The 70,653-nt window shown below is 49.3% G+C and overlaps 3 protein-coding genes across 4 annotated transcripts; all 3 read left to right on the top strand.

Annotated features, from left to right (window-relative positions):
• Positions 1 to 12,297: 12,297 nt before the first annotated feature.
• On the top strand, positions 12,298 to 31,678 carry LOC100282045 (small nuclear ribonucleoprotein E). Of its 2 annotated transcripts, XM_035961453.1 has the most exons (7): positions 12,298 to 12,533; positions 12,668 to 12,694; positions 12,796 to 12,858; positions 21,071 to 21,211; positions 31,015 to 31,093; positions 31,201 to 31,246; positions 31,401 to 31,678. In XM_035961453.1, the coding sequence occupies exons 1-7, from the start codon at positions 12,492 to 12,494 to the stop codon at positions 31,408 to 31,410; spliced, it is 408 nt and encodes a 135-aa protein (XP_035817346.1). In that variant the 5' UTR covers positions 12,298 to 12,491; the 3' UTR covers positions 31,411 to 31,678. The 2 variants fall into 2 exon arrangements, with proteins under 2 accessions (XP_035817346.1, NP_001148430.2); NM_001154958.2 differs by lacking the exon at positions 21,071 to 21,211 and having other exon boundaries at positions 12,362 to 12,533; positions 31,401 to 31,613.
• Positions 31,679 to 34,859: 3,181 nt separating this feature from the next.
• Positions 34,860 to 35,951, top strand: LOC111589956 (protein ALP1-like). Its single transcript, XM_023300871.1, has 3 exons — positions 34,860 to 35,012; positions 35,086 to 35,311; positions 35,383 to 35,951. The coding sequence occupies exons 1-3, from the start codon at positions 34,860 to 34,862 to the stop codon at positions 35,823 to 35,825; spliced, it is 822 nt and encodes a 273-aa protein (XP_023156639.1). The 3' UTR covers positions 35,826 to 35,951.
• A 251-nt stretch (positions 35,952 to 36,202) lies between these two features.
• Positions 36,203 to 37,319, top strand: LOC109941720 (uncharacterized). Its single transcript, XM_020542931.3, has 2 exons — positions 36,203 to 36,540; positions 36,633 to 37,319. The coding sequence occupies exons 1-2, from the start codon at positions 36,208 to 36,210 to the stop codon at positions 37,182 to 37,184; spliced, it is 885 nt and encodes a 294-aa protein (XP_020398520.2). The 5' UTR covers positions 36,203 to 36,207; the 3' UTR covers positions 37,185 to 37,319.
• Positions 37,320 to 70,653: the final 33,334 nt, after the last annotated feature.

Here is a 70,653-nt window from a genome sequence, read left to right as displayed (position 1 = left end):
TTCCATGTATGATTATGTTTTAATTTGATGTTTGTTTGATGTAATATGTTGTAATGTAAAGTATTGTGTATGATTATGTTTTAGTTTGTTTTTCTAGGTTCTTAAGGAATCAAGTGACGAGGAAAGGGAGCAAGCTGAAGAGATGATGAAGTACTAGGCATCACTTCCCCTGCTCCTTTGATTTTCGTTCGCATCATTGTAATGTCTATCATGTTTTTTGACTTTATGATTTGTTTTAGTTTTTTTCAATGTTATATTTTTTTTTGTCTTTGCTAGGTGGAGAAAAAAGCCTAGGGATCATGAAGCTGAAAAAGTTGAAGTGGCAAGTATCCACTTCCCTTGCAATGTACGCTATTTTCGTGTGATGTATGATCTGTTTTGTGAGTTTTTGCTTCATCATTTTTTTCTAGATTTTTGTCTGAGTAGCAAATTTTTCAAAAGTGTTTGGCCTCATGCAGGCAACTACTGTTATCTGAGCACATAACAGTGTTTTCTGTGTTTTTTGTTTTGTCATTTTTTTGTGTTGTAAGATGTTATTATCATGTTGTTTTTTGTGTTGTAAGATGTTTCTTTGTAGTTTTTTGTTTTCTATTATGCGACTACCATGTTAGTGTGATGTACTTTATTGTTAGATGTATGATTATGTAAAGTATTGTATGGTACTATGTTTTTGATGTAATATGTTGTAATGTACTTTTTTGTTAGATGTTTCCATGTTTTTTGTTTTGTTTTGCTCTTGATGTTTTGGTGTTGCTTACTTTCATGTTTTTTGTATCGAGATTTTTGACTTTATGATTTGTTATAGTTTTGTTCCATGTATGCTTAGTTATTATGTTATGTTTTGCTCTTGATGTTTGGGTGTTGCTTACTTTCATGTTTTTTGTATGATGTTTTTTTTATGTAATATGTTGTAATGTAAAGTATTGTATGGTACTATGTTTTTTGTTCCATGTATGATTATGTTTTAATTTGATGTTTGTTTGATGTAATATTGAAAGGGAAATATGCCCTTGGGCCATTTCTAAGTATTTTGGGTGATTGAGTGCCAACACAGGTGCTTAAATGTGAATCTATACCCTTGGATGGACAAAGTGCAAATCAAGAGTAAAGGTATGTTTCTAAGCCTTAGTACATTGTTTTGAAGACTAATGTATTGTGTCTAAGTGCTTGAAACAGGAGAAATCGAGTCAAAGAAAAGTTGGCTGTGTACAGCCAAGAGGCTGTTCGGTCTGGAGCACCGGACTGTCCGGTGGTGCACCGGACAGTGTCCGGTGCGCCAGGCTGCCTCGAGCGAAGTGGCCGCTCTCGGGAATTCGCCGACGGCGTACGGCTAAAATTCACCGGACTGTCCGGTGTGCACCGGACTGTCCAGTGAGCCAACGGTCGGCCGGGCCAACGGTCGGCCGCGGAATCCCTGCGCGACACGTGGCCGAGCCAACGGTCGGAAGGGGGCACCGGACTGTCCGGTGTGCACCGGACTGTCCGGTGCGCCAACGGCTCCCAGATCTGCAACGGTCGGCTGCGCCATTTAAGGAAAGAAATCGGGCACCGGACAGTGTCCGGTGTGCACCGGACTGTCCGGTGCGCCCGATGACAGAAGGCAAGATCAGCCTTCCAGAATTGCTCTCAACGGCTCCTAGCTGCCTTGGGGCTATAAAAGGGACCCCTAGGCGCATGGAGGAGAATACCAAGCATTCCTACAACATTCCTAAGCACCAAGACATCGATTCCACGCATTTGGTTCATTGTGATAGCATCTAGAGCTCTTGTTGAGTTGTGGACTCATTGAGTTGTGTTGCGAGCTCTTGTTGCGACTTGTGTGCGTGCTGTTGCTCTGATTTTGAGTCTTGTGTGCGTTGCTAGTTTCTCCCTTACTCCGTATTTCTTTGTGAATCTTAAGTGTAAGGGCGAGAGGCTCCAAGTTGTGGAGATTCCTCGGAAACGGGATATTGAAAGGCAAAGCAAAACACCGTGGTATTCAAGTTGGTCTTTGGACCGCTTGAGAGGGGTTGATTGCAACCCTCGTCCGTTGGGACGCCACAACGTGGAGTAGGCAAGCGTTGGTCTTGGCCGAACCACGGGATAAACCACTGTGTCATCTCTGTGTTTGATCTCTTGTGGTATTGTGTTTTGCTGAGACTCCTTTCTAGCCACTTGGCAATCATTGTGCTAACACTTAACAAGTTTTTTGTGGCTATAAGTTTAAGTTTTTACAGGATCACCTATTCACCCCCCCCTCTAGGTGCTCTCAATTGGTATCAGAACCGTTCTCTTCAAGAAGGGACTAATCGCCTGAAGAGATGGATCCTAAGGGGAAGGGAATCGTGATCAACGACAAGGAGAAGGAGTCCTTCGTCAACGAGCCCAAAGATGACAAGCCTACCGACACCGGCTCGGGCCATAGACGAAAGGAAGGGAAGAAGAAGAAGACAAGGCGCATCAAGGAGATCGTCTACTACGACGACAGCGACGAATCTTCCTCTTCCCAAAAGGACAACGACGACAACGACTATGATAAACAAAAGACGGTTAACTCAAACTTTTCTTTTGATTATTCGCGCATTCCGCATAGCTCAAATGCTCATTTGCTCCCCATTCCACTTGGCAAGCCTCCTCACTTTGATGGAGAGGACTACGGATTTTGGAGTCACAAAATGCGTACTCACCTATTTTCTCTCCATCCAAGCATTTGGGAGATTGTGGAAAGTGGAATGAAATTTGATAGCTCAGATAGCCCTTCGTTTATTAATGAACAGATCCATAAAAATGCACAAGCTACTACTGTGTTGCTAGCCTCTTTGTGCAGGGACGAGTATCACAAGGTGAGCGGCTTGGACAATGCCAAGCAGATTTGGGACACCCTCAAGATCTCTCATGAGGGGAATGATGTCACCTTACTCACCAAGATGGAGTTGGTGGAAGGCGAGCTCGGACGATTCGCGATGATAAGGGGCGAGGAGTCGACACAAACATACAACCGGCTCAAGATCCTTATCAACAAAATAAGGAGCTACGGAAGCACGCGATGGACGGATCACGACGTCGTCCGCCTAATGCTAAGGTCATTTACCGTTCTTGATCCTCACTTGGTAAACAATATTCGTGAAAATCCTAGGTACATCAAGATGTCGCCCGAAGAAATTCTTGGAAAATTTGTAAGCGGCCGAATGATGATCAAAGAGGCAAGGTACGTGGACGACGCGTTGAATGGCCCAATCCATGAGCCTCAACCCATTGCTCTCAAGGCAACAAGGAGCAAGGAGGCGCTACCCAGCAAGGTGGCGCAAATTGAGGCGGCCGGTCTTAATGATGAAGAGATGGCCCTCATCATCAAAAGATTCAAGACGGTGCTAAAGGGTCGCAAGGGACAGCCAAGCAAGACTAAGACCAAGGGAAAGCGATCATGCTTCAAATGCGGTAAGCTTGGTCATTTTATTGCTAACTGTCCCGACAATGATAGTGACCAGGAACACGGGAGCAAGAGGGAAAAGAAGAAGCATTACAAGAAGGCCAAGGGCGAGGCACATATCGGAAAGGAGTGGGATTCGGATTGCTCCTCCTCCGACTCCGACAATGAAGGACTCGCCGCCACTGCCTTCAACAAGTCATCTCTTTTCCCCAACGAGCGTCACACATGCCTTATGGCAAGGGAGAAGAAGGTATGTAATCAAAACAATGTCACTTATGATTCCTCCAGTGATGATGAGTCCAGTGATGATGAAATAGATTACTCTAGTTTGTTCAAAGGATTGGATAGAACTAAAATAGATAAAATTAATGAATTGATTGATGCCTTGAATGAAAAAGATAGACTCTTAGAAAAACAAGAGGACCTTTTGTATGAAGAGCATGACAAATTTGTAGAGGCACAAAAATCTTATGCTTTAGAAGTTAAAAGAAATGAAGTGCTTTCTAGTGAACTATCTTCTTGTCATGAAACCATTGCTACTTTAAAGAATGTTAATGATGACTTAAATGCTAAACTAGAAGTAGCTAGTAAATCTAATTCTTGTGTAGAACATGTTGAGATTTGCACTAGGTGTAAAGATTTCGATGTTGATGCTTGTAGCGATCATTTAGTTTCAATTTCCAAATTAACTGAGGAATTGGCTAGTCTTAATGCCCAACTTAAGACTAGCAAGAATGAATTTGATAAACTAAAATTTGCAAGGAATGCCTACACGATCGGTAGACACCCCTCAATTAAGGATGGACTTGGCTTCAAGAGGGAAGCCAAGAACTTAACAAGCCATAAGGCTCCCATTCCCGCTAAGGAGAAAGGGAAGGCCCCTATGGCTACTAGTGCTAAAAAGAACCATGCCTTTTTGTATCATGATAGGAGACAAACTAGAAATGCCTATAGGAGTTATAATGCTTACAATGATTTTTCTCATGCTATGTTTGCTTCTAGTTCTTCATATGTGCATGATAGAAATGGTGGTAGAAGGAATGTTGTTCATAATATGCCTAGGAGAGATGTTGTTAATGTTCCTAGGAAAGTCAATGAACCTTCTACAATATATCATGCTTTGAATGCTTCTTTTGCAATTTGTAGAAAGGATAGAAAGGTGATTGCTAGGAAGTTAGGGGCAAAATGCAAGGGTGATAAAACTTGCATTTGGATCCCTAAGGAAATTGTGACTAACCTTGTAGGACCCAACAAGAGTTGGGTACCTAAGTCCCAAGCCTAAATTTGCCTTGCAGGTTTATGCATCCGGGGGTTCAAGCTGGATTATTGATAGCGGATGCACAAACCATATGACGGGGGAGAAGAAGATGTTCACCTCCTACGTCAAGAATAAGGATTCCCAAGATTCAATTATATTCGGTGATGGGAATCAAGGCAAGGTAAAAGGGCTAGGTAAAATTGCAATCTCTAATGAGCATTCTATCTCTAATGTGTTTTTAGTGGAGAGTCTTGGATATAATTTGCTATCTGTTAGTCAATTATGTCATATGGGATATAACTGTCTATTTACAAATGTAGATGTGTCTGTCTTTAGAAGAAGTGATGGTTCACTAGCTTTTAAGGGTGTATTAGACGGCAAACTTTATTTAGTTGATTTTGCAAAAGAAGAGGCCGGTCTAGATGCATGCTTAATAGCTAAGACTAGCATGGGCTGGCTGTGGCATCGCCGCTTAGCACATGTGGGGATGAAGAACCTTCACAAGCTTCTAAAGGGAGAACACGTGATAGGTTTAACTAACGTGCAATTCGAAAAAGATAGACCTTGTGCAGCTTGTCAAGCAGGTAAACAAGTGGGAGGAGCGCATCACAACAAGAATGTGATGACCACTTCAAGACCCCTGGAGCTGCTGCATATGGACCTCTTCGGACCCGTCGCCTATCTGAGCATAGGAGGAAGTAAGTATGGTCTAGTTATTGTTGATGACTTTTCCCGCTTCACTTGGGTGTTCTTTTTGCAGGATAAGTCTGAAACCCAAGGGACCCTCAAGCGCTTCCTCAGGAGAGCTCAAAATGAGTTTGAGCTCAAGGTGAAGAAGATAAGGAGCGACAACGGGTCCGAGTTCAAGAACCTTCAAGTGGAGGAGTTCCTTGAGGAGGAAGGGATCAAGCACGAGTTCTCCGCTCCCTACACACCACAGCAAAATGGTGTGGTAGAGAGAAAGAACAGGACGCTAATCGATATGGCGAGGACGATGCTTGGAGAATTCAAGACCCCCGAGTGTTTCTGGTCGGAAGCCGTGAACACAGCTTGCCACGCCATCAACAGGGTCTACCTTCATCGCCTCCTCAAGAGGACTTCGTATGAGCTACTAACCGGTAACAAACCCAATGTATCTTACTTTCGTGTATTTGGGAGCAAGTGCTACATTCTAGTAAAGAAGGGTAGAAATTCTAAGTTTGCTCCCAAAGCTGTAGAAGGGTTTTTGTTAGGTTATGACTCAAATACAAAGGCGTATAGAGTCTTCAACAAATCATCGGGTTTGGTTGAAGTCTCTAGCGACGTTGTATTTGATGAGACTAATGGCTCTCCAAGAGAGCAAGTTGTTGATTATGATGATGTAGATGAAGAAGATGTTCCAACGGCCGCTATACGAACCATGGCGATTGGAGAAGTGCGGCCACAGGAACAAGATGAACGAGATCAACCTTCTTCCTCAACAACGGTGCATCCCCCAACTCAAGATGATGAACAGGTTCATCAAAAGGAGGCGTGTGATCAAGGGGGAGCACAAGATGATCACGTGATGGAGGAAGAAGCGCAACCGGCACCTCCAACCCAAGTTCGAGCGATGATTCAAAGGGATCATCCCGTCGACCAAATTCTGGGTGATATTAGCAAGGGAGTAACTACTCGATCTCGATTAGTTAATTTTTGTGAGCATTACTCTTTTGTCTCTTCTATTGAGCCTTTCAGGGTAGAGGAGGCCTTGCTAGATCCGGATTGGGTATTGGCCATGCAGGAGGAACTCAACAACTTCAAGCGCAATGAAGTTTGGACACTGGTGCCTCGTCCCAAGCAAAATGTTGTGGGAACCAAGTGGGTGTTCCGCAACAAACAGGACGAGCACGGGGTGGTGACAAGGAACAAGGCTCGACTTGTGGCAAAAGGTTATGCCCAAGTCGCAGGTTTGGACTTTGAGGAGACGTTTGCTCCTGTGGCTAGGCTAGAATCAATTCGTATCTTGCTAGCATATGCCGCTCACCATTCTTTCAGGTTGTACCAAATGGATGTGAAGAGCGCTTTCCTCAACGGGCCGATCAAGGAGGAGGTGTACGTGGAGCAACCCCCTCGCTTTGAGGATGAACGGTACCTCGACCACGTGTGTAAACTCTCTAAGGCGCTATATGGACTTAAGCAAGCCCCAAGAGCATGGTATGAATGCCTTAGAGACTTTCTAATTGTTAATGCTTTCAAGGTTGGGAAAGCCGATCCAACTCTCTTTACTAAGACATGTGATGGTGATTTGTTTATGTGCCAAATTTATGTCGATGACATAATATTTGGTTCTACTAACCAAAAGTCTTGTGAAGAGTTTAGCAGGGTGATGACGCAGAAATTCGAGATGTCGATGATGGGCGAGTTGAACTATTTCCTTGGGTTCCAAGTGAAGCAACTCAAGGACGGCACCTTCATCTCCCAAACGAAGTACACGCAAGATCTGCTAAAGCGGTTTGGGATGAAGGACGCCAAGCCCGCAAAGACTCCGATGGGGACCTACGGACACACTGACCTCAACAAAGGAGGTAAGTCCGTTGATCAAAAAGCATACCGGTCAATGATAGGGTCTTTACTTTATTTATGTGCTAGTAGACCGGATATTATGCTTAGCGTATGCATGTGTGCTAGATTTCAATCCGATCCTAAGGAGTGTCACTTAGTGGCGGTGAAGCGAATTCTAAGATATTTGGTTGCTACGCCTTGCTTCGGGCTCTGGTATCCAAAGGGGTCTACCTTTAACTTGGTTGGATACTCAGATTCCGACTATGCTGGATGTAAGGTCGATAGGAAGAGTACATCAGGGACGTGCCAATTCTTAGGAAGGTCCCTGGTGTCATGGAACTCTAAGAAACAAACCTCTGTTGCCCTATCCACCGCTGAGGCCGAGTATGTTGCCGCAGGACAGTGTTGCGCGCAATAACTTTGGATGAGGCAAACCCTCCGGGACTTTGGCTACAATCTGAGCAAAGTCCCACTCCTATGTGATAATGAGAGTGCTATCCGCATGGCGGAAAATCCTGTTGAACACAGCCGCACAAAGCACATAGACATCCGGCATCACTTTTTGAGAGACCACCAGCAAAAGGGAGATATCGAAGTGTTTCATGTTAGCACCGAGAACCAGCTAGCCGATATCTTTACCAAGCCTCTAGATGAGAAGACCTTTTGCAGGTTGCGTAGTGAGCTAAATGTCTTAGATTCGCGGAACTTGGATTGATTTATAGCATACATGTGTTTATGCCTTTGATCATATTCTGTATGCATTTTGTTGCTTAATAATGGTGCTCAAGTTGTACAAACACTCCCTGGACCTCACAAGTCCGTTGCAAAGTGATGCACATGTTTAGGGGGAGATGTGTTACAACTTGACCCTTTGAGACTAACCATGTGCTTGAGTTTGATGCTTTAGTCTTAAAGAAGGATTGAAAGGGAAAAGGTGGACTTGGACCATGCAAGACTTCCACTGCACTCCGATGAAAAGAGTAACTTTTCCAAGTTCATCTTTAAATTCTTATTGCCTATTTTGCTCTTAATTGAAGAATTTGGTGAGGCAATGAGGTTAAAGGGCCAAGATTGATCCCGTTTTGGTGCTTGATGCCAAAGGGGGAGAAAATAAAGGCCAAAGTGATAAATGGATCAGCTACCACTTGAGAGATTTTGAAAACAGTAGAATAGAGCTTTTTGTTTTGTCAAATCTCTTTTGTTGTCTCTTTTGTCAAAAGTTGGCCTCTTGTGGGGAGAAGTATTGATTATGGGAAATAGGGGGAGTTTTTGGAATCTTGAATCAATTTTCTTTGGAAAACCTCTCTTGATGTCTCTACAAGTGGATTTGACTTAGAGATAGGATTTTGAGGTTGATTTGAAAAACAAACCAAGTGGTGGCAAAGGATGATCCATATATGCCAAAACTGAATCAAAATAAATTTGAGTTTTTATTTGAAGTGATATTGCACTTGTTCTAGTTGCTTTATGTTGTGTTGGCATAAATCACCAAAAAGGGGGAGATTGAAAGGGAAATGTGCCCTTGGGCCATTTCTAAGTATTTTGGGTGATTGAGTGCCAACACAGGTGCTTAAATGTGAATCTATACCCTTGGATGGACAAAGTGCAAATCAAGAGTAAAGGTATGTTTCTAAGCCTTAGTACATTGTTTTGAAGACTAATGTATTGTGTCTAAGTGCTTGAAATAGGAGAAATCGAGTCAAAGAAAAGTTGGCTGTGTACAGCCAAGAGGCTGTTCGGTCTGGAGCACCGGACTGTCCGGTGGTGCACCGGACAGTGTCCGGTGCGCCAGGCTACCTCGAGCGAAGTGGCCGCTCTCGGGAATTCACCGACGGCGTACGGCTAAAATTCACCGGACTGTCCGGTGTGCACCGGACTGTCCAGTGAGCCAACGGTCGGCCGGGCCAACGGTCGGCCGCGGAATCCCTGCGCGACACGTGGCCGAGCCAACGGTCGGAAGGGGGCACCGGGCTGTCCGGTGCGCCAACGGCTCCCAGATCTGCAACGGTCGGCTGCGCCATTTAAGGAAAGAAATCGGGCACCGGACAGTGTCCGGTGTGCACCGGACTGTCCGGTGCGCCCGATGACAGAAGGCAAGATCAGCCTTCCAGAATTGCTCTCAACGGCTCCTAGCTGCCTTGGGGCTATAAAAGGGACCCCTAGGCGCATGGAGGAGAATACCAAGCATTCCTACAACATTCCTAAGCACCAAGACATCGATTCCACGCATTTGGTTCATTGTGATAGCATCTAGAGCTCTTGTTGAGTTGTGGACTCATTGAGTTGTGTTGCGAGCTCTTGTTGCGACTTGTGTGCGTGCTGTTGCTCTGATTTTGAGTCTTGTGTGCGTTGCTAGTTTCTCCCTTACTCCGTATTTCTTTGTGAATCTTAAGTGTAAGGGCGAGAGGCTCCAAGTTGTGGAGATTCCTCGGAAACGGGATATTGAAAGGCAAAGCAAAACACCGTGGTATTCAAGTTGGTCTTTGGACCGCTTGAGAGGGGTTGATTGCAACCCTCGTCCGTTGGGACGCCACAACGTGGAGTAGGCAAGCGTTGGTCTTGGCCGAACGACGGGATAAACCACTGTGTCATCTCTGTGTTTGATCTCTTGTGGTATTGTGTTTTGCTGAGACTCCTTTCTAGCCACTTGGCAATCATTGTGCTAACACTTAACAAGTTTTTTGTGGCTATAAGTTTAAGTTTTTACAGGATCACCTATTCACCCCCCCTCTAGGTGCTCTCAAATATGTTGTAATGTAAAGTATTGTGTATGATTATGTTTTAGTTTGTTTTTCTAGGTTCTTAAGGAATCAAGTGACGAGGAAAGGGAGCAAGCTGAAGAGATGATGAAGTACTAGGCATCACTTCCCCTGCTCCTTTGATTTTCGTTCGCATCATTGTAATGTCTATCATGTTTTTTGACTTTATGATTTGTTTTAGTTTTTTTCAATGTTATATATTTTTTTTGTCTTTGCTAGGTGGAGAAAAAAGCCTAGGGATCATGAAGCTGAAAAAGTTGAAGTGGCAAGTATCCACTTCCCTTGCAATGCACGCTATTTTCGTGTGATGTATGATCTATTTTGTGAGTTTTTGCTTCATCATTTTTTTCTAGATTTGTGTCTGAATAGCAAATTTTTCAGAAGTGTTTGGCCTCATGCAGGCAACCACTGTTATCTGAGCACATAACAGTGTTTTCTGTGTTAGATTTGTATTGTTTTTTGTATATTAGGTTTTTTTCTCTATTTTTAGAGAAAAAATCTGTGTATTTATTATGACCATTAGATCTTGATCTAGTGGATATGAGATGTGTGTGTTTTGTGTTTGCAAAACACATGGATTTTCATTAAAAAAAATCTGCGTGTTTTTTAGCTAAAAACACACGTGTGTTTTTTGGGCAAAAATTGCCCATATGTTGTATAGACAGTCCCATTCCTTCCATGCCAGTGGAGTTGTGATTCGGTGACAGATCCAGCAATTGGAGTAAATCTCCTCGTGATCTGTATGCAACGGCCAGCGCCTGTCTGCATGCAACTCTTTGCAACAGATATGCCAGGAGGGAGTCGAGATGCAGTGGCCATGCATGCATGATTCCACCTCTCTCTCTCTCTCTTGTTCACATGATGAGTGCGCAAGCGGTTAGCACGAAGGACATGGTAGTACTTGGCGGGCTTCATTAGCCTGGCCCAGCTAGCAGCGGGTGTTGTTCGAGGAGATCGAAGTCGGACGAGGAGGAGGAACGATCAGCTGGCGTCGTGCGGATCGAGGATCGCCAGCCGCGCCGCACATGACCTGCTACTCCGGCAGCATCACCGTCGGGTCTCGGGTGCCTGACGATCGCACCGTGAACCTCTCGCACTCTCTCCTATGGCTTCCAGGACTACGTACGCCTCCTGTGTCCTGTTCCAGCGTTCCTCCAGCAGTCCAGCATGCAGGCTTTCTCTGCCCACGGGCCACGGCGCGGCGGCGGTGTTCGCAGCGCTGCCGGTCGGCAACTCCGACACAATGACGACCGGTGCGGCCGCCTCTCTTTTCGACATGCAGGCGGAGAATTCTGGATGCTGATGTTCAGCGCTGTGGACCATTTTCCACTCCACACTTCCACATACTCCACACTTCCACAGAGAGTTTATCACAACCGTCCTGCTTGGCGGTTCCACCTTACGCCATGTAGATAGAATAATCTTAGGCCTTGCTCAGATCCTAATAATATTTATGGTGCGGGTGCCTAAATTTGATTACTGTTCGCCACGAGTACTGCAGATTTGCCTCGTGAATTTTCTTTTGACGAATGAAACATGCATCCTGCTGCACGCGGTCTCGTTGCTGGCGCTTCTGTCTGTGCCTGCTTCCTCACATCACCTGAACTCTGTTCCAGAAGATATGCTAGATACAGTATGTCATCCTTAATTACCAGCCAGTTTATAATAATAATAATAAATAATACAAATTAAATCCACCAGCCACCTAGCGGTATATATTTCTACTACTATTATTGTACGTAGCCATCCAAGTATCATAGCACTAGAAGAACTACTGTATAGCATAATTATTAAATGGCCTAAGAGAATCGCTCGCGGCTCCATTCCAAGAAATCACACTACAGTAGAAGGAATGATATCTGTAGCCATATCACGCAATATTACGATCACCGTCCGTCACCTTCGAAATGCATTGCATACACACCGGTCATCAGATCATCAGGCATCCACTTTCTCTAGGAGTTTGCTCATGCTGTCACTGTGGATGTATTTCATGATCACGCATCAGAAGAAATTTTGCGGTCCATTATATTATAACTATATAGTTATCGGTATAAATGTAGACATAAAAAAGAGAAAAATGTTACCCTGCAATTTGCGGTCCATTAATTTCCCTGTTCGGGCCCAATCTGAGAATTCTAAGGCCCTTCCCGCCGGCTTCCAGGGGCGTGTTCGGCTGGCTACAAGCCGACACTGTTGCAGCTGTTTGGACTGCTGCAGCTGCAATCCATAGAGAGAAAAATACTGTAGAAGCCGCAGCCGCAGCCGGATTGCAGCCGCAGCAAGCCGCAGCGAACAAGCTGCAGCCTATTCAGGCCTATCAATCGCAGCCGTTGGATGGATCCGACGGTAAAGGTAAGCATTTCCCGGCCAACCCCACATTGCCTTTCTCCAGCCTGCTCAGGGCGAAACACAAAACTCTCGCTCCCTCTCGCAGACGCGCCTAGGTCTAGCTAGGGTCTGGTCTCGCTGCCCCGCCGCGCGCGCATTCACAAGCTTCTAGACGTTCCGAGGAGGAGGGGAGGTACCCGCCGCCGCAGCCATGGCGTCGACTAAGGTCCAGCGTATCATGACCCAGCCCATCGTAAGCTACCTCTCCGCCCCCGTCCCCTCCGCGCTTGGTTGCTCCTCTGTTTTTCATTCCTATCGTTCCTAATCGTCTCGCCCTATTGTTGATGTGGTGGTTGGCGAATCCTTGGTGGGCGTGCGCGGCGGCAGAACCTCATCTTCCGGTTCCTACAGAGCGTAAGTGGATTGCAAAATTCCCTTCTGTTTCTGGGCTATTTTGCGGTACTTTGTTAGGGGTTTGTAAATCGATTTGGTTCTTGAAATTTGGTTTCTTGCAGAAAGCGCGCATCCAGATCTGGCTCTTCGAGCAGAAGGACCTCCGGATTGAGGGTCGCATTATCGTGAGTTTTCTTGCTCTGTTTCCTGTTCAATTTGCAAAATTTAGCAGCAGTAACTCTCTGCTAGCCCTTACAAGTTATAACTCTATGCTTGTGCCTGTATCTGCTAATAGTAGTGCAGTTTAATAGGGACAGATCATCCTAACTATCCCAAAAGAATGCAAAAGGGAGGGATAAACATGGGTTATATCTTGGGCTTGCTTTGTTGCAGGCTAAAGGCTAGCTAGAAAAAAAACCCGCTGTACAGTTGGTAGCTTAAGTCACATGTGACCTTAATCAAATGCTTTGCCACAAGCACCTACTAGTATGGTATGGGTGTGAGGCACACTCTTTGTTAGACCATGAATTCTTAAGACAAGCCATATGCGATTGTTGGTTTTGAGTGTCTTCAAAGGATTACTATCTAGTTGGAATGTAGACAGAAGGTTAGGGAGTAATTTTGCTCCAACGAAAGCACATGTAGGCAACATTGGTTGGTGCCGTGTAATCTTGTGTTTATTGACTTCTATAGGTGATTCGAATGTGATGTGTTTCAATATTGAGTATTCCATTTTCATCAAGTTACTATCCTGTAATTCTGGAATCAGCCTTAACCATTGTTGTGCGAACTGAAGAACTAATCTGTTTGAATTAGGAACAACTACTGTAAATATTGTCGAGCTATGTTGCCTTCTTTTGAAATCATTACCTTTTTGCCCAGTCCCAATATTACCAATGCTTATAAACAAATAGTGTGAGGACTTAAAGATGCTATCTAGAATCTTTTCGTTTAGGGATCCTTGGTTTCACTTTCTGGGTACAGATCATATTGCACTTTATATGTGTTGCGACTTATGAGTTTCTTACTTTCTTTTGCTTCATGAACACTGAGAAACAAATGGTTGGTGATAAGTGACCATCAGGAATCACTTATGGACATGTTTTGTGATCCTTGGGGTTTTAGGGCAATATTTGCATTGTCCCGGGTGATAGGTGTATTGTATGGTAGCATGCGTTCCTTTGTTTATCTCTATTTCAATATAATTTGTGTTTTCCTATATGAGTTCGTTATGTGATATAAATGCAGGAGCTTTTGTTTTTGACTTGCTTATTTTTCTCTTCTTTGGTCTTCTATGTTACTGTCTGATATGATTAATATATGGGTGACCTATTAGCCTTCTAGGATCTCAATTCCGCAACCCTAACCACTAGGATGAATGAAACTTACGACATGTTTAGTAGCCCAGGCCCTGTTTGGAATTGTAGTATTTTTGCAGTTTTGAAACAATACTATGGTATTTGATGATACTATAGTATTGGAGCTCAAAAGGTGTTTGGTTTGTACAGTAAAAACTCAGTTTTAAATACCATGGTTTACCCAAAACTATGGTATTTTTGGAGTTTTCGAAACTCCACCCAGGACCTCAGTTTTCTTCTCTTCTCTCTACATATACTTTGTTTTTCCAGTAGAACCAAACAGATCTTGGTTTTGAGCAATATTGTAGTTTTATTGTGGTAAAACAATACCGTAGTATTTATGTCTGTAAGTAGAGGGTCTCTAACTCTCATCAAGAGGATTACACTATGAGTTGGGGCAATTTTCTGTTTATTTCCTCAAACACTACACAATGCCATACCCATCTAAGGGTTGGAGACCCATATTTATAGCCCTAGAGGCTGCACTACCACACCTTCTCACACACACTACACAACAAGATTGTCCTCTAAATGCTAAAGAGACTACAGAGGACAATCAAAAGCGATTGTTGTCCTCTAGATGCTAAAGGGACTACAGAGGACAGTCAAAAAGCGACTGCTGTCCTCTAGATGCTAAAGAGACTACAGAGGACAGTCAAGCTGTCCTCTAGATGCTAAAGGACTACAGAGGACAGTCAAAAGCGACTGCTGTCCTCTAGATGCTCAAGACTTATTCCATCATTCTCCCCCTAAGTCTTGGGCGTCGTCTTGTGGGAAAGTTGGGCCATCCCGGACCTGGAGCAAAGCTCAACAAACTTGATCTTCCCAAGGGGCTTGGTGAGCAGGTCTGCAAGCTGATCATTGGTGCTGATGTAGCGCGCCTTGATGCTCCCTTCTGCCAAGTAGTCTCGGATGAAGTGGTATCTCAGCCGGATGTGCTTGCTCCGTTCATGGAACACGGGGTTCTTGGCCAATGCCAGAGCGTACTGGCTGTCCACCCTGAGTTCCACCGCTCCAGTGTCTCTCCCTGAGGAGATCACCGAGCAGTCGAGCCAGCCAGAGCGCCTGAGTCGAAGCAGTGGAGGCAGCTATGTATTCGGCCTCGCAGCTGGACATGGCCACCACCTGCTGCTTGACCGACTGCCAGCTAATGAGGCACTTGCCGAGGAAGAAGAGGATCTCGCTTGTGCTCTTGCTAGTGTCGATGTCACCGGCGTGGTCGCTGTCGCTGTACCCGACAAGATGTGCCTCCACAGGGCACCTCGGGTAGTAGAGACCGTGGTCGAGAGTCCCCGCAACATAGCGGATGATCCTCTTCACATCCTGCTCATGCTCCGTCGTCGGTCGCTGCAGGAACCGACTAACGTAGCCGACGGAGTATGCCAAGTCAGGCCGTGTGTGGACGAGGTAGCGAAGGCTCCCCACAAGACGCCGGTACTGTGTAGCATCCACCTCCTCCGTCGTGCTGTCGCGACTCAGCTTCAGCCTCTCCTCCATCGGAGTGAGAGCTGGGTTGCAGTCGGTGAACCCAGCCAGCTCAACAATGCGCCTGACATAGGCGGTCTGGCGAAGTGTGATCCCGGAGTCTCCCTGGTGCACCTCAATCCCCAGGTAGAAGTTGAGATGCCCCAGGTCACTCATTTGAAAGGTGGCCTTCATGTCTTCCTTGAACGCTGCCACCTCTGCATCCTTGGCGCCGGTGATCACCAAGTCGTCGACGTAGACACCCACCAGCAGGGCATTTTCTCCATTGCCCCGCCGATAGATGGCCGCCTCGTGCGGGCTTGGCATGAAGCCCATCCTCTTGAGCGTGGAATCCAGCTTGGCATTCCACGCCCTTTGTGCCTGTCGTAAGCCGTAGAGGGCCTTGCACATGCGCAACACCTTGCACTCCTTGCCAGGGATCGCAAAACCTGGCGGCTGGTGTACATAGACCTCCTCCTTTAAATCGCCGTTAAGAAACACCGATTTGACATCCATGTGATGAACATGCCAGCCCTCCAGGGCTGTCAGCGCGAGGAGGAGTCGCACGGATTCCATCCGTGCTACAGGGGCGAAGGCATCGTCGAAGTCCATCCCCTCCTGCTGCAAGAAATCGCGTGCCACCTAGCGAGCCTTATGCTTGACGATGGCGTCGGCTTCATCCCTCTTCAGTTTGAACACCCACTTAAGGGTGATCGCGCGATGACCATGAGGGAGATCAGCGAGCTCCCAAGTGTGGTTCGTCTCAACCGCGTCCATCTCCGACTGCATCGCGGCACGCCAAGCCGCATGTTTCTCGGCCTCTGCGAAAGACCGAGGCTCACCATCATCGCATGCAAGATGCAACTCTCCTGCCAGAATGCGAGACGCAGGGCCCGACACCGACGGGTCGATGAGAAGGCCCTCCACCCTTCGATACCGCAACGGCTCGCCGTCGTAGCACGCGTCGACGCGCTCCTCGTCGCGGGAGAGCGGGGTCACGAGCTCCACTGGGTCGTGCTCGACACGAGCTGGTGTTGGAGAGGACGTTCCCGGAGAGGGTACCGTCGGTGCTGGAGTACATGGTGGCGAAGAGCTCGGTGTAGCCGGAGTCGTGGCTGGAGTGCGTGGTGGTGAAGAGCTCGTTGTAGCCGGAGCTGGAGAGTGTGGCGCTGGAGTCGGTGGAGACTTGGGGGCTGGGGTAGACCTGCTCGGAGAAGAGTTGCCTACTCCCCCAGCTCCCTCAAAGTGGACGTACTCGATGGTGAAGTCGTCGTACGTCGGAGTCGTGCCGTCGTCCACCGCCTTGTCCCACGCCGATCCTCGCCCTTCGTCGAACACTACGTTGCGCGCCGTGCGCACACGCTGTGTTCCTGGGTCAAGGATGCGGTAGGCCTTCGAGCCCTCCGCGTAGCCAATGAACACCCCCGGGGTGCTCCTGTCGTCGAGCTTGCCGATGTGGCCAAGCTCCTTGGTGAACGCGAGGCAGCCGAAGACCCGTAGGTGAGAGACCGTCGGCTTGCGCCCATGCAAGCCTCGTACGGTGTCATCCCGTTGAGTGCCTTGGTGGGCGAGCGGTTGAGGATGTAGACCGCTGTCACCACCGCCTCTCCCCAGAAGATAGCCGGCATTCCGCTCTGTTTGAGGAGAGCCCGAGCCATCCCCACAACCGTCTGGTTGCGCCGCTCGACGACGCCGTTCTGCTGCGGGCTGTACGACACGTAGTAGTGGCGCTGAACGCCCTCATCCGCGCAGTACGACGCGAACTCAGCTGCCGTAAATTCGCCGTCGTTGTCGGTGCGCAGCACGCGCAGCTTGCGGTCGCACTCCGCCTCCGCAGCGACCTGCACACGCCTGATGGCGTTCACAGCCTCTCCCTTGCTACAAAGGATCATCACCCACATGTAGCGGGAGAGATCGTCGATGAGCAGCAAGAAGTAGCGTCGTCCTCCTGGTGTGGCTGGTGTCACCGGGCCACACAAGTCCCCATGCACGAGCTCGACTGCTGGGGAAAGGGGAGCCGTCTCTGCTTTGTCAACACGCAGACATCGCAGAATTGCTCCACATGGTCAAGGCACGACAGGCCTTGTACCATCTCCTTGGCACTGAGCCGCTTCAGGGCCTCGAAGTTAAGGTTCCCGAAGCGCTCGTGCCACTGCCATGCCCTGTCGTCTCGACGAGCAGCACGGCAGCAAGGTTGTGCCACCTTCACATTGAGGATGTATAGCCGATTTGGACTCCTGCGTACCTTGGCAAGAAGGCGACGAGAGGGGTCCCAGATCCTGATGACTCCATGCTCGACCTCCACACGCGAACCGTTCTCATCCAGCTGTCCCAAGCTGATGATAGAGTTCCTCAACACGGGGATGTAGTAGACTCCGGTGAGCAGCCTGTGCTCACCAGATGCGGCGGTGAAGACGACTGAGCCGACGCCCTTGATCTCTACGCCGGAGGCGTCCCCAAACTTGACGGAGCCTCGGACGCTAGAGTCAAGCTCGGTGAAGAACTCCCGTCGGCCGGTCATGTGATGAGTGGCGCCGGTGTCGAGGCACCATCCTTCGATCATGTCTTTGCTGGAGCCGTCGCCGAGGAAAGCGCGTGCTTTCGACTCATCAAGGTGGAGGAGTGCCGCTGCGGCCAGTGCCGCTGGAGATAGCTCGATGCTTGCATGTGCTAGGAGCAGAGCCTCCTCCTCCGCCTCCGCCTGTGCGACGTTGGCCTGGCCACGTCGTGGCTATCGACAGTCCCTGGCCCAGTGGCCAAGCTTGCTGCAGTTGTGACAGCTGTCGTCTCGTGCCGGCTTCTTGTTGCCGACGGCGCCGCCTTGGGCACCTCCACGGGCACCACCCTCAGCATGTCCTCGCGCCCCGCCCTGGGCGCCTCCACGCGCCTTGCGCGGCTTGCCGCGTTTGCGGCCTCGTGTCGAGGAGGACTCCCCCTTCTTCTGGTCACCCTGGCAGGCCTCCCACTGCTCCCGAGTGAGATGTAGCTTCCCACCAATAGTGATAGGGCCAGAGGGAGCCTGTGGTTTGTCGTCGTCGACCACCTTGAGACGACCTATCGCCTCTTCGATCGTCATCGTGGAGAGGTCTAGCAGAGACTCGATCGAGCGAGCGATCTGCTTGTACTTCTCGGGGATGCAACAGAAGAGCTTCTCAACAGCTCTCTCCTCATCGTAGGTGTCGTCGCCGAACTGCACCATCTTCTGCAACAGAGTGTTGAGGCGGAGAGCAAAGTCATCAACATCCTCACCTGGCTTGAAGGCCAGGTTCTTCCACTCCTTGCGAAGTGCCCGCAGTGTGGTCTTGCGGGCACGGTCGCTGCCGATGCGGGTCGCAGCGATGGCGTCCCAGGCCTCCTTGGCAGTCCGCTTCTGGGAAAGCGAAAACTGCATCTCGGACGGGACTGCAGCAATGAGGGCATCCAGCGCCCACCGATCCTCGTGGTAGTCGACGTTGCCGTACCGAACTGCTTTCCACATTTGGCGAACCTGGAGCCGTATCCTCATCACCGCGGCCCACTCGACGTAGTTGGTCTTGGTGAGGGTAGGCCACCCACCGCCGGGACCGATGTCCCTGACAATGGCCTGGGCCATGCGGCGACCATGGTACCGATCCGGGGAGGGAGAGTCGCGCCGCCTGTAGAGGCCGCGATCTCCGTCGACCCAGTCGCCGCCGCCGGGAGCACCGCCGGTGCGTCTACGCCCGTCTGGGCTGCCGCCGCGTGCGCCCTCGCCCGGAGCGCCGTCAGCGCGTTGGCGCCTATCTGGGCTGCCGCCACGCGCGCCCCCATGGGGGTGCGCGACTGCCCACTGTGCCGCCTGATCTCGCGCTGCTTCCCTCGCCAGCCTGAGCTCTTCGTCGGTGTTGTCGTCGACAGAAGCAGAGCTGCCAGCTCTACTGCCGCGCAGAACCTCGAGCTCTGCTGCCGCCGCACGTGCAGCATCCGCCGCCTCCGCTGCTTCTACTTCTGCTCTCGCTGCTGCCAGTTCCTCTGCCGCCAGCCGTGCTGCCCTCGCCGCTGTCAGCGCAGCCGCTGCTGCTGCTCGCTCTCGTTCTTGTGCCGCGGCGACCTCGGCTTCCTGCTGGCGCCGCACACTCGAAGTGACCGAGCGTAGGGACATGGTGGGCTAGTGAGGGGTCGCTGCGTGTGGAAGAGGCTGTCTTAGACGAAAGGTTGCTCGTCTGAGCAGGAAAGGAAGGAACAGTTGGAGCTCTTGCTGCCGACTGAGTGTGGGGAGAGGCGCGGGAAGGAGATGAGCAAGAGATGTTTAGGCTGCAGGATAGTTTGGCTCTGATACCAATTGTAAGAAGAGGAACTCTAACTCTCATCAAGAGGATGACACTATGAGTTGGGGCAATTTTCTGTTTATTTCCTCAAACACTACACAATGCCATACTCATCTAAGGGTTGGAGACCCATATTTATAGCCATAGAGGCTGCACTACCACATCTTCTCACACACACTACACAACAGGATTGTCCTCTAGATGCTAAAGAGACTACAGAGGACAGTCAAAAGCGACTGTTGTCCTCTAGATGCTAAAGGGACTACAGAGGACAGTCAAAAAGCGACTGCTGTCCTCTAGATGCTAAAGAGACTACAGAGGACAGTCAAGCTGTCCTCTAGATGCTAAAGGACTACAGAGGACAGTCAAAAGCGACTGCTGTCCTCTAGATGCTCAAGACTTATTCCATCAATGTCATGTGCAATTGTAAAATATGGTATCTCAAAACTACAGTATTTTAAAACTACATTCCCAAACAGGCCCTGAGTATTTTTGGAGTTTTAATATAATACCATGGTATTTATTGTCGAGTGTCGTAATTAGGGGTACCCCCAATACTCCTAAGCATGGCTGGAAAACATCTTCAAAACAGACCGTAAAGACTGGTAAGCACAGCTCAAAGTTAAAGCCTCATCTACCAAGGGACGCGATCTCGTCTCGTCCGAGCCCGGCCTCGGGCAAGAACAGTAGACCCGGATGGATTCACGCCTCGCCCGAAGGCCTCCTCAGGCAGCGGGCGCACCCCCGGCTCGCCCGAGGCTAAGCTCAGGCAAACTTTGTGGTATAGCAACCTCGGCCAAATCGCCTTACCACCGATCGTATCGCATGCGCATTTAATGCGGGGATAACCTGACACCTTATCCTGACACGCGCGACTCAGTTGGCAAGGTCGAAATGACCGCAGTCACTTCGCCCTTTACTGATTGTTCTGACAGGAAAACAACACTATTCACCTCGTTCCGACTACTGTGCCAACCACCAGGGTAAGACTAACAACAGTAAGTCACAGCCTCTCCCAAGTTCAGCCTCGGGCGCAACAGGGAGCTCCGCCTCGCCCGATCCCAGGCCTCGGCCTCAGCCTCGGCCTCGGGAGAAGGTCTCCGCCTCGCCCGATCTTTGTGATTATATGTTGACTTGGGATTTAGAGAAATTGGTTGTTAAATATGTGGGTGCCTACACTAAAAGAAAAGTCATGAAAAGAAGTTTGTGGGTACCCAAGGCTATAACTAACACTGTAGGACCCAATTCAATTTAGGTACCTAAAAGCATAGCCTAAATCTGTTTTGCAGGTCTACTCCTCTGGTGGGTCAAGTTGGGTGCTTGACAGTGGATGTATAAATCACATGACCGGGGAGGAAGACATGTTTCATTCCTTGCAACTAACTCAAGAAGCACAAGAAATTGTGTTTGGAGATAGTGACAAAAGTAAGGTGATTGGTATTGGTAAAATTCATATCTCTGACCAACAATCACTTTCAAATGTTTTATTGGTAGATTCTTTAAGCTACAATTTGATGTCCGTTTCACAACTTTGTGGAATGGGTTATAATTGCTTATTTTCTGATGTGGATGTGAAGATCCTTAGATGAGAGGATTCCTCAGTTGCCTTTACGGGTCGCTTGAAGGGCAAACTTTATCTTATTGATTTCACAACAAGTAAAGTGACGCCTGAGACTTGTTTAGTGGCAAAGTCCGACAAGGGTTGGCTATGACATCGCCGGCTAGCTCATGTCGGTATGAGGAATTTGGCCAAACTTCAAAATGATAGTCACATCATTGGACTAACAAATGTTGTATTTGAGAAAGATAGGGTTTGTGGCGCATGTAAAGCAGGAAAGCAACATAGAGTCCCACATCAATCAAAGAATGTGGTCACAACAAAGAGGCCATTGGAGCTTCTTCACATGGACCTCTTTGGACCTGTGGCTTACATCAGCATTGGTGGTAGTAAGTATGGTTTAGTCATTGTTTATGATTTTTTCTCGCTTCACCTGAATTTTCTTTTTGAGTGACAAAGGTGAAACCCAAGAGACCTTGAAGAAATTCATGAGAAGAGCTCAAAATGAGTTTGAGCTCAAAATCAAGAAAGTGAGAAGTGATAATAGGACAGAATTCAAGAACACATGTGTCGAGGAATTCTTAGGGGAAGAAGGAATCAAACATGAGTTCTCGGTTCCCTACACTCCACAACAAAATGGTGTTGTGGAAAGGAAGAACCGAACTCTAATTGAAGCAGCTAGAACCATGTTGGATGAGTACAAGACCCCTGACAATTTTTGGGCAGAGGCGGTCAACACCGCCTGTCATGTAATCAATCGCCTTTATCTTCACAAGATCTACAAGAAGACTGCCTACGAGCTTCTCACTGGTAACAAACCTAAAGTCGATTATTTTAGAGTATTTGGTTGTAAGTGCTTTATTTTTAACAAGAAAGTCAAGAGCTCAAAGTTTGCTCCTAGAGTGGACGAGGGTTTCTTGCTTGGTTATGCATCAAATGCGCATGGATATCGTGTTTTCAACAATACCACCGGTCTTGTTGAAATAGCAATAGACGTGACATTTGATGAGTATAATGGCTCGCAAGGGCATGTTTCTAATGACACTGCAGGAAATGAAGAACCACCTTGTGAGGCCATAAAGAAGCTTGCAATAGGTGAAGTGAGACCTCAAGAAAAGGATGATGAGGAAGGAATTTTGTGGATGACCAATGAGGTTTTTGATGTGGGTGCAAAGGTGGTGGGTGACAAACCCTCCACCCAAGCAAACCCATCAACCTCAAGTCATCCAAGTCTTGAAGAAAATCATCAACCCCAAAGGATGCCAAGTTGCCAACTGTGGTAGAAGATGAACACGAAAGTGTTAATGAAGTGTCTCTTGATCAAGTGGATGATGAGGAGGAGCAAATTCAAAGACAACCATCAGTGCCCCATCCTCGAGTCCATCATACTATTCAAAGAGATCATCCGGTGGACAACATCCTGGGTAGCATCAGGAGAGGGATAACAACTCGATCTCGTTTAGTAAATTTTTTTGAATTTTACTCGTTTGTTTCCTCTCTTGAGCCACTTAAGGTTGAAGAAGCGTTGGGTGATCCGGATTGGATAATTGCCATGCAAGAGGAATTGAACAACTTCACCCGGAATGAAGTCTGGTCCTTGGTTCAAAGACCCAAGCAAAATGTGATTGGAACAAAATGGGTCTTTAGGAACAAACAAGATGAACATGTAGTTGTTACAAGAAATAAAGCACGGTTGGTTGCTCAAGGCTACACTCAAGTGGAAGGACTTGATTTTGATGAAACATATGCGCCGGTAGCAAGGTTAGAGTCAATTAGAATATTAATTGCCTATGCTACTAACCATGATTTCAAGTTATATCAAATGGACGTCAAGAGTGCATTTCTAAATGGACCACTACAAGAGAGGGTCTATGTGGAGCAACCACCGGGCTTTAAAGGATCCAAAAAAGCCAAACCACGTCTATCTACTTCACAAGGCGCTCTACGGGCTTAAACAAGCCCCTAGAGCTTGATATGATTGTTTTAAAGATTTTTTAATTAAGAATGGATTTACAATAGGAAAAGCTGACTCTACATTATTTACTCGCAAAGTTGACAATGAAAGTTGACAATGAATTCATTGTCAACTTTGTGAGTAAATAATGTAGAGTCAGCTTTTTCTATTGTAAATCCATTCTTAATTAAAAAATCTTTAAGACAATCATACCAAGCTCTAGGGGCTTGTTTAAGCCCGTAGAGCGCCTTGTGAAGTAGATAGACGTGGTTTGGCTTCTTTGGATATTCAAAGCCCGGTGGTTGCTCCACATAGACCCTCTCTTGTAGTGGTCCATTTAGAAATACGCTCTTGACATCCATTTGATATAACCATTGCAAAACTCAAGAATTGCAAAACCCGGTGATTTTCAAAGCCCGGTGATATAACCATTTGGAGGGTTTTGATATAACCATTTGGATATAACCATTTGGATCTTCAAAGCCTGGTGATTTTGAAGGGGTTTGAACTTAGCTCATTGCAAAACTTACTTAACCATTGCGGATCTCTCTTAATTGAACGACGATTCCTATAACTCAAGAATTATAAAATGAACACTGCCGTTGTTTCCAAGCACTTGGAGCACGCCATATGATGTAGAATTTAAATCCGCTGTGCTTTACATTTTTATGCTAATAAGATCTGTGCTTCTCCTATCTGTAGAATTACTGTGTACATGGTAGGAGCAAACTTGTTAGAATCTTTGTTTGTTTTGTCATTTAATCACCAAAACCCTCAATTAGGGTTGATTGCACTTACACCCTCGACAAGGCCGAAGCTCGGCGACTGGCTCGACGTGCCAAGTCGTTTGTTTTACTGGGTGATGAAAAAGAGTTGTACCACCGCAGCCCCTCAGGCATTCTCCAACGATGCATATCCGTCGCCCAAGGACAAGAGCTGTTACAGGAAATACACTCGAGGGCTTGCGGTCATCATGCAGCACCTCGAGCCCTCGTAGGAAACACTTTTCGACAAGGTTTCTACTGGCCGACCGCAGTGGTCGACGCCACTAGGATTGTACGCTCCTGCCGAGGGTGTCAATTCTACGCGAGACGGACGCACCTGCCCGCTCAGACCATACAGACAATACCTATCACTTGGTCGTTTGCCGTGTGGGGTCTGAACCTCGTCGGTCCCTTGCAGAAGGCACCTGGGGGCTTCACGCACCTGCTGGTCGCTAGGGGTGGGCACATTTTTACCATAAACCGAAAACCGAACCGAATCGTACCGAACCGAACCGAAATTTCGGTTTTTTTGGTAGTTCGGTTCGGTTTCGGTTTTTGTATCTAACAAGTTCGGTTTTCGGTATCGTAATCGGTTTTCACCGTATACCGAACCGAAAAAACCGAATACCAAACTTTATCAATTCTCAAATTTGACTATTCGATTATGTGAACTAATTTTGTGATACAATTAAATTGTTATTCACTTATTTGTATGTGATGTATGATGTATATCTAAATATTTGTACCTATATAATTTTTACTTTTTAAAATTATGTGTAATCTATCATGTAAATTTGTTGTATATATTGTCTTGATTATAAGTTTGATATTCGGTTTTTACCGAAAAACCGAAGTAAAAAACCGAAACCGAACTTCTCGGTTTTTCATTTTCTAGAAAACCGATCGGTTTCTAATGTTTGAAAAACCGAAATTTTTTAAAATCGAAAAACCGAACCGAAGTTTAGAAAAAAACCGAATGCCCAGCCCTACTGGTCGCTATCGACAAATTCTCGAAGTGGATCGAAGTCCGACCCTTAACCAGCATCGGGTCCAAGCAGGCGGTGGCGTTCTTTACAAATATCATCCATCGCTTTGGGATCCCAAACTCCATCACCGACAATAGCACGCAATTCACTGGGAAAAAGTTCCTAGACTTCTACGAAGACCACCACATCCGTGTGGACTGGACCGCCGTAGTTCGCTCAATGACAAATGGGCAGGTGGAGCGCGCCAATGGCATGATTTTGCAGGGACTAAAACCGAGGATCTACAACGACCTCAACAAGTTTGGCAAGCGGTGGATAAAAGAGCTACCCTCGGTGGTTTGGAGTCTGAGGACGACGCCGAGCCGGGCCACGGGTTTCTCGCCGTTTTTCATAGTCTATGGGGTCGAGGCCATCCTACCCACGAACTTAGAATACGGCTTCCAGAGGACAAAGGCATACGACGATCAAAACAACCAGACCAGCCGAGAGGATTCATTGGACCAGCTGGAAGAGGCTCGAGACGTAGCCTTACTACACTCGGCGCGGTATCAGCAGTCTCTGCGACGCTACCACGCCCGAAGGATTCGACCCGAGGCTTCCAAGTGGGAGATTTGGTGCTTCGGCTACGACAAGACGCCCGAGGGCGCCACAAGCTTACTCCTCCCTGGGAAGGGCCGTTCATCATCGCCAAAATTTTTAAGCCCGGGACATACAAGCTGGCCAACGATCAAGGCGAGGTCTACAGCAACGCTTGGAACATCGAACAACTACGTCGCTTTTACCCTTAAAGTGTTACAAGTCGTTCATGTATCTCGATCCCTTTACATGTATAAATAAAAAGTCTAAGTGTCAAGAGAGGATCGGCCTTGCCTCAGCAAAAACCGACCCTCCCTCGGGGGCTAGAAGGGGGGAACCCCCTCTGCGTCAAAATTTTCCTTAGAAAAGTTTTCTACCAAAACGACTTTCGTGCCTTTCGACTATATCGATAACGGAATCCTAAAAACGAGCGAGAGACCTTGAACGGCAAGGCCGACCGAGCCAAGGGACTCCTACGCCTCCGGGATACGGATACCTCACTCATCACCTTCCGCGAAAAGTAACTCGCGCTCGGATAAGTGATTCTGCTACCGAACAAGTCCTAACGCTCGAAACAAGAGGAAAGAAACACAACTTTATACTATAACACTAAAAATGTTTAGGCCTCAGCAGCCGCAAGAAACATACATATACTTAGAATAAGCTTTTCCCCACAGGCTCAGGTGTCGGTAGGGGGAGGAGCAGCACCCTCGGCGTCATTCCTACCCGCGACGGAATCTGGCCCGACCTCGGACGGTGACACAGGCGGAAGGATCTCCACCTCAAAAAAGGAAGCCAACGCCGCGCCTGGGCCTTCGGCAGCCGCATCAAGCCCTTGAACCTCGGCTAGGGCGGCCTCCTCTTCGTCGGGTAAGCAGTAGCCCTCGCTGACCCACTCCAAATCCACGTCGTAGTGGGAAGCAAGGACAGCGAAGGCCCGCCTAACGCCGTGGTGCAGCGCCCCGCGGAGTCTGCTGCGCACGTGGCCGCCCAAGGCCCGCAGGCGACTCTAGGGGAGCTGCCCGAGGGGACGTCGTCGAGGCCAAAGGTCCGGCAGAAGGCCGAGGTGGCCTCGGACATGGCCATGCGGTCGGCCTCCTTCTGCTCAGCCGCCTGGGCAAGCGCCTTGCAGTTCTTGACGGACTCGTTAAGACCCGTCTCGAACCCTGAAGACAGCCGGACAATATTCTTCAGACACGAGGAGAAGAATGAAGCTAAAACAAAGTCACAAAGCAGGCAAAACATACCTTCGGCCCGGGCACGCTGCTGTGAGGCCATGGCTTGGGCGGACCGGGCAGACCCGACGGCCACGGCCAGGCCCTCCACAAGGGTCCCTGCCCGAGCGGTCGCCTCGGGTCTAGAAGGGGGGGAATCCCCTCTGTGTCAAAATTTTCCTCGGAAAAGTTTTCTACCAAAACGACTTTCGTGCCTTTCGACTATATCGATAACGGAATCCTAAAAACGAGCGAGAGAGACCTTGAACGACAAGGCCGACCGAGCCGAGGGACTCCTACGCCTCCGGGATACGGATACCTTACTCATGCAGGTACTTTTGGAGCGCGCTTCTGGGCCACTAGCCGACCCTTATCGAACAGGGCTCGGGCGTCCGCTCGGATTACCCAATAGCAACTCACTGGAAACACCATGTTCAACGCCCACCAAGGGTAACATGGCGCGTTCCCCCCATCCTCCTTGCGGAAAGGCGACGAAGAGGCGTACAATAAAAAGCCGAGACGGTCCTCGATCGTCCTCTCGCTCCGTGCAGAGGCTCGGAGGCTGCTCTCGCACCAGGCTACGGCCAAATTGTTGACCACGTCGACAAACCAGCTTGAAAACTCGGAGCCTGACCATGCACCCGGGCTGCGGCCAGGCCGCATGAGGGAACAAAAAGGCTGACCGAGGGATCACAAGAAGAATTAAGACCTCAGAGGAGTCAAACCACTCCTCCGAGGCCTCGGGGGCTACACCCGACGGGTGCGCTCGCGCGCACCCATCGGAACAAAATATAACCGAGAAAGGCTAGTCCCCTTGCAAAAGATCTGGCAGAACCTACAAGCGAGTGCCTACACTCCCTTTGAGGCTCGGGGGCTACTGTCGGGTGTCGTAATTAGGGGTACCCCCAATACTCCTAAGCATGGCTGGAAAACATCTTCAAAATAGACCGTAAAGACTGGTAAGCACAGCTCAAAGTTAAAGCCTCATCTACCAAGGGACGCGATCTCGTCTCGCCCGAGTCCGGCCTCGGGCAAGAACAGTAGTCCCGGATGGATTCACGCCTCGCCCGAAGGCCTCCTCAGGCAGCGGGCGCACCCCTGGCTCGCCCGAGGCTAAGCTCGGGCAAACTTTGTCGTATAGCAACCTCGACCAAATCGCCTTACCACCGACCGTATCGCATGCGCATTTAATACGGGGATCACCTGACACCTTATCCTGACACGCACGCCTCAGTTGGCAAGGTTGAAATGACCGCAGTCACTTCGCCCCTTTACTGATCGTTCTGACAGGAAAACAACACTATTCACCCCGTTCCGACTAATGTGCCAACCACCAGGGTAAGACTAACAACAGTAAGTCACGACCTCTCCCGAGTTCAGCTTCGGGCGCAACAGGGAGCTCCGCCTCGCCCGATCCTAGGCCTCGGCCTCAGCCTCGGCCTCGGGAGAAGGTCTCCGCCTCGCCCGATCCAGGCCTTAGCCTCGGCCTCGGGAGAAGGTCTCCGCCTTGCCTGACCCCAGGTCTCGGCCTCGGGAGGAGTCACAACCTCGCCCGACCTCAGCCTCGGCCTCAGGAGAAGTCACCGCCTCGCCCGACCTCGGCCTCGGACCGACTACGCTACAGGGGATACATCATTACCCTACCTCTAGCTATCGCCTCAGGCTACGAAGGAACAAGACCGGTGTCACATCTAGATTACTCCGGCAACAGGTAATGATGGTTCCCTGCATGCGTCCATGACGTCGATTGTTCTCAGCTCTCTACGAAGGCAAAGAAACGTCAGCAGAACCCAGGGTCGCACCGCCAGCTACGCTTCTACAGGGCTCAAGCACTTCTCCGCCGGCCACGTTAGCACGTAGCTACACCCCATATGTACAGCTGGACCATCCCCTTGTATCTATAAAAGGGGATGCCCAGGGCCTTCCCAAAGGGGGAGAGGGCGGAGGCAAGGGAGGCTAACTCAAACGGCTCACTTCAAGGCCAAACCCTCTCCCGCGAAGCTTGTAACCCCTACTACGAGCACCCCGGTGCAAGATAATATAAGCCTCATCCCCCCTCTTGTGTTTCATCTTGCATCAACCCATCTGGGCAGGGACACACAACGTCAAATTCACTAGTCGGTTGAGGGTCCTCGCCGGTCCAAAACGCCGACATTTATGAATACCATAGTATTTGTGGTTGGTGCTTGTAAAACTCTGTTTTAAATACTGTGGTATGATTAAAACCAAAGTGTTTTTGGAGTTTTGGATACTGAGGTTGGGACTGAAGTTTTTTCAGCCATGCCCTCATGCGCCGAGTGAAGTTTTGGATACTGTGACTACCGAGCAACCTTTTGCTGCCTACTCATGACCAGCAGCCCACGTACACGTGTCAATGCTGATTTGTTTTATGTCTAAAAAAACTGTGTAACCAAACATGCACCGGTAGTTAGAAATAACATGGTTATATCATGGTATTTGAAAACCATAGTATTCATGCTATAGCTGTTTGAAAAATGTAATATTTCAATACTATGGTATTTAAAAACTGCGGTGCCAAACAAAGCCTTAGATGTATACCTTCAAGATTGGGATAAGTTGCCATGGATGGTGTAAACTTTGGTGGGCGTTGTCGGAGACAGAGTTGACAACGGCTGCAGCATTCCCCTCACATGTCGTGTAGATATTGATAGTATCTCCTTATGTTTGTGTCAGTGAACGTTAGTTCGTTTCCCGGCCCTTGTCCCCTATTTATTTTATGCGGTGTGAAGGGGTTCACAATCAACACAGTTGTGCCCCCGAATAGGACGCGAGAGGTCTGGCTCGGACCCCTGGAACCCAACATGACCATGCACTGCTGCGCATGTATATAGATGTTTGTGTTTTTGCGGTGCTATAAAGGAACTCGGTCGGGGAGGGAAAGACCATCCTCCCGGTATTATATTAAGAAGAGACCGAAACATGGTCCCGACCGAGAATACCCTCAAACCTTGGCCCCCCATCACTAACGGAGTAACGGGCCGATCGACTGCCCACTCTGCAATGGCCCAGCCGGAGGGTGGCACGCAGGATATCGATCCCCGAGAGTGGGCGGGGCACGGCAAGGGGAGTTTTTTTTAACCAAGCCTGAAATTCGCCCCCGAGGGGATCGAACCCGGGACCTAGAGGTGCTACTCAAAAAAAAAACTCGACCTGCGGGGGGTAAGACAGCCCTCGGGCATTGTATTAAGAAGAAGACCTTCTCACACAGGTCGAGAAAACCCCCGAACCCCTGCCCCACCCATACACAGCGGCATCGAAGCCCATGTGAGAACGACCACGACCGGGGCTGAGCCTTAGATCTGTGCTTTGGCGTGGGACAGACGAGGGGATTTTTTTTAACCACAGCCTGAAATTCGCTCCCACGGGGAGTCGAACCCAGGACCTGAGGAGTGCTACTCAAACCACCTAACCAACTCAGCTAGAGGCCCTTTCGCCCTAGAGGTGCTACTCGGAAGCCTTAACCATTATGCTAGAGGCTATTTCGCTTGCGGTGCTATACAAATGCCCTTTTTTCCATTTGCTATCGCTAACTAGGTTGTGTTATGCCACTGGTGGTGTCTTGAAAACTAAATAATTATAGTGCAACAACAACAAAGCCTTTTAGTCCCAAGCAAGTTGGATAGGCTAGAGTTGACACCTAATAGAAGCCACATATCATGGTTCAGGCACACAATAGAGCTATAGTAACATTTAATTCATTTTCTACTGAGCCCGAAATTCTAGGTTTCTGCATATTACTTATGCTTAGACTCGTGTTCATATTTTTTCTTGGAGTAGTGGTTGACTGATAAGGGCCATATGGATATTTGAATCCAGGAGCTCGCTATTCATACATCATTACTATGAGCCTCGTTGAGAGAGCTTGAACTCTAGGATTCATACAAAGTTTGTAATTTACAGGGTAAAACGAAGTGTTCCAGACATGTTTTTGGTCTAAAAATGGGGACAAGATAGCTCACTCTTTAAGGCCTTAGTCTAGCTCCTGCGCAAGCTCCACATTCTTGGAACGGTTCCAAAGATACCCTATACGCTATATATTTGCAGTTATATTGCATACTGTTCGGTAGGACAACTCATACCTCTATGATTTTGCTCTCATTAAACCATGCCTGTTGTACTATGTTTGGTGAAACTTAGATCATAGTTCTTTACACTTCCAGGGATTCGATGAGTACATGAACTTGGTCCTCGAAGACGCTGAGGAAATCAACGTCAAGAAAAACACTAGGAAATCACTTGGTTAGTAAAACATCCATCTCTGGAAAATTGTTTTCCCCCCCATCACATGAATCAATATCATGATTTCTTGTTATTCTCTAAACGTTTGGTTGTCAAATGGTTTGCAGGCCGGATACTCCTCAAAGGTGACAATATAACTTTGATGATGAACAGGTCAGTGAACAGATCCTATCTTTGAGTTCTGGCTAGTTATTCCGAACCTTGTGATTTCTAGCGAGTGGACTTCTAAAATCTCTGGCTAGTTACTCTGAACCTTGTGATTTCTAGCGAGTGGACTTCTAAAATCTCTCGTTTTCAACTTCTGCAGTGGCAAGTGAAGATTCTTATGGCAGGAACGATGTTTGGTGCTCGCTTCGATTATCTGTGACACAATGTACTCCATCCATCCGTCCAGACTTAAATGATGTATCATGTCATTGTGGTTTAGTGAGAGTTGTATAACTACCTGAGGAAACTCACGTGTTACTATATGCTAAGATGCTGTGACGGTGAGCTATTCAGTGCTCACTTGTGTTCCAAAGATTAGCCCGACTTGTGTGTGCCATGCTGACATCTTTTCTGGTTTCATACTCAGCTTTACGTAAAGCTTTGCTCTGCTCACGCTTGCCTTTTGGAAGCTGGGATTGAAAATCATCGTACCCACTAGATACTACACTACAGTTTGCAAATTGTATCAGACCATCACGCATTCGCTGATTCACTAACAGTGTTTGGTTAGAGGCATCGAATGGTCCGGAGTCATTCTGAGCCTAAAATAGTGTTTGGTTACCATCACAAATTTAACTCATCCGTCATCCCCTCATTCCGATCTAAAACTAAAATCTAGAAGCTATCTATTCCTCGTAAAACAGGCGGACCAACTCATTCCTTCCATCCAAACCTATAAGGAGTGAGTCCATGATGGATCACCTGATTCTGAACAGGGTTATTCCATTAACCAAATAGACTGTAAGTAGTCATTACATATCCAGAAGACGGTACGGTACACAAATAAATCTCCTAAGCTCGTAGCAGGCCGCACAGAACAGCAAGCATAATGAGTTGTTGATGTGGCGCTTCGCTTGGATGGAGCCAGCATTGTAATACATTTGTTAAGAGCAGTTGCTACAACAACTGAATAAGAGATTAAGAGCACAGGTGCACTACACCGATTTAATATGTGCACTAACCTGAAGACCTTCTTGGATATCTTCAAGGTGGCACCATGTTTTTCCTTCTCATCAACTAAAAAAACGGCAACCAAGCGGATAGTGACCAGTAAGTGTTGTGTACAGTTCCTTGTATCCTGTAGATAGCCATGTCTATTTGGACGATTGATCAATATCTATATCTATATATTGTTGTCAATATCTAATGAATAACATTCTGGTATTTGTATAGATATGCATACTAGCTTACCGGAGAAAAAGCTTACTTTATACCCCTTCTATGTATCTTGATACATTAAAAAAAAAATCTACGTATCTATCAATGATAAAACGTCTTATAGTTTGAAACATATACCGTGTGTTTGGTTGGGTGCATGCGCCCGTGCAAAACTCTAGAGATGCAAAAATCAGACAGCTCCGTGTGTTTGGTTGCTTGGACGTGTGTCTGGGCCAGGCCACGCTCGTGCAAAACATTGGCCTCAGCCAGGCCCGTGGGATACGGCCAAAAGGCGCGTTCCACGCGAGCCAGGCTGCGCTCGGCCACTCGCGCTCTCCTCGCGCTCGCGCTCGCCTCGCGCTAGGGTTTCGCCGCCGCCTCCTCTCCCCTCCCATCTCTCCCTCTCACGTCTCTTCTCCCCCTCGAGCTCCCCCGCGAGCAAGCTCTCGCGTCTCCTCTCCCCCTCGAGCTCTCCGTCGAGGTCCCCCTCCCCCCCGCGAGCAAGCTTTCGCGTCTCGTCTCCCCCGCGGCGAGCTCTCGCGTCTTCTCTCCCTCGCGTTCGAGCTCTCGCGTCTCCTCCCTCTCGCTGTTGTGACACTCCTTCCAGGTAATCTGTTCTTTTGATTTGTAGTAGTATTGGTAGTTCTTGGCTGAGATCTGATATTTATGCATAAAAATAGTTCTTGGGTGAGATCTGTTCTTCGTCTGATCTGGTATAGTTGTTCGCTGAGATCTGGTAGTTGTTGGCTGAGATATGGTAGTTGTTGGCTAATTTCTCTCCTCTGAGATCTGGTAGTTGTTGGCTGAGATCTGTTCTTCGTCTGATTTGAGCTCTCCCTCTTGCATGCACCCATTTCACCCCTCTCAGATCTGGTATAGTTTGCTAATTTGTTATATAAAAATAGCTTCTGGTGTAGGATTTTGCTGCAAAGTACCATGTTGTTAGTGTTCCTCGGATGATTTTAGGGTTTTGCTACAAAGTACCATGCTTGTGGTGTCGCATGCACCCATTTCGCTTCCATGTCTGGGATCAGATAATTTGTAGACTACCAAAATCATGTCTGGGATCATGTTTACTGTCTAAACAAATCATGTTTGGGATCATGTTTACTGTCTAAATCATGTTTAGATAGCAAATCATGTTTAGACAGTAAAATCATTGCAACTGAGCACATCATGTCTGGGATCAGATGATTTGTTTAGACAGTAAAACATATTTGTAGATCAATGTTTAGACATGTAAGTACCATGTTTAGACAGTAAATCATGTTTAGATAGTAAAATCATTGCAACTGAGCACATCATGTCTGGGATCAGATGATTTGTAGGATCATTGTTTTACTATCTAAACAATGATTATGTTTTACTGTGTAAACATGTTTCTGCTGTTTTTACAATGATTATGCCTGGGAACAGAACAAGTTTTACTGTCTAAACATGATTTGTTATTGTATTGATCTATTTTGAACATTCATATGTATGATCTGGTATTGTTTTTACTGTCTAAACAATGAATATGTTTTACTGTTTAAACATGGTTTTGGTGTTTTTACAATGATTATGTTCTGTTGGATCATATTATTATGTTCTGGTATATATTTGCTACTTTAATTTGTATAAAGAAATAATTTTGAGCTGGTGTGTGATCCTTCAATACCTCTGGGTGGCGCATCTCTTCTATGTCGCAGTCGTGGTTTTAATTTCAATGATGTTGAGCTGAGTTCTATGGTTACTTTTGATTATATTCATACTTAATCTCTGAGCTATCGATCAATGGTATGTGATGTTTTAATGCCTCTGGGTGGCGCATCTCTTGTATGTCGCAGCCGTGGCTCGTGTAAGAATTTGTTATCATATATTTGCAACTAGCACATCACTATGTTAAAACTGTTATGTTCTGAGCTATAGATCAATGTTCTATGATGCTAATATGCCTCTGAGCTATATATCAATGTTCTATGAATTTCCTTTTTAGCAACTAGCACAACACATCTGAGCCAACTTAGACCTCTAATCTTATTTTTTCTATTTTATTACTCTAGCAATGAATACTGCTATTGCACGTCGTCGGCTAATTGCAAAGGCAGTGGTCCTTGTAGCAGTTATGTCAGCCTGGTTGGATGCATGGTTGAGACACCGACTGCATGCTAGGAGGTGTATCACTTATGGCCCAATGCACCAAAGAGACCAAGAGAGGCAAAACAACCTGAGATTCATTTATGAATCCACTGATGTTGAGTGTATTGACTTACTCAGGATGAGAAGAGCCCCTTTTATGCAGTTGTGTGACCTTTTTCGCACTAGGCAACTATTGAGAGATAGCATTCATAGCTCAGTAGAGGAGCAGGTTGCCATGTTTTTACATGTGGTAGGTCATAACCAAAGGTTTAGAGTTATACACATGACCTTTCGAAGGTCTATTGAGACCATTAGCAGATACTTCAAGGAAGTATTGTTTGCTGTTGGTGAACTGAGGAATGAGATGATCTTGCCACCTTCAACTGCTACACCAACCAAAATTAGAGATAGCCACAGATGGTACCCATATTTCAAGGTCAGCCAAATCCAAACACACCACTATTTTTCATGTTGGGTTTGTAGTAACAAATGTTTGCCCCAATGTGTAGGACTGTATTGGTGCCATTGATGGCACTCATGTGCTAGCAAGAGTTCCTAGAAATCAGAGGGCTGCCTTCCTTGGTAGGAAACACACCACAACACAGAACATCTTAGCTGCTGTAGACTTTGATCTAAGGTTTACATATGTTCTTGCTGGCTGGGAGGGATCAGCACATGATGCCCTTATCCTTGCTGATGCCCTTGAGAGAGAAGATGGTCTAAAAGTGCCCCAAGGTAAAAACTAGTTTCCTTGGTATCCCCTAATATTGGTCTACAATGTCCTAATATATGATATATGATGTTAGGTAAATTTTACCTTGTGGATGCTGGTTATGCTGTCAGACCTGGGTTTTTACCCCCTTATCGTGCCACACGGTACCACTTGAGTGAATATGGGGGGAGGAATCCACAGAACCCCAAAGAGCTCTTCAACCTTAGACATTCATCACTAAGGGTGACAATAGAGAGGGCCTTTGGTGCTTTGAAGAACAGATTCAAAATATTATACAACAAACCTTTCCATCCATACAAGACACAAGTAAAGCTAGTCCTAGCCTGTTGTATCCTCCACAACTGGATTCTTCGTCATGGGAATGATGAACATATTCCACTGGAAGAAACATGGGCTGCAAATCAAGTTCATGAGGAAGCTCCCCATGACCTTGTCATGGACAATGCTGCATGGTCTGCTACCAGGGACAATTGGGCTCAACAAATGTGGCAGAATAGGGCCTCACATAGGGGATAATGGTCATTATGTATTGTGCTAAGTTGGCTGAGAACATTGTCTATTAGCAATGATGAACTATCTACAATTTTGAACTCACTTTCTTTGTGCTAAGTTGGCTGAGAACATTGTCTATTAGCAATGATGAACTATCTTCAATTTTGAACTCACTTTCTTTGTGCTAAGTTCCTTTATGTGATGTGCTCAGTTGCAATGATGACATTACTTACATCCTGATACCATTGTCGACTAGCAATGATGAACTTTCCTATGCTACTTCTACTATTTTGTTACTCTTCTATGCTACTTCTGCTATTTTCTTCTACTATCTCCCCCCTAATCTCTATCTCCCCCCTAATCTCTATCTCCCCCTAATCTTTTACTTGTTCCAGCTATGGCTGACATGGTCTCTGAGGTTGCTGGTCAGGGGGCTAGGCCTGCTCTTAGGTGGACTGCTGTAATGTCTGGGTTTGTTCTCCGTCGTTTTGTTGACTTGATAGGAAATGGGGTTAAGACTGACAAGGGTTTTAAGGAAATCCACCTTAACTCTGTTGCTAAAAATGTATCTGAGTTCTGTGGCCAAGAAGTAACAGGCCAACAAGTGTACAATCACCTTCGTAAGTGGAGGTCTAGGTGGGTCAAGGTTTGCAAACTGAAGGACATTAGTGGCGCTCTTTGGGATGAGGATAACTTTGTCATAAGCTTAGAAGAGGGTCATTATGCTGCTTACATCAAGGTTAGGACCAATACCTTCTATTTTTCTAACCTGTTAATGCCACTCTTCCACTTCAAATTCTCTTGTTCTAACTTGAGTTGCTAACTCAATAGGATCACCCAAAAGATGCTGATTACCTCAATAGGCCCATAGAGAACTATATGCCTATGCAAATCATATTTGGAAGTGGGGTTGCCACAGGTAAGTTTGCAATGGGTTCAAATGAGCCTTTGGGCAAGCCAACTGACATTGTTGACATCCTAGATGATGGCATTGAAGTGACCTCAAAGTTTGTTGATTGTTCCAGTCTAACTAACAAGGGGAAGACTGTTGACAAGGGTACCCCTGGTGAGTCCAATGATAACAAGCCTAACTTAGGGAAGAGGAAGAGGTTCATGACTGATGAGGATGTTGCTGTGTTCAATGGGATGAAACAAGCTGTTTCAGATGTTGCTGCTGCTGTCCGTGAAAGCATCCATGCTGAAGCAGCACCTGGGATCTACAATGCTGTAATCAACTGTCCTGGGTTCTCTAGGGAGGCTCTCATGTATGCCCTAAACCACATGATGGAGCACAAGGCCACCTCCCTGGTGTTCCTGGACATGACTCCTGATGATCGTGACCTATGGCTCAAGACTTTCCTAGCCAAGCACTACCACAACTGATGTGATCTGATCTGTCTAAGAACAATGATGTATCCCTGAGTTCTATGGGTGTATGGGTTTAGGACATCTATATTGTTTAAGAACAGATTTGGTCCACTTGCTCTATTCCATCTATCCTAGATGCTACTTAAGAACAATGATGTATCCCTGAGTTCTATGGGTTTCCCTGTTTAAGAACAGATATGCTACAGTTTATCTGATGTGTCTCTCCTTTATCCTGATTAAGAACAGATTTGGTACTTGAGAACAATGATGTTTCCCTGTTTGAGAACTGATATGCTACACTTGATCTGATGTGTGTGTCCTTTATGCCAATGATGATAACAAAAGTGAATATTAAGCCTACTCAGTTAGCCAGCCACTAATGACAGTCATTTATGTTGTTTTGCTGTTTTTGGTGTTTAAGAACAGATATGCTACACTTGATCTGGTTTTGGTTTTTGAGAACTGATACTCCTATCTATATACTTTACACTGTCATGTGTGGTTCTGTTCTGTCATCTTGAGCTGTTCTGTCATCTTGAGCTGTTCTGTCATCTTGAGCTGATTACACTGTCATCTTGAGCTGATTACACTGTCATCTTGAACTGGTTACAATGATGAACTGTTCTGTCATCTTGAGCTGAACTGAATATCTAGTAGCTGGCTACACTGTCATGTAGGATCAATTTTGATGAGATGAGGCTAATATTAATAACTATTTCAGATTTACACTTGATCTGTTTAGCTGAACTGTATATTCTATTTGCTTGAGCTGTTCTGTTCTCTCATGTGTGGTTCTGTTCTGTCAGGTGTGGTTCTGTTCTGTCATCTTGAGCTGGTTACACTGTCATGTGTGGTTCTGTTCTGTTATCTTGAGCTGTTCTGTCTTCTTGAGTTGTTCTGTCATCTTGAGCTGTCATCTTGATGTTCTGATTACACTTGTTCTGTTCTGTCATCTTGAGTTGTTCTGTCTTCTTGAGCTGTTCTGTCTTCTTGAGTTGTTCTGTCATTTTGAGCTGTCATCTTGATGTTCTGATTACAATAACTGCTGTTTGAGAACTGATATGCTACACTTGATCTGGTTTTGGTGTTTGACAAATGAGAACATATACTCCTCTATCATTTTTGCAAACTGGTTATGTAAAGGATAAGTAATTGTAATTTACAAGTGTTTTAGACTTTGTCTTTTATGCTGTTTAAGAATATATATGGTACACTTGATCTGATGTATCTGTCCTTTATGCCAATGATGATAGCAAAAATGGATATTAAGCCTAATCAGGTAGCCAGTTACTAATATTTGTTGCTTGAGAACAGATATCCTTTATGTTATTTTTGCTGTCCTATATGGTACTTAAGAACAGATATGCTATACTTGATCTGATGTGTCCTATTTGCTGTTTACAAGTCCACATTTGTTGTCCTTTTTGAAGTTCTGATGTTTCTATATAGTAGCTGGCTACACTGTCATGTGGAAAAATTTCGCTGAGCTGAGGCTAATAATAATACTGTTTTCAAGTATGAACTGATGTTTGCTGCTTTTACAAGTCATGACATGGTTTTATTTGAAGTCATGTTTGTTGTCCCATGAACTGAGTTGTAAATTCTGTTAGTAGAAGCAGAAGTAGAAGTAGAAATAGCAGAAGTAGAAGTAGAAATAACAGAAGTAGAAGTAGAACTGCTGCTATTGCTACTGTCCTATGAACTGAGTTGTAAATTCTGTTAGTATGTAACATAGCTAGTGTTTACAACTCAGTTCATCAGTTTATACATGAGTTTTCAGCAACTCAGTTCATCAGATGAAATATGAGTTGTATACGTGTATAAGCTGAAAACTGATGAACTGAGTCGTATGAACATCAGATGAATTGAGTTGTGAACTGAGTTGTAAATTCTGTTAGTATGTAAAAGTAAGAAACATCAGATGAACCGAGTTGTGAACTGGTTTTATTTGAATTTCTGTAAATTTTGTTCATTCTTCTATGAATTAAGTTGTTTTAATCTAAAATTTAAAAACAGCAAACAAAAGTTGGTACTGCGATCAGCCTATACAGGCTATGGTCATCCTGGTTAACCAAACAGAAGCTGTGTTCATGCAACTTATAAAAACAGCAAACCAAACAAGGGCTATGGTCATCCTGGTTAATTGCGATCAAAACAACCAAACAAGAGCTCTTAGCGTACTTGTACCAGCCTATACAGGCTAGGCGCAGCCTGCATCTGAGCTGAGAACCAGGCTCTGCTCATCCAACAACCAAACATACGGATAGAGTATATATGAAAGAATCTTATTCGAAGAATATTCATTCTGCATTTTCTGCTCCATGGGATACTCTCAGAGGCACAATATATACTGAAGTATTGACGCAACAAGCACTATACACCGGCGGCAATGGCAGAGCTAGCATTATTGTCCCCGCCTCAAAGACCCTACAACAACACGCACAGCGTCATCTCTTCGGGCAGCAAAGAGAACCTGCCGGGGGACGTGATCACCCCGTGCAGCCGCTGCTCCAGGAAGCTGCTCCTGGCAGGCGCCGCGTCCTTCGCGTTCTGCCTCCTGTCCGTCGCCGCGTGCCTCCTACTGCGCTTCCTCCTTCGGCGCTGGTGCCGTCGCCGCCGCGGTCCAGGTCTCGTGCAGCAGGAGGAGGAGGAGGCGCAGCTAAAGCTCGGCGGCGGCGGCGGCCTTGACGCCGAAGCCATTGCTCTGCTGCCTTCTTCCTTCCCGTACCACCGGCGAGGCAACGACAACCCCGAGGTGGAGTGCGCCGTGTGCCTCGGCGTCCTGGACGAAGGGCAGACGGCTAGGCAGCTCCCTGGCTGCGCGCACGTGTTCCACCAGCAGTGCGTCGACGCCTGGCTTGCGTCGAACGCGTCGTGCCCGGTCTGCCGCCGGAGGACTGGCCCGCAGGCTGAGGAGGAAGCCGCGGCGGCGCCGGTCGACGTGTAGACGTATAGTAATTACTGCAGTGTCGGCAGCGTTGTCCTACCATGAGCTCAAGCTAGAGCTGTCGCCACAATGACTCAATAATGAGTTGTTTTGTTTGATATAATTTTTTTTATGCCAGACAAAAATTAGTGTCATGAGAGTTGCTTGCGTTGCGCGCGCTCTCCATTTTCTAGCCCCTATAGTCCATCCGTTTCTTTTTATTAGTCGCTGGATAGTACAATTTTGCACTATCCAGCGACTAATAAAAAGAAACAGATAGGTACACCGTAATCTACATCTAGTTTGTCATAAATCTATTATTTCTATGTATTTTCTCTATCTAAAGCATGGCACCTCTACGTGTCTAGCTTCTTGGAAAGCTTGTATTTCCCTTCCGTGACTTAGTGAAAACCCCTTAAGCTAAGCTAAAAATTGATAAAAGGTGGGAGTCGGAAGATACTCTAAGCCTTTGTGGCTTATTCATTTAGATGTTTGAGGTTTCTTTTGCAACAAAAAATTGATATTCTGTGAGGTACGATGAAAGCGAAGAGTCTAACAAAAGATGAAACTTGATTGAATTTCAACATGCATATATCACACCAGGCGCGCGATCCGGACCTGCTTGGGCTCAATTTCCCTGGCAAGCCGGGGCGGGCCCCCTTTCGCGGTTGCCAGGATTGGGCTCAATCCCGACGATTTTGGTGAGTCTTTCACAGCTCGGCCTAGCTTTCGGAGCGTCCTTGCGGCCTAGCTTTTGGAGTGTCCTTACCTTGCGCGCGCCACGTCCCTGTCGATCTATGCATGGTTGTTAGTCGTTAACTAGGTTAGTGTCCGTACGTTGTATCAGGAACATATAATATCACGATAACTTATATATAAATATGTTATATTGTTATGAGAAAAGATTTTATAATTCATTAGTGATCCTGGCTATACATATAAATTTTGTTATTTTAATCTATCCGTTTCACCACTACATTGCAACCATCAATATCATGCAGACCTATATATATATGATAGTTAGGTGTCTGTGCGTTGCGACGACTCACAAATTATTAATAAAACGCGAGTGCACAACAACTACATGAAAACAAACAATATATCGACAATCGTACATTAATCTATTCCTTTGTAGAGATATTGACAATCGTACACTAAGAACCCCAGATTTCACAAATATAGAGAAGTACCTAAGCACAACTATGGAAGGGGCTAGAAGGGGGCGCCGCTGATGGAAGTGGATTGCCGACGATGGAAGGGGACAAAGAGGATGGAAGGGCACACAACAACACTGTAGATCATTTTCGGCGGCCAGTGTTATTTTCGGTGGCTGTACCCTGGCCGCCGAAAATTAGAAGTTATTTTCGGCGGCCCGCGCCTGCCGCCGAAAATAGTACTAATTTCGGCGACCTATGAGGTAGCCGCCGAAAATAGCCCTAATTTCGGCGGCCACCTGTCTCGGCCGCCGAAAATTAAACATTAAAAACCGCGTCCTCCCTCTGTTCTCTGTCTTTCTCTCTCTCAATCCCGCGCGCGCTGCTAGTCGTTCGTCCGCCGTCGTCGCCGCCAGCCCCTGCCGCGCGCGCTCCCGACCGTCGCCCCTCGCCGGCCGCCGCGCCGTGGACGCCGGCCGGCCGCCCCCGCCCTCGGCCACCGCCGGCCGACCGCCCAAGCCCCCGCCGTCGGCCTCCGGCGCCGGCCGCCTGAGCGCGCGCGCGCGGTCCGCCCTCGTCGGCCGCCGCCCCCGCCGCGCCGTGGACGGCCGCCAACCGCCGTCTGCCCCCGCCAGCCACTCGCGGTCCGCCCTCGCCGGCCACCCCCGCCGCGCCGTGGACCCCCGCCGTCCGCCCCCGCCGCGTCGTGTGGACGTCCGGCCGCATGGCAGCGCCGCCGGCCCGCCAACAGCCAAGCCGCGCTGTCCGCGCCGCTCACAGCCACGCCGCCAGTGCCTCGCCGACGCGCCGCACGCAAGCCCGGAAGCCCGGACGTTCGGATCGACCTCGACTCCATTAAGGTATTGTTTTTGTCTATTTTATTTCTTATTTTCGACGGCCTATTATTTAATTGCCGCCGAAATTAGTATATCGTTTCCAGAGCAGGCACAACAGCAACCATTTGTTTTCCCTCAATTTCAGCCGCCGATGCCTTAGTGGGGATTACATGCTCCGCCACCTCCACCTCCACCTCAGGTTATTCAATTTAGTTAAGACTTGTCGTTTGTATCAACCTAATTTCAAATCTTTACTAAACTTGATTTTGTAGAGATCCGGGGTCATGGGCCACAACACGCCACCACCGGTCATACCAGCACCAGGAGGAGCTTATGCAGGTGAGGGAGCTTATGCAGGAGAGGTTAGTTTGACAAACAATTTGTTTGAATAGTCGTTATACATGTAACCAATGCCGTTATTAATGTCATCTTTTTTTAGGATCCAAACCCGTTACACGACTTCGTCGACCAGTTATTGGCTTCTGGAGGTAGTGGACACAACTCCAACGACCCCAATGTGTGATTAAGTTAGCTTTGTGCCGCACTGTGTTGTAATGAACTGTTTGTGGATTTTATGTTTGTATGGACTATTTGTGGACTTTATATTTGTATGGACTCAAGTTTTATGTTGTGAACTCAAGTATGAATTTTCTGTTATTGTATGAAATTTCTGGTATTGTATGAATTTTGTATGAAATTCTGTTATTTTTCGCATTTTTCAAATTTTTTTGCTCTGAAATTAGTAATTTTCGGCGGCATCCCTGGCCGCCGAAAATAACAACTTATTTTCGGCGGCCAGAGAGCCAGCCGCCGAAAATAAGCTATTTTCGGCGGCCAGGGTCTGGCCGCCGAAAATAAAGCCTTATTTTCGGCCTATTTTTTTGGCGGCCAGAAGCCGCCGAAAATAGCTTATTTTCGGCGGCAAAGGGCTTATTTTCGGCGGCTTCTGGCCGCCGAAAATGCCTGTAGCTGCCGTAGTGGCAGCAGGGTAGCTCTGGATCCTCATCAGATGCGCATGGATTTTGAGCGAGGATTCGTTCCAACATGAATGGGCCTTCCTTCAAGCACGAATGGGTGCGCTGAGATGGAAGGGCGAGGATGGCGCGACAGGCATGGATCGTGGATGGGGTTCAGACGTCGTTGAAGGCGGGATCAGCTTTAGAGCATTCACAAGATCTGTCATGAAACAAAATGTTGAGTAACCTATCATCATGAAGTTATAGGTGATAATAAGCTGAGAAGAGTGTTACCAGCATTGGCCCCATGCTTCAACTCAAATTTGAATCTCAAGCTACCATTAGCGCCACTGCACTTGGGCCACTCGATAATGTTCTTGTCATAGGTACCAGCATCATGCCAACCTAATTGAACCTGAATGAAAATATAATATCTAAGCAACCCCGAGGCTGAACCAGATCAAATACTAAGCTACACTAAACCCCTAATGGTTAAAAGATTGATAGAAAATAGCAGAAATGAGGAATAAAATTGAAAAAAATCTATTAATTACTATCTGATAAGAGTAATAAATATAGGTTACTAAGGCCACAAACACCAAAAACAATTGAGAACAAATAGCCAAACTACAACTCAGATATTTAGTTGAACAACACTATGTCATCATGCTAAAAAACAACTGAGAACAAATAGCCAAACACTGTCATCAATTGTCATCATGCTTAGTCCATCCTCACCGTTGGGTTCAGCAGCTGTAGTCAGGATATCGATAACAAATGACCAGATTTTTATTTATGTATCTAAGGATCTAGGGAACAAAATTCACGGGTATTGTCACACCATTTAATTAACAAAACACATGCATATCTAGACAGAAAGGTTGCTTATATGGAATTATGTATTCTCTTCCTGCTCTAGTTCACCTATTGGCTGTTGTAGCACTGTGGCCTTTCTAGGGACACCTAAACATTAGGGATGGCAGCGGGTTGGATTTTGTTCGGGTATAATAATACCCGACCCAAAATTGTACCCGAGACTTCTACAAATTGAAAGGGAAATGTGCCCTTGGGCCATTTCTAAGTATTTTGGTGATTAAGTGTCCAACACAAATGGTTATGTGTTAAACTATGACAAATGGTGGACAAAGTGCAAATCAATACAAAGGTATGATTCAAGACTTAGTACATTGGTTTTTGTGTACTAACATATTTGTCTAAGTGCTAGAATCAGAGAAAGAAACAAATGGAAAAGACTTGGCTCGAGCAGCCAAGATTCTGCTTAGTCTAGGTGCACCGGACAGTGTCCGGTGCGCCAGACTGACGTCTGGTGATCTGCCTGCTCTCGGGTCTCGACGACGGCGTACGACTATAAATCACCGGACAGTCCGGTGGTGCACTGGACTGTCCAGTGAGTCAGCTACGGCGAAGTCGCCGCTCTCGGGAATCAAGTCAACAGCGTACGGCTAAAAATCACCGGACTGTCCGGTGGTGCACCAGACTGTCCGGTGAGCCAACGGTCGGCCGCGCAATCGGGGCGTGACGCGTGGCCGGGCCAATGGTCTGAAGGGTGCACCGGACTGTCCGGTGTGCACCGGACAGTGTCCGGTGTGCCAACGGCTCCAAATCGCCAACGGTCGGCTGCGCCAAAACAGGAAAGAAATCTGCACCGGACTGTCCGGTGCACAAGTCGACAGAAGGCAAGATTTGTCTTCCTGGATTGCTCTCAACAGCTCCTAGCTGCCTTGGGGCTATAAAAGGGACCCTAGGCGCATGAAGGAGTACACCAAGCACACTTTGAGCATTCTTGATCATTCACACTTCGTCTTTGCGCACTCGTTTGACATTCTTAGTGATTTGAGCTCCGTTCTAGTGAGAACTTTGTGATATTCATTTGAGCTCAAGTCTTGGCCGTGTGTGTGTGCGTATTGTTGTGGACATGTGTGTGTTGCTCATCCCATCCTTACTTCCGTGTTCATTTGTGATCATCTTTTGTAAGGGCGAGAGACTCCAAGTTGTGGAGATTCCTCGCAAATGGGATATAGTGAAAGGAAGAGAAACATCATGGTATTCAAGTGGATCTTTGGATCACTTGAGAGGGGTTGATTGCAACCCTCGTCCGTTGGGACGCCACAACGTGGAGTAGGCAAGTGTTGAACTTGGCCGAACCACGGGATAAACCATTGTGCCTCTCTGTGTTGATATCTTTGTGGTTATTGTGTTTTGCAAGAACTCCTCTCTAGCCACTTGGCTTTATTGTTCTAACACTTAATCAAGTTTGTGGCTTTAAGTTTTAAGTTTTTACAGGATCACCTATTCACCTCCCCTCTAGGTGCTTTCAATTGGTATCAGAGTCGTTCTCTTCACGAAAGGGACTAATCGCCCGAAGGGATGGATCCTAAGGGAAATGGGATGGTGGTCAACGACAATGAGAAGGAGTCCATCTTCAACGAGCCAAGGGATGACAAAGTAAATGACTCCGGCTCGAGTCAAAAGAAGAAAGACGGAAAGAAGAAGAGGTGCATCAGGAAGGTTGTCTACTACGACAGCGCCGAATCTTCCTCTTCTCAAAAGGACGACGAATACGAGGAGAAAAAGAAAACGGTTAACTCGAACATTTCTTTTGATTACTCTCGTATTCCACATAATTCCAATGCTCATTTGCTTTCTATTCCACTTGGTAAACCTCCTCACTTTGATGGAGAGGACTACGGATTTTGGAGTCAGAAAATGAGTAGTCATTTGTTCTCTCTTCATCCAAGTATATAAGAGATAGTAGAAAACGGAATGCAATTTGATAGTTCGGATAATTCTATGTTTATCAATGAACAAATCCATAAGAATGCACAAGCTACTACTGTTCTTTTAGCATCCTTGTGCAGGGAAGAATACAATAAGGTGAGCGGCCTGGACAATGCCAAGCAGATCTGGGACACCCTCAAGATCTCACATGAGGGGAATGACGTCACCATGCTCACCAAAATGGAGTTGGTGGAAGGCGAACTAGGCAGGTTCGCGATGATCAGGGGGGAGGAGCCAACCCAAACGTACAACAGGCTCAAGACCCTCGTCAACAAAATAAGGAGCTATGGAAGCACGCGATGGACGGACCACGACGTCGTCCGACTTATGCTAAGGTCCTTCACCATCCTTGATCCTCATCTTGTTAACTCTATTCGTGAGAATCCTAGGTACACCAAGATGACGCCCGAAGAAATACTTGGGAAGTTTGTGAGCGGGCGAATGATGATCAAGGAGGCGAGATATGTTGACGAGGCGCTAAATGGCCCAATCCATGAGCCTCAAGCCATTGCTCTCAAGGAACCTAGTAGTAGGGAAACGCTACCTAACAAGGTGGCACAAATTGAGGCGGTCGGGCTAAACGAGGATGAAATGGCCCTCATCATCAAGCGCTTCAAGACGGCGCTCAAAGGTCGCAAGGAGCATCCCAACAAAAGCAAGACGAAGGGAAAGCGCTCCTGCTTCAAGTGTGGTAAGGTTGGTCACTTTATTGATAATTGTCCCGATAATGATAGTGACTAGGATCAAGAGAAGAAAAGGGAAAAGAAGAAGTCTTACAAGAAAGCGAAGGGCGAGGCACACCTTGGCAAAGAATGGGACTCGGATTGCTCTTCATCCGACTCTGACAACGAAGGACTCGCCGCCACCGCCTTCAACAAATCATCCCTCTTCCCCAACGAGCATCACACATGCCTCATGGCAAAGGAGAAGAAGGTAAGTACTCGAAATAATACTACGTATGCTTCTTCAAGTGATGATGAATCTAGTGATGATGAAATAGACTATGCATGTTTATTCAAAGGATTAGATAGAACTAAAATTGATAAGATCAATGAATTGATTGATGCTTTGAATGAGAAGAATAGACTTTTAGAAAAGCAAGAAGATCTTTTATATGAAGAGCATGATAAATTTGTAAGTGCACAAAATTCTCTTGCTTTAGAAGTTAAAAGAAATGAAATGCTTTCATGTGAATTGTCTACATGCCATGAATCCATTTCTAGCTTAAAGAGTATCAATGATGACTTGAATGCTAAGTTAGAAATAGCTAATAAATCAACCTTTTGTGTAGAACATGTTATGATTTGCAATAGGTGTAAGGACTTTAATATTGATGCTTGTGTTGAGCACCTTACCTCTATTGCAAAATTAAATGGTGAAGTGGCTAGTCTTAATGCACAACTTAAGACTTGTCGGCGTTTCGACCCCGGGGGGGGGGGGGGGTCCCTGGACCGACGAGTAAATTGTCGCTGCGTGTCCCAGCCCAGATGGGTCGGCGCGAGACGGAACACAAGGGGGAAAACAGTAAGGGGAAACCGCGGCCTCGTGTTGTCCTGCGCCCAGGGCGGATGCGCTTGCAGTAGGGGGTTACAAGCGTTCGCGAGGGAGAGAAAGAGAGCGAGAGCGAGAGCCTTGTGCGTCGGCCCGTTCTCCCGCGCGGCCACCTTCCCGTACGAGGGCCCTAGACTTTCCTTTTATAGATGTAAGGAGAAGGCCCATGTGTACAATGGGGGTGTAGCAATGTGCTAACGTGTCTAGCGGGGAGGAGCCAGAGCCCTAAGTACATGCCGATGTGGCTGTTGGAGAGGTGTTGCTGCCCTGTTCATGTGATGTCGTGGCCATCGGAGGAGCGCTTGAGCCCTGTGGAAGCAAAGTTGTCGAGGCTGTCAGATCCTTGCTAACATCTCCTTGCTTCCGTAAGGGGCTGAGAACCGTCGTCGTCATGGAGCACGCGGGGTGCCATCATTACTTGTTTTACCAGGGCGAGCCAGATGGGACGTCGGTCTTGTTCCCCGTAGCCTGAGCTAGCTAGGGGTAGGGTAATGATGGCCCCCCCTGTGACGTGGGCAGTCCGAGCCTGATGTCGGGCGAGGCGGCGACTCCTCCGAGGTCGATGCTGAGTCCGAGCCCTAGCGTCGGGCGAGGCGGAGACCGTCTTCTGGAGTCGAGGTTGAGTCCGAGCCCTGGGGTCGGGTGAAGCGGAGACCGTCTTCCGGAGTCGAGGTTGAGTCTGAGCCCTGGGGTCGGGCGAGGCGGAGACCATCGTCCGAGGTTGAGTCCGAGCCCTGGGGTCGGGCGAGGCGGAGACCGTCGTCCGAGGTCGAGGTTGAGTCCGAGCCCTGGGGTCGGGCGAGGCGGAGCTTCCTATGGCGCCTGAGGCCAGACTTGGCGGCTGTCAGCCTCACCCTGACGGGTGGCACAGCAGTCGGAGCAGCGCAGGCGGCACTGTTTTCCTGTCAGGTTAGCTAGTGGAGGGGTGAAGTGACGGCGGTCACTTCGGCTCTGTCGACTGAAGAGCGCGCGTCAGGATAAGGTGTCAGGCGATCCTTGCATTGAATGCTCCTGCGATCCGGTCGGCTGGTGAGGCGATCTAGCCAAGGTTGCTTCTCCACGAAGCCTACCCGAGCTGGGCCTCGGGCGAGTCGAAGGTGCGCCCGTTGCTTGAGGAGACCCTCGGGCGAGACGTGAATCCTCCTGGGTCGGCTATCTTTGCCCGAGGCTGGGCTCGGGCGAGGCGAGATCGTGTCCCTTGAGTGGACGGAGCCTTGACCTGAATTGCGCCCATCAGGCCTTTGCAGCTTTGTGCTGATGGGGGTTACCAGCTGAGATTAGGAGTCTTGGGGGTACCCCTAATTATGGTCCCCGACAGTAGCCCCCGAGCCTCAAAGGGAGTGTGGGTACTCGCTTGGAGGCTTTGTCGCACTTTTTTGCAAGGGGACCGGCCACTCTCGGTTGCATTTTGTTCCGGTGGGTGCGCGCGAGCGCACCCGCCGAGTGTAGCCCCTGAGGCCTCGGAGGAGTGGTTTGACTCCTCCGAGGTCTTAGCGCGTTTCGTGATGCCTCGGCCGGTCTGATTGTTCCCTCATGCGAACTGGTCGTAGCCCGGGTGCATAGTCAGGTTCCGAGTTCTCGAGCTGGTATGTTGACGCTATCAATGGTTTGGCCAGAGCCGGGTTTGCGAGAGCAGCCCCAAGCCTCCGCACAGAGCGAGAGGACGGTCAAGGACTGACTCGGCTTTTTCATACGCCCCTTCGTCGCCTTTTCGCAAGGAGGAGGGGGGGGGGAAGCGCCATGTTGCCCTCGGAGGGTGCCGAACATGGTGTCTCCAGTGAGTTGCTAACGGGTGATCCGAGTGGACGCCCGTGCCCCTTTCGATAAGGGTCGGCTAGTGGCCCAGAGGTGCGCTCCAAAAGTACCTGCAGGCGATTTGCCGGACCCGGTCCCGTTTGATAGGGTCCGAGGGCTCGATGCCTCCCTCTGATGGGATTCCGTTACAGAATCGCTCCTGCTGGTCTCGGAAATGTCCTAGGGTACCTCGGGAGCGTAGCCCAAGCCTCGGCCATGTATCGGACGTACCCGAAGTCATCCCTCGCTCTGCGTGTTCTGAGGCGGCTGTCGAACCCTTCGGGGGCCAGCCTACGAACCCTTGATCAGTAGTGGGTGCGGAGCCTGAGTGGCCTGAGGCGGCTGTCGAACCCTTCCGAGGGGCCAGCCTTCGAACCCCTGACTAGTAGTGGGCGCGGAGCCCGAGTGCTCTGAGGCGGCCGTCGAACCCTTCCGAGGGGCCAGCCTTCGAACCTCTGATCAGTAGGAGGGCTCGGGGCCCGCTTCTTTCGCGGAGAAGGATCCCTTTCAGAGTATCCCCTTTCCCGGTCCCTGTAGCAAGAGAGAGAAAGGGGAAGAGGAAAAGGATATGAAATTGAACGACGTGGCGCACCTTTTTTGACGCGGTCATTATGGCGGAGGTGAAGCGTCGCCCGCTTCGCCTGCCAAAGGTGTCACCTGCCCTGCCGCAGAGTTAATGCGACGGGACAAGTGGTTCACGGGGCGACCGTTGTGCGTGCGCGAGCCGTTCGAGGAACGGAACACGGGCGCGTCGTCTTCACGCTGTGGGAGAGGGTTCTCTCGCTGTCCCAGGAGGGGACGTGAGCCTGCAGACGACTTGACCGCTGCTTCCGCCCGCCTGCCGCCGCCATTACTGTCGGCCCACTTTTGGCCATATCGACCATCGCGCTTTCTCCTGCGGCTGACTGACCCGTGACCGATGTGCTCGGTTGGCACTATTGGGCCATGCGCAGGGTTGCCTCGAGTCGTGGCACCAGTTCCGCAGTCGAGAAGGCGCGGTACTGGCGCAAGTGGCGGTGTAGTTTCTCGCACGTAGTAACCGGCGCGCCGGTTACATGACGTGTGGGCCTGGGCCTCCATGCTGGACGCGTCGAAGTCGAAAAGGTGCATCCCCTTGGTGCAGTTGCATGCCGCCTGTATGGCGGTCCGCCCTTTCGCCCGCTGGTTTGGGCGAAGATGGAGGAGCGCTTGTAACCGCTGGGCAGTTACGCGCACCGCGCGCGGCGATTTGGCTTCTTCTGTCCTGGGCCAGCTTGCATGACGCGTGGGACCTAGCCCCCGTGTCGTAGGGGGAGGACCTTGGAGCGTGTTGGTGAAGACTCAGTCCACGACGGCTGAGGACGCAAGTGGGGAGAGTCGCCTTTAAAAAGGGGGCGACCCCCTTAGATGGCAGCCATGCCTTCACACTCTCCTCATGCATCACGTCCTTCCACCTTCCGAGCCCCCCGGATGGGGAGCGCCCGCGTTGCTTTCGTCTTGCTGTTGTTGGAGGAACGCAACTTCACGGAAGTTGGTACCTTTCAACCATCGCTCGGCTTCAAGGATTTTCATCAGGCAGCCCGGCTGCATCCCCTCGCCAATGGTCACCCAAGACGGTGACCACCAGTTTGATGGTGGGGAGAAGCAAGCCGGGCTGCGGCCTCTGCCCCGCCCTCAGCTTCAAGGATCTTCATCATCCTTGCTGGGGCGGAGGGCGAGCTGAGCCGGAGCTCTAATTCCCGCATGGGTTCATGGGCCACCTTCTCCTTCAGCATTCAGGGGAGAGGGCGCTCACCGACCTAGCGGAAGGGGCGGACTTCGACAACGCGGGGCCAAGCGGCCGCAAGCGTCGTCAGCTCCAGCAAGCCTGGTTCGCTGGCTCAGCTAGCTCTGGCACGGCTTCCGGTGCCACCTCCCACCGCTGAGCGGAGTGCGGCTATCTGCCCGCCGTACGGGCGACTGTTGCACCGCGTGCACCGGGGGACCTCCCAAGACGTCGCGCGCTGCTAGGGCGGCGTTCGTGTTCTTGGGCTGTCCTGCCCTTGCTCCGGTACGACGCCTCCGCACGGAGGTCGGTGCTCGCCTGTACGGGAGGACTTGAGTGGGGATCTGCCGGCGGGCAGGCGGCTGCCGTTGTCGGTGCTGAGGTGGTGGCGGCTGGAGAAGTCCTCGTCGCCGACGAGATTGTCGCTACCATCCGCGCTCCGGGCCTCGGCTCTTTGGCTTTGATAGCTTGTCCTCGCCCCTCGAGTGGGGACGTGGGCGAGGGCCTTATCACAGCAGCGTCTGCCCTGAGGTCATCGCTGCTGCTATTTGGCCGCCCGGAGCGGAGGTCGTTGTCGCTGCTGCCGGAGTGGGCGGCGGCGAGCCACCTGGGATTTTGTCGTCCCGCAGGCCCTCCAATGTGGGGGGTTGTTCATACCTGCGGGAGTGGAACCGGAGTTCCGTTTGTAATGGCACCTTGAGTGCCGGTGTCTGTTCATTGTGGCTGTCGGGGCCTGAACATCCATGTATTTTGGCGTAAAGCCGTGTTTTTTTCTCGTTTCGAGCACTAGGACTCGCCTGTCGGCTAGCCGAACCGCTTAACCAAGTGTGAGTTGCCCTGTGCGGAAGGTGACGAGTGAGGTATCCGTATCCCGGAGGCGTAGGAGTCCCTCGGCTCGGTCGGCCTTGCCGCCCGAGGCTTCTCTTGCCCAGTTAAAGAAACCCTCAGCCGCTCTGCGATGAGCCGGAGCCGGAGGCAGCGGTGTCAGCATGGACAGAGGCGGAGTCGGCTCGAAAAGAAGACTTCGTCGGCCTAGGAGCAGGTGACTTCCCAGGCCGAGGAGGTGTAGCAGCGGCGACCGGAGCCTAGCCGGGTCGTCCACTGGCAGGACCAACCCTGGAGTCGGGCTGCCGAGGCCATGAGCCGGGCTGACGTCCTCGGGGGACAGCTGGCTGAGGCTTCGGGGCGGCCGGTCCAACCGTCTGCTTGGGCCGGGCTGCTGTAGGAGGCCTTGGCGGCGATGGCCTAGGCGCGGTGCTGACGTCTTCCTTCGAGGTGGAGATCCTCCGACCGTGTTGCCGTCCGAGGCCCGGTCGGATTCCGCCGAAGGTGGAGTCGACGCCGAGGGTGCTGCTGCCCCCTATTGGTGTTTGAACCTGCAGGAACAGTTTATCTGTAGTGTGCGTATGTTTTTTGCGGCCGCCGAGGCCCAAACATACCATCGTCGCGTCGTAAAGCTGCGTTTCTTTCCCCTTGTTTCGAGTATCAGGACTTGTTCGTCGGTAGCAGAATCGTTTATCCGAGCAAGAGTTACTTTTCACGGAAGGTGATGAGTGAGGTATCTGTATCCCGGAGGCGTAGGAGTCCCTCGGCTCGGTCGGCCTTGCCGCTTACGTGTACTCTTACTCATCCGTAGGATTCTGTTATCGATATAGTCGAGAAGGCACGAAAAAATCGTTTTGGTAGAAAAGCTTTTGAGCGTTAAGACTCGTTCGGCCAGCGGAATCGCTTATCCGAGCGTGAGTTACTTATCGCAGAAGGTGATGAGTGAGGTATCCGTATCCCGGAGGCGTAGGAGTCCCTCGGCTCGGTCGACCTTGCCGCTTACGTGTACTCCGTCGTTTTCAGGATCCCACTATCGAAGTAGTCGAAAAGCACGAAAGATGTTCTGGCAGAAAGACTTTTTCCGAGGAAAATTTTGACGCAGAGGGGGTTCCCCCCTTCTAGCCCCCGAGGGAGGGTCGGGCTTTGCCGAGGCAAGGCTGACCCTTCCTTGATGGTTAGACTTTATTTGTGTATGTAAACGAGGTATATGAACGACTTGAAAACATCTTAAGGGTAGAAGCGACGTAGCTGTCGGATGTTCCAAGCGTTGCTGTAGACCTCGCCTTGACTGTTGGCCAGCTTGTATGTTCCGGGATTCAAAATCTTGGCGATGATGAACGGCCCTTCCTAGTGAGGCGTGAGCTTGTGGCGCCCTTGGGCGTCTTGTCATAGCCGAAGCACCAAGTCGCCCACCTGGAGGTCTCGAGACCGAACCCCTTAGGCGTGGTAGCGTCGCAGGGACTGCTGATACCTTGCCGAGTGTAGTAAGGCCATGTCCCGAGCCTCTTCCAGCTGGTCCAGTGAGTCTTCTCGGTTGGTCCGGTTGCTTCGGTCGTCGTATGCCCTCATTCTCGGGGATCCGTATTCTAAGTCTGTGTGCAAGATAGCCTCGGCCTCATAAACTAGAAAGAACAGCGTGAAGCCTGTGGCTCGGCTTGGCGTCGTTCTCAGACCCTAGACCACCGAGGGGAGTTCCTTCATCCAACGCCTGCCGAATTTGTTGAGGTCATTGTAGATCCTTGGTTGAGTCCTTGCAGAATCATGCCGTTGGCACGATCTACCTGCCCATTCGTCATGGGGTGAGCTACGGCGGCCAAGTCCACCCGGATGTGGTGGTCCTCGTAGAAGTCCAGGAACTTTCTGCCAGTGAACTGGGTGCCGTTGTCGGTGATGATGGAGTTCGGGACCCCGAAGCGATGGATGATGTTGGTGAAGAATGCCACCGCCTGTTCGGACCTGATGCTGTTAAGGGGTCGGACCTCAATCCACATGGAGAATTTGTCGATGCCGACCAGTAGGTGCGTGTAGCCCCTGGGTGCCTTCTGCAAGGGACCGACGAGGTCCAGACCCCACACAGCAAACGGCCAGGTGATGGGTATTGTTTGCAAGGCCTGAGCGGGTAGGTGAAAGGGAATTAGGCTTACACTTATTTTCCTAATTGATTTTGGTGGTTGAATTGCCCAACACAAATAATTGGACTAACTAGTTTGCTCTAGTGTATAAGTTATACAGGTGCCAATGGTTCACACTCAGCCAATAAAAAGACCAAGAAATAGGGTTCAACAAGAGAGCAAGGGATAACCGAAGTGTGCTCTGGTCTGGCGCACCGGACTGTCCGGTGTGCCACCGGACAGTGTCCGGTGCACCAGGGGACTCCAAGCCAAACTCTTCATCTTCGGGAATTCTCAGAGGCGCTTCGCTATAATTCACCGGCGGTGCACCACTGGACAGTGTCCGGTGCCCTAGGGGAGAGCGACTCTGAACTCGCCAGCTTCGGGAATCCGCTCCGCTATAATTCACCGGACTGTCCGGTGAGCCAGCGGAGCAACGGCTACTTCGCGCCAACGGTCGACTGCAACGCATTAAATGCGCGCCAGCGCGCGCAGAGGAGCAGTGCACGCGCGGGTGGCACACCGGACAGTCTACAGGACTTGTCCGGTGCACCACCGGACAGCCAGGCGGGCCCACAAGTCAGAGCTCCAACGGTCGGAACCCAACGGCCTGGTGACGTGGCTGGCGCACCGGACACTGTCCGGTGCGCCATGCGACAGCAGCCTCCACCAAACGACTAGTTTGGTGGTTGGGGTTATAAATACCCCCAACCACCCCACATTCAAGTCATCCAAGTTTTCCACCTTCCAACTACTTACAAGAGCTCTAGCATTCAATTCTAGACACACCCAAGTGATCAAATCCTCTCCCAATTCCACAAAAGCTTTAGTGTTAAGTGAGAGAGATTTGTTGTGTTCTTTTGAGCTCTTGCGCTTGGATTGCTTCTTTTTTTTTTCTCATTCGTTCTTGCGATCATCTCAATTGTAAACAAGGCAAGAGACACCAATTGTGTGGTGGTCCTTGCGGGAAGTTTGGTTCCCAATTGATTTGAGAAGAGAAGCTCACTTGGTCCGAGGGACCGTTTGAGAGAGGGAAAGGGTTGAAAGAGACCCGGTCTTTGTGACCACCTCAACAGGGAGTAGGTTTGCGAGAACCGAACCTCGGTAAAACAAATCCGCGTGTCACACTCTTTATTCGCTTGCGATTTGTTTTGCACCCTCTCTCGCGGACTCGATCATATTTCTAACGCTAACCCGGCTTGTAGTTGTGATTAATTTTGTAAATTTCAGTTTCGCCCTATTCACCCCCCCTCTAGGCGACTTTCAATTGGTATCAAAGCCTGGTGCTTCATTAGAGCTTAACCGCTCGAAGTGATGTCGGGAGATCACGCCAAGAAGGAGATGGAGAAAGGCGACAAGCCCACTACAAGCCACAAGAAAGCTTCATCAGAAGAGTCCCGCAACAAGGGGAAGGGGAAGGAGAAGAAAACCTCTTCCCACAAGACGCATCGGAGTGACGACAAGAAAAAGAAGATGAGGAAGGTGGTCTACTATGAGACTGATACTTCATCACCTTCCACCTCCGGCTCCGACGCGCCTTCCATTACTTCTAAGCGCCATGAGCGCAAGAAGTTTAGTAAGATCCCCCTACGCTACCCTCACATTCCTAGACATACTCCATTACTTTCCGTTCCATTAGGCAAACCGCCAACCTTTGACGGTGAAGATTATGCTAGGTGGAGTGATTTGATGAAATTTCACCTAACCTCACTCCACAAAAGTATATGGAATGTTGTTGAGTTTGGAGCACAGGTACCTTCCGTAGGGGATGAGGATTATGATGAGGACGAGGTAGCCCAAATCGAGCACTTCAACTCCCAAGCTACAACTATACTTCTCGCCTCTCTAAGTCGAGAGGAGTACAACAAGGTACAAGGATTAAAGAGCGCCAAGGAAGTTTGGGACGTGCTCAAGACCGCGCACGAGGGAGATGAGCTAACCAAGATCACCAAGCGGGAGACGATCGAGGGGGAGCTCGGTCGCTTCCGTCTTCGCCAAGGGGAGGAGCCACAAGACATGTACAACCGGCTCAAAACCTTGGTGAATCAAGTGCGCAACCTCGGGAGCAAAAAATGGGATGACCACGAAATGGTTAAGGTTATTCTAAGATCACTTATTTTCCTTAACCCTACTCAAGTCCAATTAATTCGTGGCAATCCTAGATATACACTAATGACTCCCGAGGAAGTAATCGGGAATTTTGTGAGCTTTGAGTTTATGATCAAAGGCTCAAAGAAGATCAACGAGCTTGACGGTCCCTCCACGTCCGAAGCACAACCAGTCGCATTTAAGGCGACGGAGGAGAAGAAGGAGGAGTCTACATCGAGTAGAACACCCATCGACGCCTCCAAGCTCGACAACGAGGAAATGGCGCTCGTCATCAAGAGCTTCCGCCAAATCCTCAAGCAAAGGAGGGGGAAAGATTACAAGCCCCGCTCGAAGAAAGTGTGCTACAAGTGTGGTAAGCCCGGTCACTTTATAGTAAAATGTCCTATTTCTAGTGACAGTGACAGTGGCGACGACAAGAAGGGGAGAAGAAAGGAGAAGAAGAAATACTACAAGAAGAAGGGTGGCGACGCCCATGTATGCCACGAGTGGGACTCGGACGAGAGCTCCTCCGACTCCTCCTCCGACGAGGACGCCGCCAACATCGCCATCAACAAGGGCCTTCTCTTCACCAACGTCGGCCACAAGTGCCTTATGGCAAAGGACGGCAAAAAGAAAAAGGTTAAATCCAAATCCTCCACTATATATGAGTCCTCTAGCGATGATAATGCTAGTGACGAGGAAGATAATTTACGTACTCTTTTTGCCAACCTCAACATGCAACAAAAAGAAAAACTAAATGAATTGATTAGTGCTATCCATGAGAAGGATGATCTCTTGGACACCCAAGAGGACTTCCTTAATAAAGAAAACAAGAAGCATGTTAAGGTTAAAAATGCTTACGCTCTAGAAGTATTGAAATGTGAAAAACTTTCTAGTGAGCTAAGCACTTGCCATGAGACTATTGACAACCTTAGAAATGAAAATGCTAGTTTAATTGCTAAGGTTGAATCAAATGCTTGTAATGTTTCAATTCCCAATCTTAGAGATGATAATGTTGATTTGCTTGCTAAGATTGAAGAATTGAACAAATCTCTTGCTAGCCTTAGGATTGAGAATGACGAATTGCTTGCTAAGGCTAAAGAACTAGATGTTTGCAATGTTACAATTTCCGATCTTAGAGATAAAAATGATATATTGCGTGCTAAGATTGTTGAACTTAATTCTTGCAAACCCTCTACATCCACCACTGAGCATGTCACTATTTGCACTAGATGTAGAGATGTTAACATTGATGCTATTCATGATCACATGGCTTTAATTAAACAACAAAATGATCATATAGCAAACTTAGATGCTAAAATTGCCGAGCATGACTTAGAAAACGAAAAATTTAAATTTGCTAGAAGCATGCTCTATAAAGGGAGACGCCCTGGCATTAAGGATGGCATTGGCTTCCAACAGGGAGGCAATATCAAACTTAATGCCCCTCCTAAGAAATTGTCCAACTTTGTTAAGGGCAAGGCTCCCATGCCTCAGGATAACGAGGGTTACATTTTATACCCTGTCGGTTATCCCGAGAGCAAAATTAGGAGAATTCATTCTAGGAAGTCTCACTCTGGCCCTAACCATGCTTTTATGTATAAGGGTGAGACATCTAGTTCTAGGCAACCAACCCGTGCTAAGTTGCCTAAGAAGAAAACTCCTAGTGCATCAAATGATCATGATATTTCATTTAAAACTTTTGATGCATCTTATGTGTTAACTAACAAATCCGGCAAGATAGTTGCCAAGTATGTTGGGGACAAGCACAAGGGGTCAAAGACTTGTGTTTGGGTACCCAAAGTTCTTGTGTCTAATGCCAAAGGACCCAAAACCATTTGGGTACCTAAAGTCAAGAACTAAACTTGTTTTGTAGGTTTATGCATCCGGGGGCTCAAGCTGGGTAATCGACAGCGGGTGCACAAACCACATGACAGGGGAGAAGAAGATGTTCTCCTCCTACGAGAAAAACCAAGATCCCCAACGAGCTATCACATTCGGGGATGGAAATCAAGGTTTGGTCAAAGGACTGGGTAAAATTGCTATTTCACCTGACCATTCTATTTCCAATGTTTTTCTTGTAGACTCTTTAGATTACAATTTGCTTTCCGTCTCTCAATTATGCAAAATGGGCTACAACTGTCTATTTACTGATGTAGGTGTCACTGTCTTTAGAAGAAGTGATGATTCAATAGCATTTAAGGGAGTGTTAGAGGGTCAGCTATACTTAGTAAATTTTGATAGAGCTGAACTCGACACTTGCTTAATTGCTAAGACTAACATGGGCTGGCTCTGGCATCGCCGACTAGCACATGTTGGGATGAAGAATCTTCATAAGCTTCTAAAGGGAGAGCACATTTTAGGATTAACAAATGTTCATTTTGAGAAAGACAGGATTTGTAGCGCATGCCAGGCAGGGAAGCAAGTTGGTGCTCATCATCCGCACAAGAACATCATGACGACTGACAGGCCACTGGAGCTCCTACACATGGATCTATTCGACCCGATAGCTTACATAAGCATCAGCGGGAGTAAGTACTGTCTAGTTATTGTGGATGATTATTCTCGCTTCACTTGGGTGTTCTTTTTGCAGGAAAAATCTCATACCCAAGATACTTTAAAGGGATTCTTGAGACGAGCTCAAAACGAGTTCGGCTTAAGGATCAAGAAAATTAGAAGCGACAACGGAACAGAGTTCAAGAACTCTCAAATTGAAGGCTTCCTTGAGGAGGAGGGCATCAAGCATGAGTTCTCTTCTCTTTACACGCCACAACAAAATGGTGTAATGGAGAGGAAGAATCGAACTCTATTGGACATGGCAAGAACCATGCTTGATGAGTACAAGACTTCGGATCGGTTTTGGGCCAAGGCGGTCAACACCGCTTGCTACGCCATCAACCGGTTATATCTACACCAAATCCTCAAGAAGACATCATATGAACTCCTAACCGGTAAAAAGCCCAACATTTCATATTTTAGAGTCTTTGGTAGCAAATGTTTTATTCTTGTTAAAAGAGGAAGAAAATCCAAATTTGCTCCTAAGACTGTAGAAGGCTTTTTACTAGGATATGATTCAAACACAAGGGCATATAGAGTCTTTAACAAGTCCTCTGGACAAGTTGAAGTTTCTTGTGACGTTGTGTTTGATGAGACTAACGGCTCTCAAGTAGAGCAAGTTGATCTTGATGAGATAGGTGATGAAGAGGCTCTGTGCATCGCGCTAAGGAACATGTCCATTGGGGATGTGTGTCCTAAGGAATCCGAAGAGCCTCCAAATGCACAAGATCAACCATCCTTCTCCACGCAAGCATCTCCACAAATTCAAAATAAGGATGAGGCTCAAGTTGATGAAGGAGAAGATCAACAAGATAAGCCACATCAAGATGACGGCAATGATCAAGGGGGAGATGCAAATGCTCAAGACAAGGAGGATGAAGAACCAAGGCCACCACACCCAAGAGTCCACCAAGCAATCCAACGAGATCACCCCGTCGACACCATCCTCGGCGACATTCACAAGGGGGTAACCACTAGATCTCGTGTTGCACATTTTTGTGAATATTACTCTTTTGTTTCCTCTATTGAGCCACACAGGGTAGAGGAAGCACTACAAGATTCGGATTGGGTGGTGGCGATGCAAGAGGAGCTCAACAACTTCACTAGGAACGAGGTATGGCATTTGGTTCCACGTCCTAACCAAAATGTTGTAGGAACCAAATGGGTCTTCTGCAACAAGCAAGACGAGCATGGTGTGGTGACAAGGAACAAAGCTCGACTTGTGGCCAAGGGATACTCCCAAGTCGAAGGTTTGGATTTCGGTGAAACCTATGCACCTGTAGCTAGGCTTGAGTAAATTCGTATGCTACTTACCATGGCTTCAAGCTTTATCAAATGGACGTGAAGAGTGCCTTCCTCAATGGACCAATCAAAGAAGAGGTCTATGTTGAGCAACCTCCCGACTTTGAAGATAGTGAGTACCCTAACCATGTCTATAAACTCTCTAAGGCACTTTATGGGCTCAAGCAAGCCCCAAGAGCATGGTATGAATGCCTTAGAGATTTCCTTATCACTAATGGCTTCAAAGTCGGAAAGGCCGATCCTACACTCTTTACCAAAACACTTGAAAATGGTTTGTTTGTATGCCAAATTTATGTTGATGATATTATATTTGGGTCTACTAACGAATCTACATGTGAAGAGTTTAGTAGGATCATGACACAGAAATTCGAGATGTCTATGATGGGGGAGTTGAAGTACTTCTTGGGATTTCAAGTGAAGCAACTCCAAGAGGGCACCTTCCTAAGCCAAACAAAGTATACTCAAGATATTCTAAGCAAGTTTGGAATGAAGGATGCCAAACCCATCAAGACACCCATGGGAACAAATGGGCATCTCGACCTCGATACGGAAGGTAAATCCGTCGATCAAAAGGTATACCGATCGATGATTGGGTCTTTACTCTACTTATGTGCATCTCGACCGGATATTATGCTTTCCGTATGCATGTGTGCAATATTCCAAGCCGACCCTAAGGAAGCTCACCTTACGGACGTAAAACGAATCTTGAGATATTTAGTTTATACTCCTAAGTTTGGGCTTTGGTATCCTAGGGGATCCACTTTTGATTTAATTGGTTATTCGGATGCCGATTGGGCGGGGTGTAAAATTAATAGAAAGAGCACATCGGAGACTTGCTAGTTCTTGGGAAGATCCTTGGTGTCTTGGGCTTCAAAGAAGCAAAATTCCGTAGCTCTTTCTACCGCCGAAGCTGAGTACATTGCCGCAGGCCATTGTTGCGCGCAACTACTTTGGATGAGGCAAACCCTTAGGGACTATGGTTACAAATTAACCAAAGTCCCTCTTCTATGTGATAATGAGAGTGCAATCCGCATGGCGGATAATCCCGTTGAGCATAGCCGCACTAAACACATAGCCATTCGGTATCATTTTCTAAGGGATCACCAACAAAAGGGAGATATCGAGATTGCATATATTAACACTAAAGATCAATTAGCCGATATCTTTACCAAGCCACTTGATGAACAAACTTTTAACAAACTTAGGCATGAGCTAAATATTCTTGATTCTAGGAACTTCTTTTGTTGATTTGCACACATAGCTCATTCATATACCTTTGATCATGTCTCTTTTATATATGCTATGACTAATGTGTTTTCAAGTGAATTTCAAACCAAGTCATAGGTGTATTGAAAGGGAATTAGAGTTTTCGGCGAAGACAAAGGCTTCCACTCCACTCCATAACTCATCCTTCGCCGTCGCTCCGAGCATCCCTCCGTCTTTGGTATAATCTTCACTCATATGTTTTATTTGCCAAAGGGGAGAAAGTAGTTATCAAAAGGGCTTATATTTCACTCAAAGTATCTGTTTTTGGTAATTCATGCCAAAGGGGGAGAAAGTATTAGCCCAAAGCAAAAGGACCACACCACCACCGCACCACCACCTAATTTAAAAAAAACTAATGATTTTCAATTGGTAAATTTCAAATTGGTATCTTATTGTGTTCAAAAGGGGGAGAAAGTAATATTTTCAAAATCGATATCTTAAAACCCTCTTGAACACTAAGAGGAGGATTTCATTAAGGGGGAGTTTTGTTTAGTCAAAGGAAAAGCATTTGAAACAAGGGGAGAACATTTCAAATCTTGAAAATGCTTTGCAAAATCTTATTCATGTACCTTTGACTATTTGCAAAAGAACTGTGAAAAGAATTTACAAAAGAATTTGCAAAAACAAAACATGTGGTGCAAGCGTGGTCCAAAATGTTAAAAATAAAAGAAACAATCCATGCATATCTTATAAGTATTCATATTGGCTCAATTCTAAGTAACCTTTGCACTTACATTATGCAAACTAGTTCAACTATGCACTTCTATATTTGCTTTGGTTTGTGTTGGCATCAATCACCAAAAAGGGGGAGATTGAAAGGGAATTAGGCTTACACTTATTTTCCTAATTGATTTTGGTGGTTGAATTGCCCAACACAAATAATTGGACTAACTAGTTTGCTCTAGTGTATAAGTTATACAGGTGCCAAAGGTTCACATTCAGCCAATAAAAAGACCAAGAAATAGGGTTCAACAAGAGAGCAAGGGATAACCGAAGTGTGCCCTGGTCTGGCGCACCGGACTGTCCAGTGTGCCACCGGACAGTGTCCGGTGCACCAGGGGACTCCAAGCCAAACTCTTCATCTTCGGGAATTCTTAGAGGCGCTTCGCTATAATTCATCGGACTGTCCAGTGCACCACCGGACAGTGTCCGGTGCCCCAGGGGAGAGCGACTCTGAACTCGCCAGCTTCGGGAATCCGCTCCGCTATAATTCACCGGACATGTCCGGTGCACACCGGACTGTCCGGTGAGCCAGCGGAGCAACGACTACTTTGCGCCAACGGTCGACTGCAACACATTAAATGTGCACCAGCGCGCACAGAGGAGCAGTGCACGCGCGGGTGGCACACCGGACAGTGTACAGGACTTGTCCGGTGCACCACCGAACAGCCAGGCGGGCCCACAAGTCAGAGCTCCAACGGTCGGAACCCAACGACCTGGTGATGTGGCTGGCGCACCGGACACTGTCCGGTGGCACACCAGACTGTCCGGTGCGCCATGCGACAGCATCCTCCACCAAACGGCTAGTTTGGTGGTTGGGGTTATAAATACCCCCAACCACCCCACATTCAAGTCATCCAAGTTTTCCACCTTCCAACTACTTACAAGAGCTCTAGCATTCAATTCTAGACACACCCAAGTGATCAAATCCTCTCCCAATTCCACAAAAGCTTTAGTGTTAAGCGAGAGAGATTTGTTGTGTTCTTTTGAGCTCTTGCGCTTGGATTGCTTCTTTTTTTCTCATTCGTTCTTGCGATCATCTCAATTGTAAACAAGGCAAGAGACACCAATTGTGTGGTGGTCCTTGCGGGAAGTTTGGTTCCCAATTGATTTGAGAAGAGAAGCTCACTCGGTCCGAGGGACCGTTTGAGAGAGGGAAAGGGTTGAAAGAGACCCGGTCTTTGTGACCACCTCAACGGGGAGTAGGTTTGCGAGAACCGAACCTCGGTAAAACAAATCCGCGTGTCACACTCTTTATTCGCTTGTGATTTGTTTTGCACCCTCTCTCGCGGACTTGATTATATTTCTAACGCTAACCCGGCTTGTAGTTGTGATTAATTTTGTAAATTTCAGTTTCGCCTATTCACCCCCCTCTAGGCGACTTTCAGTAGGTGTGTCTGCCTCGCATAGAATTGACACCCTTGCCAGGTGCGTACAATCCTAGTGGCGTCGGCCACCGCGGTTGGCCAGTAGAAACCCTGTCGGAAGGCGTTTCCAACGAGGGCCCGAGGTGCTGCGTGGTGACCGCAAGCCCCCGAGTGTATTTCTTGCAATAGTTCCTGACCTTCGGTGATGGATATGCATCGCTGGAGGATGCCTGAGGGGCTGCGGTGGTAGAGCTCCTTTCCGTCACCCAGTAAGACGAACGACTTGGCGCACCGCGCTAGTCGCCGAGCTTCGGCTCTGTCGAGGGGTAGCTCTCCTCGGTGGAGATATTGCAGGTACGGAGTCTACCAGTTTCGATTAGGCGGGACCCCATTCCGCTCTTCCTCGACGTGCAGTGCCTCACCCTCGGGGGCCGAGGGTGCCTCGGGCTAAGCCGAGGGCGCCTCGAACAGGGCCGTGACCTTCTCGGGCTCGGTCGTGTCGTCGGTCTTGACTGAGGGTTGATGTACGTCTCGGGAGAAGACGTCTAGAGGAACCGTTGTCCGCCCCGAGGCTATCTTAGCCAGCTCGTCCGTAGTCTCGTTGTATCGTCGAGCGACGTGGTTGAGCTCGAGCCCGTAGAACTTGTCCTCCAGGCGCCGAACCTCGTCGCAGTAGGCTTCCATCTTCGGGTCGCGGTAATGTGAGTTCTTCATGACTTGGTCGATGACAAGCTGCGAGTCGCCACGAGCGTCGAGGCGCCGGACCCCTAGCTCGATGGCGATGCGCAACCCGTTAACCAGAGCCTCGTACTCGGCCACGTTGTTGGACGCCGGGAAATGGAGGCGCAACATGTAGCGGAGGTGCTTCCCGAGGGGTGAGATGAAGAGCAGGCCCGCGCCCGCTCCTGTCTTCATCAGCGACCCATCGAAAAACATGGTCCAGAGTTCCGGTTGGATCAGAGCTGCTGGAAGCTGGGTGTCGACCCATTCAGCCATAAAGTCCACCAAGACTTGGGACTTGATGGCCTTCCGAGGAGCGAACGAGATTGTCTCGCCCATGATCTCCACCGCCCACTTTGCAATCCTACCCGAGGCCTCTCGGCACTGGATGATCTCTCCCAGGGGGAAGGATGACACCACAGTCACCGGATGAGACTCAAAGTAGTGTCGCAACTTTCGCCGCGTCAGAATTACCGCGTACAATAGCTTCTGAATTTGCGGGTAGCGGATTTTGGTCTCAGACAGTACCTCACTGATGAAGTAGACTGGCCTCTGGACGGGCAATGCGTGCCCCTCTTCTCGTCTCTCGACCACGATCGCGGCGCTGACCACCTGAGTGGTAGAGGCGACATAGATCAAGAGGGTTTCTCCGGCGGCGGGGGGCACCAAGATGGGCGCGCTTGAAAGGAGCGCCTTTAAGTTCCCGATGGCTTCCTCGGCCTCGGGGGTCCAAGTGAAGCGCTCGGTCTTCCTTAAGAGGCGGTACAGAGGTAGGCCTCTTTCGCCGAGGCGCGAGATGAAGCGGCTCAGAGCCGCAAGGCATCCCATGACCCTCTGTACTCCTTTCAAGTCCTTGATGGGGCCCATGTTGGTGATGGCCGCGATTTTCTCCGGGTTGGCCTCGATGCCCCGCTCGGAGACGATGAACCCTAGGAGCATGCCTTGGGGGACTCCGAAGACACACTTCTCGGGATTGAGTTTTACGCCTTTCGCCTTGAGACACTTGAATGTCGTTTCAAGGTCTGAGAGGAGGTCGGAGGCTTTCCTCGTCTTGACTACGATGTCATCGACGTAAGCCTTGACCGTTCGGCCAATGTGCTCTCCGAACACGTGGTTCATGCACCTTTGGTATGTCGCACCCGCATTCTTCAAACCGAATGGCATAGTAATGTAGCAGTACATGCCAAAGGGTGTGATGAAAGAAGTCGCGAGCTGGTCGGACTCTTTCATCCTGATTTGGTGATACCCTGAGTAGGCATCGAGGAAAGACAGGGTTTCACACCCAGCAGTGGAATCCATGATTTGATCGATGCGAGGCAGAGGGTAGGGAACTTTCGGACATGCTTTGTTTAGACCAGTGTAGTCTACACACATCCGCCATTTCCCGCCTTTCTTTCTGACAAGCACAGGGTTGGCTAGCCATTCGGGATGGAATACCTCTTTGATGAACCCTGCAGCCATCAGCTTGTGGATCTCCTCGCCTATGGCTCTGCGCTTTTCTTCGTCGAATCGGCGCAGAGGCTGCTTCACGGGTCGGGCTCCAGCTCGGATATCCAGCGAGTGCTCGGTGACATCCCTCAGTATGCCAGTCATGTCTGAGGAACTCCACGCAAAAACCTCGGCGTTCGCGCGGAGAAAGTCGACGAGCACTGCTTCCTATTTGGGGTCGAGCTCGGAGCCGATCCGGACTTGCTTGGAGGCGTCGTTGCTGGGTCGAGAGGGACGGACTTAACCGCCTCAGCTGGCTCAAAGTTGCCGGTGTGGCGCTTCGCTTTTGGCACCTCCTTGGAGAGGTTCTCCAGGTCGGCGATGAGGGCCTCGGATTCGGTGAGGGCCTCGGCGTACTCCACGCACTCCACGTCGCATTCGTACGCGTGTCGGTACGTGGAGCCGACGGTGATGACCCTGTTGGGGCCCGGTATCTTGAGCTTGAGGTAGGTGTAGTTGGGGACGGCCATGAACTTGGCGTAGCATGGTCTCCCCAGCACTACGTGGTTGGTTCCTCGGAACCCGACCACCTCGAACGTGAGGGTTTCTTTTCGGAAGTTGGAGGGAGTCCCGAAGCAGACGGGCAGATCAAGTTGCCCAAGGGGTTGGACGCGTTTCCCGGGGATGATCCCATGAAAGGGTGCCGCGCCGGCCCGGATCGAGGACAGATTGATCTGCAGGAGCCCGAGGGTCTCGGCGTAGATGATGTTGAGGCTGCTGCCTCCGTCCATGAGGACCTTGGTAAGCCTGACGTTGCCGATGACGGGATCGACAACGAGCGGGTACTTTCCTGGGCTCGGCACACGGTCGGGGTGGTCGCCTTGGTCGAAGGTGATGGGCTTGTCGGACCAGTCTAGGTAGACTGGCGCTGCCACCTTCACCGAGCAGACCTCCCGGCGCTCTTGCTTGCGGTGCCGAGCCGAGGCGTTCGCCACTTGCCCACCGTAGATCATGAAGTAGTCGTGGACCTCGGGGAACTCCTCTACCTTGTGATCCTCCTTCTTGTCGTTGTCGTGGGCTCTGCCACCTTCCGCCGGTGGCCCGACCTTGTGGAAGTAGCGCCGAAGCATGACGCACTCCTTAAGGGTGTGCTTGACGGGACCCTGATGATAGGGGCACGACTCCTTGAGCATCTTGTCGAACAGGTTGGCGCCTCCAGGAGGCTTCCGAGGGTTCCTGTGCTCGGCGGCGGCGACAAGGTCTACGTCGGCGGCGTCGCGTTTCGCTTGCGACTTCTTCTTGCCCTTCTTCTTGGTGCCGCGCTGAGCGGACGCCTCGGGGACGTCTTCCGGCTGGCGCCCCTGAGGCTGCTTGTCCTTTCGGAAGATGGCCTCGACCGCCTCCTGACCAGAGGCGAACTTGGTGGCGATGTCCATCAGCTCGCTCGCCCTGGTGGGAGTCTTGCGACCCAGCTTGCTCACCAGGTCGCGGCAAGTGGTGCCGGCGAGGAACGCGCCGATGACATCAGAGTCGGTAATGTTGGGCAGCTCTGTGCGCTGCTTCGAAAATCGTCAGATGTAGTCCCGCAGGGATTCTCCTGGCTACTGGCGGCAGCTTCGGAGATCCCAGGAGTTCCCAGGGCGCACGTATGTGCCCTGGAAGTTGCCGGCGAAGGCTTTGACCAGGTCATCCCAGTTGGAGATCTGCGCAGGAGGCAGATGCTCCAGCCAGGCTCGGGCGGCGTCGGAGAGGAATAGGGGAAGGTTGCGGATGATGAGGTTGTCATCGTCCATTCCACCCAGCTGGCAGGCCAGCCGATAGTCCGCGAGCCATAGTTCCGGCCTTGTCTCCCCCGAGTATTGGTGATGGTAGTCGGGGTTCGGAACCGGGTCGGGAACAGCGTCCGTCGTATGGCCCGGCTGAAAGCTTGCGGACCGGGTGGTTCAGGCGAGGGGCTCCGATCCTCCCCGCTGTCGTAGCGTCCCCCACGCCTGGGTTGGTAGCCTCGGCGCACCTTATCATCGAGGTGGGCTCGACGGTCGCGGCGATGGTGCTCGTTGCTGAGGCGACCCGGGGCCGCATGCACTGTGTCCCGCGTGCGCCCGGTGTGGACTGAGGCTTCCCGCATGAATCGGGAAGTCGCGGCGCGATGCTCCAGGGGGTACCCCTACCTTCGGGAGGCAGAGCTTTCGGCCTGTTGGACCGCGGCATCTTCCAGGAGATTCTTGAGCTCTCCCTGGATATGCCGCCCCTCGGTGGTGGATGTTTCCGGCATCACTCGGAATAGTATTGGCGTATTGCTGCTGCTGCCAGGTTCTGGCCGACCCCACTGGAAGCCGGGGGCAGCCTTGCCCTGGCATCGTTGGCGATGCGGTGCTGGACGTCCTGGGCCAGATGACGCGCTTCTCCGGCCAGTGCTCGGCCTGCCCACTCCTGCCCAATATTTTGCCGGAGCTGCACAAGTTGCCCTGCTTCCTCGTCGAGCCTGGCCTGCATCTCGCGGATTTGCTCGAGCTGTGCGTCCTGACCCCCCGCAGGGACTGGGACCACAACTAGCTCCCGAAGGATGTCAACGCGAGGCGCAAGCCTAGGGGGATCGCCGTCCTCCAGCATACCAGGGTGGTTGCCTTCGTCGAGACCCCCTAGATCGACGTGGAAACATTCGTGACTTGGGCCACAGTCCTCGTCGCCGAGGCTGTGGCTACTATCGGAGCAATCGGAGAGGCAGTAGTCACATGCGGTCATGAAGTCCCGCATGGCACTGGGGTTACCAAGCCCGGAGAAATCCCAACCATAGTCGGGCTCGTCATCTTCCTCGGAACCCGGGGGCCCGTAGGTCGAGACGACCGTCAGTCGGTCCCAGGTTGACCACATATGATACCCCGGAAGGTTCAGATATGCCTTTATGAAAGCATCCACCAAAGCGGGGTCGCTTGGTGGGTCGGAGCTGAATCTAAAAGGCACAGGATGAAAAACGGATGGTACCTCTTGATCGACGGATGGTGACGAAGTCGCGTCGGGGACGGACTGCACCGTTATCTCAGGTACGAGGCTAACGCCCAGCAAGTCCTTCGCGAGCGTGCTGGCGTCGTCCGTCTGCTTGGGGTTGGCGTGTTGCGGGGAAACGACGCTCGTCTTCGTCTCAGACGCGAGGTCAACGCCCGACGTGTCCCCCGCTAGGGCACCAGCGTCGTCGACTCGCTCGACAGCCGACGAGGTGCCGCCTCCTGCTTGGCCATGGTTGCCCCGCCTCCTCCTCCGTTGGCGGGGAAGGTGACGGGACAGACCCGAATGCTCTTCTTTTGTCACGCGGGGAAGACGTCGTCGATTTCGCCGCCGGCAGGCGGGCTGACGGCCGCCATTGTCGTTGTCGCGCGATGGAGGAAGGAGTATCATGTCGTAGCTGCCGTCGAGGGACATGAACTCGAGACTCCCGAAACGGAGTATCGTCCCGGGTTGGAGAGGTTGCTGGAGACTACCCATCTGGAGCTTGACGGGAAGCTGTTCGTCAACACGCAGCAGGCCCCTACCTGGCGCGCCAACTGTCGGTGTTTCGACCCCGGGGGGTCCCTGGACCGACGAGTAAATTGTTGCTGCGTGTCCCAGCCCAGATGGGTCGGCGCGAGACAGAACACAAGGGGGAAAACAGTAAGGGGAAACCGCGGCCTCGTGTTGTCCTACGCCCAGGGCGGATGCGCTTGCAGTAGGGGGTTACAAGCGTTCGCGAGGGAGAGAGAGAGAGCGAGAGCGAGAGCCTTGTGCGTCGGCCCGTTCTCCCGCGCGGCCACCTTCCCGTACGAGGGCCCTGGACCTTCCTTTTATAGATGTAAGGAGAAGGCCCAGGTGTACAATGGGGGTGTAGCAATGTGCTAACGTGTGTAGCGGGGAGGAGCCAGAGCCCTAAGTACAAGCCGACGTGGCTGTTGGAGAGGTGTTGCTGCCCTGTTCATGTGATGTCGTGGCCGTCGGAGAAGCGCTTGAGCCCTGTGGAAGCACAGCTGTCGGGGCTGTCGGATCCTTGCTGACGTCTCCTTGCTTCCGTAAGGGGCTGAGAACCGCCATCGTCATGGAGCACGCGGGGTGCCATCATTACTTGTTTTATCGGGGCGAGCCAGATGGGACGCCGGTCTTGTTCCCCGTAGCCTAAGCTAGCTAGGGGTAGGGTAATGATGGCCCCCCTGTGACGTGGGCAGTTCGAGCCCGAGGTCGGGCGAGGCGGCGACTCCTCCGAGGTCGAGGCTGAGTCTGAGCCCTGGCGTCGGGCGAGGCGGAGACCGTCTTCCGGAGTCGAGGTTGAGTCCGAGCCCTGGGGTAGGGCGAAGCAGAGACCGTCATCCAAAGTCGAGGTTGAGTCCGAGCCCTGGGGTCGGACGAGGCGGAGACCGTCGTCCGAGGTCGAGGTTGAGTTCGAGCCCTGGGGTCGGGCGAGGCGGAGACCGTCTTCCAAGGTCGAGGTTGAGTCCGAGCCCTGGGGTCGGGCGAGGCGGAGACCGTCGTCCGAGGTCGAGGTTGAGTCCGAGCCCTGGGGTCGGGCGAGGCGGAGCTTCCTATGGCGCCTGAGGACGGACTTGGCGGCTGTCAGCCTCACCCTGACGGGTGGCACAGCAGTCGGAGCAGCGCAGGCGGCGTTGTTTTCCTGTCAGGTCAGCCAGTGGAGGGGCGAAGTGACTGCGGTCACTTCGGCTCTGTCGATTGAAGAGCGCGCATCAGGATAAGGTGTCAGGCGATCCTTGCATTGAATGCTCCTGCGATCCGGTCGGCTGGCAAGGCGATCTGGCCAAGGTTGCTTCTCCGTGAAGCCTGCCCGAGCTGGGCCTCGGGCAAGTCGAAGGTGCGCCCATTGCTTGAGGAGACCCTCGGGCGAGACGTGAATCCTCCTGGGTCGGCTATCTTTGCCCGAGGCTGGGCTCGGGCGAGGCGAGATCATGTCCCTTGAGTGGACGAAGCCTTGACCTGAATTGCGCCCATCAGGCCTTTGTAGCTTTGTGCTGATGGGGGTTACCAGCTGAGATTAGGAGTCTTGGGGGTACCCCTAATTATGGTCCCCGACAAGACTAGCAAAAGTGAATTTGATAAACTAAAATTTGCACGGGATGCCTACACTATTGGTAGACACCCTTCAATTAAGGATGGGCTTGGCTTTAAGAGAGAAGCCAAGAACTTAACAAGTCATAAGGCTCCCATTCCCGCCAAGGAGAAAGGGAAGGCTCCTATGACTAGTAGCGCTCAAAAGAACCATGCTTTCATGTACCATGATAGGAGATATTCTAGAAATGTTCATCATGATAGGAGTTGTAATGCTTATGATTCAAATGTCATGTTTGCTTCGAGTTCTTCCTAT

The sequence above is a fragment of the Zea mays genome, chromosome 8, assembly GCF_902167145.1.
Source record: "Zea mays cultivar B73 chromosome 8, Zm-B73-REFERENCE-NAM-5.0, whole genome shotgun sequence".
Classification (NCBI taxonomy): domain Eukaryota; kingdom Viridiplantae; phylum Streptophyta; class Magnoliopsida; order Poales; family Poaceae; genus Zea; species Zea mays.
Note: the sequence above shows the minus strand (reverse complement) of the source record. Positions and strands in the feature narration are given on the sequence as shown.

Coding starts and splice junctions, on each gene's coding strand:
- LOC100282045 (XM_035961453.1), top strand. CDS start 12,492: ATGGCGTCGACTAAGGTCCAGCGTATCATGACCCAGCCCATC. Junction 12,859..21,070: donor GGATTGAGGGTCGCATTATC/GTGAGTTTTCTT, acceptor TCTGTTTTGCAG/GTCTACTCCTCTGGTGGGTC. Junction 31,094..31,200: donor AAACACTAGGAAATCACTTG/GTTAGTAAAACA, acceptor AATGGTTTGCAG/GCCGGATACTCCTCAAAGGT.
- LOC111589956 (XM_023300871.1), top strand. CDS start 34,860: ATGACCTTTCGAAGGTCTATTGAGACCATTAGCAGATACTTCAAGGAA. Junction 35,013..35,085: donor GATGGTACCCATATTTCAAG/GTCAGCCAAATC, acceptor CCCAATGTGTAG/GACTGTATTGGTGCCATTGA. Junction 35,312..35,382: donor TGGTCTAAAAGTGCCCCAAG/GTAAAAACTAGT, acceptor ATATGATGTTAG/GTAAATTTTACCTTGTGGAT.
- LOC109941720 (XM_020542931.3), top strand. CDS start 36,208: ATGGTCTCTGAGGTTGCTGGTCAGGGGGCTAGGCCTGCTCTTAGGTGG. Junction 36,541..36,632: donor ATTATGCTGCTTACATCAAG/GTTAGGACCAAT, acceptor CTAACTCAATAG/GATCACCCAAAAGATGCTGA.